Here is a 72,089-nt window from a genome sequence, read left to right as displayed (position 1 = left end):
TATTGCTCATACAGGAAACATTAGTTTTATTTGAAAAACAAAAAACAAAAAAAAAACCTGAAGCAACCACAATATTTCCTACCCATCTGGACAGCATTGTTTTCCGATATTTCTTCACACTCCACTTACACTCAGGTAGGAACTATCTAATCTTTTCCCACCCATTCCACAGAATCGATACTAAAGGGCTATTGCTTGAATCCAAAGTTGTGGGCTTGACTTACCCTCTGTAACTTTCATTTTCCCAGAACTGATACTCAGTCCTTCCTCAGGGCAAAGTATGTTTAGCTGCAAGTCCCAGTCTATAAAGGTCCGATGATAAGTTGATAAGTAACTTTAAAGGAAAAACATTTTTTTAAGTAAATCTCATTCTCTGCGCGCGCGCACACACACACACACACACACACACAGAGAGAGAGAAAGAGAGACAGAGAGAGAGAGAGAGAGAGAGAGATTGCTACTACACCCACACTTCTGACTCTTAACATTCTTTGTTGCTGAAGAATCCTCTGCACTGAATCTCAAATTTTCATGCCTCAACCTCTTCTCACCCTCCAGGAGAACCCCCAAACAAACTTAAAATTATAGTAAGTATGTTATTTTCTATATGTATTTGAACTATCTATATGTATATACATTTTTGTTTATGCCATTGTGGCCAAGTTATCTTTAAGTCTGTTCTTTTATTTATGCGATCCTATTAATTCTGCTAATTAATCATTAATAAACTGTTTCAGAAGCAAATTAACCACAAAGACAATGGAAGTACTGTTTTCAAATTTTTTTTAACCAACAAAAGTTTCAAAATAAGAATTTCTGTCTTTGTATTTTGTACTATAAACACATAATGCAAAGATGTGCAAATCAATTTTAAATCTTATATTTAATTTAAAAATAGAAAAAAAGACATTTAAATGTTGAAACTGGGAAATGTTATTGTTCTTTAAATACCTATTTGCCCATATGGAATTTAATGCAGCAACATATTCCAAATATAAATGTTGGGAGGGGGAATATAATGGTGTTTGAATTGAAGTGTGGGGAGCACGGATGAAAAATTAAGGGTTCACTCAGCAAGGAGCAGGCAGGACTCAAAAATAACTCACTCCATGATAATTTATTCAAAAATAGCACGTGATGACATCACGATAAGAAAGGTACCAGAAAAAAGGAAAAGATAATAATTAAAAACATCAGGTTAGGACTAGACAGACCTAATTTGTCCGTACCACAGTCCCATCTACCTTCATTGGCTACAGCAGCCAATTACTTTGTCGGAGCCTGCATAATCTTAGACCACTTGAACTACCCCCTCATGGGCCTCTTTTAGTAACTTAGCCCCACCCCTCTTCTAATTGGACTGACCCAACACTGGCAAAGGGGTAACAAAGTTAATTGGAAGAAGATATTTATACACTACAATATAACATATATATATATATACACACACACACAATATCCTAAACTATTTCAGGAGGTGGTCTGAAATATATCAGGTATAGACAATGAATGATTGAATATCTATTGGGAACGTATGTGTTTATTTATTTATTTTTTTGTTTTTTTCTTGTCATTCCTGCAACTGGAACTGCTGCATTTTCTTGGCCAGGTCTCCCTGAGAAAAGAGATTTTAATCTCAAAGGACTCCCTGGTTAAAATGGCTGAAAATCTCCAAATGAATAATAGAGGTAATTACAATCTAAATATTCTAAAGTCTATTATTTATTCTGAAATTATTCATATTTTATTTTCATGTTTTTTTTCCTTTTACCAGGAAATAAAAGGACACCTAGAGATGACAACACTTCTACTTCACCTGGTATGCCAAAAAAACAAAGAAGGCAAGAGGACCCCGAGAGGACAGGGGCTAGTAAGTTGATATGATAAATGATAAACCATTAAATCTTCCTTTGTGAATTCAGTTTCTATTGTTATTTTGAATTTAAATCAATACAGACCATAATAAATCCTTGTTTTAAAAACACTCCAGAAGACTTTGGAATTCAAAACAAAAGAACAGTCTGAGCAACAATCAGTATGGAAAAAATAATGAAGTAATTTTAATAGCAAGCAGGATTTAAAAAACACCTTACCCCTGTAACAAAAAAAAAAAAAAGATTCGGGACTTAATAAAGTAAGTGACTGTCAGGAAGCGTAAATCAGTTATTGCTCTGGTAACTCAAGGAGTACCAGAGCATAAGTACTTGAATCTGAATTTTCAATATTTCTATGTAATTTCTATATCCCTACAACCCTCTGTTCAAAATTAGATCTGCTGATTTTGGTCTTCTGGCCATTCCTAAGCATAGGCTTTCTTCTATGGGCGACAGGTCTTTTAGTATTGATGCTTTTTAATAGAATTTTATTGTATATATTTTATTATTGTTTTTAATAATAATTATTATAAAAATAATTAATTATTATTAGTATTAGTATTAGATGATGTAACTGATGTAAGTAGAAAAAATCTTTATGATAATAAAACAATGTTTATTACAATGCCAATAATTTATTTAAAACGTATGATTATTATTATTGTTATTATTATTATTTTTATTATTATTGTTATCACTATTATTACTGTGATGAGAAAATAATGTATAAAAACATTTTTTACCACACACACCAGCAGTTTTTAAATAACATATCCCCTGTTATGCCACGCCCCCACACCATAGCAGACATATTTTGTTCTGTCCGTAAACTAAATAAATGGTACAATTTGCATGTCACACAATGAAATTATTAATTATGCAAGTAGGATTTAGTGCCTCAGTACATCCACAGAATTACAGCCCTCATTGTTAAAATATTGGGGAAAAAAAACCCATATAAAAAAATACAAAAAATATTTTTTCCCAACGTTACACTGTGCACAACAAAAAATCAAACATGCTATTTCTAAGGCTGTTCCCTGTAGAATATGTACAAAAACATGTCATTTGGTCAGTTCCACATCTCTGAATAAAAGTGTATGACACAAACCAACTGAAGAATCAGCAGCTACTTGTGATGATCTAAAACACAAAGGAGAGTAAAAAATGCTGCTGAGGTGACAAGCACATAACTATGGCTAAAAAATGTGTAACCTGCCAGATGACTGTCTGTTCAGCAACAAAATAATTACTGTTTAAATGAAAACTTTCCATGAAGATGGCAACCACCAAGACCCATTTGAAATGGGGTAATGAACACATGCTCACATAACCATGTTTGATACAACACAGGCATTAGTGGCAGGAAGACAGGAAGACAAGAATCTCAGCTCCACTGTGATCTTCATGTGTTTTTCAGTGTGAACCCATTAAAAAGCCAGGAGAAGTGGAGGGATTTTGTGTTTTGGATGCTGACGTTTACAAGCAAAATGCAAGAATGTGTAGCAATGTCATGGGTTTTGCCTGTCATGTCACATGTGTTTCCCCCTGTCCTGTCCCATAGACCCTCCCTGCTTCTGTGAGTCCTGGACATGTCATATGACCGGGTTAACAGGTGTTCCTAATGTGTTATCCTTTATAAGCTCCCTTTGTGTCTTTTAGAGTTTGTCGGTCATTGTTATTGTTGTGGTGTTCTTGTGTTTCTATGTGTCTGTGTAAACGAATGTCCACTTTTGTGTATGCCTCCATCTTTCACGTCTCCTACACTCAGCCAATGTGGCATCAACCTAAATATACTGCACAATTATTCTAATAAACATTGTAATCTTGACTGATAGTGTCCTCCACTAACGTGTATATAGATGTTTTATAACATGTGATATCACAAGTCATTCCTTTCATTATTGTTTTTGTAGGGATACATATCAGAAATGCCAGGAGGATTATGACAAATATTAAATACAAACTCAGCGAATATGAAGGCACCCCACCCCTTCAATATGTCAGGTACAGTAACCTAGCACAATATTACATTTATAAATGCATTTATAAAATTATATATAGCATATATATAGTTGAAAAAGACTATTTAATATTATATTAAATTAATACTTAATTACTACAGGTTACATAAACTTTGTCAGTATGAATATAAAAAATATATTTTTAAAATTGAATAAAGATTTCTGTTGTTATAATGTCACATACACTCTAAAAAGAAAACAGTTGATCCAACTTAATTGAATTGCTTCAATTGGTAACAAGTAATTCAATTAAGTTTATCCAACTTAATTTTTTAAGTTTAATCTTAAAAAGCTTAAAAGATTAAGTTGGATAAACTTAATTGAATTACTTGTTACCAATTGAAGCAATTCAATTAAGTTGGATCAACTGTTTTCTTTTTAGAGTGTAGGACATGTTTATTTTAAAGACAAAGTTTGTTTTAAGATGTTCTCCTTGATATGGATTTGTTAAATCAACAGCACATTTATTAACCAGTAAATTAAGTATTTATTAACTTGTAAATGAAGGTGTTGGATAATAACCTCAAATTATAGTGAATTGCCACAAGGATATGTTTGGAAGGCATTAAACCAACACATTCACACATACAAACTTTTTCAGTTTCAGAATAGTTTCTTCATTCACATACAAAATATTTACTGTAATAAAGTTATTTGTATTTATTCTAATATTAAGGGGTTTTTGTTTGTATTTGAGCAAATAAACTCTTATTCCTCAGATAAAGAGTTTTTTTTTCATAAATCATAGTTGCCTAAAACATGGGTACAGTATTGTGTCTATTTCAAATTGGTCAGTGCAAAATAACGGAAATAACCCAACTTTTACAAATTGTTTATACATAATCATGTCTCATGCATGAAAAAATATATTAATGTAATGATATAAGTTTATGAGAAGTTATAAATAACCCTCTGGCTGTCTGGGTGCCAGATTCTGCACATTTAATATATTAGTAAATAGAAATAAAATTATATACTTGGTGGATTTACCATACTGGAAATATTAAAAATACTATGAGGACTGTGAAAGCTATGATAAATGTATAGTTTGTTGGGTTTACATATTTATTTATTTTTGAAAACAAAATTCAGCAAATAAACAGCACTTGTTCTATACAGTGTGCAGAACTGGCCTCTCTGCACAAGAGGTCCAAAATGATTTTCTCTTAAATAAATTAGCAAAGCAATCCTTTTGACCAAGGAAGTTTAAACGTTCACACTTGACTGTAAATAAAGGAAACTGAAAGAAGTCAAATAAAATGTTGCTTAATGTGAAGAGTTACCACTTCAGAAAACAATAATTAATTGTTTGCATTTTTTTGTGCACAGAGAAATAATCTCAAAACTGGACTCGGATGCAAGGAGGAAAACTACCGTGGGTGTATTTGGGAGGACAGGCGCTGGCAAGAGCTCAATGCTAAATGCCATCCTGGGGCAAAAGTTCTTGTTGCCATCAGGAACAGTTTGTGCCTGCACATCAGTCATCATACAGGTCGAAGCCAACGTCACAGACTCCAGCTACATAGCCAAGATTGAATTCATCTCAAAAATGGTATACAAGCAAAAAAAAAAAAAAAGTTTTGTTCATGTAAACAAATTCTCCACGCCTGCCCAGACCTCACAAATGTACTTATTAACTCAGTATATATTTAATAACTAAAGTTCTAGGTATGAAATTTTTTTTGATGATTTGTTGATGAATCAGCTGATGGTAAATTAAATGTGTATATTCTCATTTAACAATAAGAATTGGCTTAGCACACATTTCATAAATCAGAGCGACAGTGTATGAAAATATATCTTAAGTTGCTAGAGTAGCTAACAGGATGTAATTACAGTGAAAGACGCGTTATTTTATTCAGCACCTAGTCTTAATTTCCATATTTCCATTAAAAACCTCTCTGATAGTGTTGTTAATATTTTTCTTCAGGATTGGGATGATGAGCTCATAACTCTTAAGAATATTTTATCAGGGGATGCTGAAGAGAGAGAAGATGCCATGTTTGATACAGCAAATGAGAAAATTACAGCACTGTATGGAGAGCAAGGTGTTTCTATGTCTATAGAAGACCTCATGAAAGATGACAATTTCTCAGAAATTCCTGAGTTTCTCAGATCTGAAAACAAGAAGATAACATGTGATAAAGTAAGTCAAACTGAGTTTGTTCACTGAAAAGGTGGTGTTTTGGCAGCTTAGGTGTAGTTAAAAGAACTAAAAGACAAAATACCACTTATATGAAATTATAATTTATATGTTTATGTGTGCATTTTATGTGTAAATCAGGCCTCAGATCTCTCGGAACAGATTGGGTGTTTTATTCAGCATGATGATTCAAGTCCTGGAGGATGTTACTGGCCGATAGTGAAGAGTGTCACAATCAAGGTTCCCAATTGTAAAGATTTTCTGGAACACGTTGTGCTAGTGGATCTCCCAGGAACTGGAGACTACAATAAGATCAGAGATGAGATGTGGAAAATGGTAATAAATGCTGTTCATTCATAAAATTATACCAAATAATAATGCTTCATATAAAACCTTGACTGTTTCCATGGACTCCTTGGCCCCTTGTTACTTTGATGCTTAACTCACGTGTTAGAAATAAAATAGACAGCACAGCTGCAATACACATAGTGTTGTTACCACACAGCTCCAGGGTTATTCACCTCGCAGGTCACTCTCAATGAGTTCAGGGTGAACAGGCTAAAGTGGTTACCCTGCCAAAACTAACATCATGTCAGTGATGCATTCGCAGACTTTAGCAAAAGTAACCTTTGATTTAATTAAATATACCAACAGATGTATTATAACACCTTGTTACTCTTCTTAGAAAAGCAATGATTTGGAACAATGTTATAAAGTGTATGCACTGATGTAACGTTCCTGCCAGAACGCAGCAAAAAATAAATATTTAATGACTAAAAACTTTTTAATATTTATTCTGATATTTACTTATAATTCACAATCTTATTTAGCAAAGCTGGATGTTTAATTCTTAGATTTTTTTTCAAATAAATAGTCAAAATTTGTGTCAGGTGAGAAATTTGACATCATAAGGTTTATGCTGCTTATAGACCCATGGATGAGGAGAAAAAAATCCCCCTGAGCAGGAGCATGTGTTCTGTTGATATGTGCAGAAAAGAGGAGAAGCTCTTATTGTCATGTTAGTTCATGATAGCCAGTTAAAGACAATAAAAGTCCTAACCTGATTTCATACCAGTAGTTTGCATATTGACCATTTGTTTTGTTGATGGGGAGCAAAATTCTCAAAAACCGGCAATGGGGGCTTCTGCAGACAAAAGTTTGACTAGTAACTTTTTGGCCTGTTTGGTCCAATTCATTCTAATGGAGTTGGATGGGTTTGTTGACCTAGCAATGTTTTCCATGCCAGTTTGCTATGAACACAAATAAAGGACATTTAATAAAGGGTTGTCACAAATTTAAAATAATAATTTTATCAATTTTACACCATGCTGAAAAGAATAGTCACTGATTACATCCAGTGACCGTGATAAATGGCTGTTGATAAAACAGTCATGTTTCCATGTTTTACTGAGCTGTAACATTAACTTAAATTCTCTGATTTATAGAAACTGAGGGACTGTTCTACAGTGTGGATTGTAAGTGAAATAAACCGTGCTGCTTCTGACAAGGAAGCTTGGGAACTTGTTTCTAACAGTATAACAGACATGGCACAAGGAGGAGAGTGCAGGAGCATCTCTTTTATCTGTACCAAGACTGATGATATCAACCCACAGAACTACATGAGGTGAGGACTAGTGCAATTAATTAATTTAACAAATTAATCTAGATTTGTGTATTAAAATTAACTATTCTAGCATATTTAACTGAATTGGATTTTGGTGTATAAATCTGACAAATATTCAACATTTAGATCCTCAAAGATCAAGGATGAAGACCTTCAGATTTCACCAGAGGTAACAATAATATACTTAGATATATTTGAAATATTTCTCTTAGTGTTCTTTAAGTTTGTAAATGTATTTACATTTAATTCCAGGATTGTCAATATGTCACCAAAAGAAAAACTGCATGTATACTGCACAGAAATGAGAAAGCTAAAGAAAGGGTGAAGAAGATCTTCCTTCAACAAGACAAAATTAAGGTGTTTTCATTCACTTTATGCATAGCATTTTTTTTGAGGTAATGTTTCCACACTGACATAGTCTGACTGTAATTATTAAAGCACTTAAAGGTTTAGAAAACTTAACAAAATAAAGGCTATAAAATGAAGTTAGGTTATTTAAACACCAATTACAATATCAGAAAAGACTATCAGAAAATAAAGACAATACATAATGTGTTTTGAGCTTTTCTTCTTATTTATATTCCTCCACTAGAGACACTTTAACTGTGATGATGGCTTCCTTTCTTTGTTCACTGTGAGTTCTGAAGAATTCATCAGCGAGAACCCAATTATGAACCCAGAAGAAACCGGTAGAGCATAAACGTTTCTATTCTGTAAAAAACATTACACGCCAACAAACTATTAATTCCAGTTTTCTGATCTAAACACACACAGAGATACCCAAGCTCAAGGAACTCTTGAGGATGTACAACAATAGTCATACAAATGACATGGCAAGTGACTACATATCTGGAGCACTGGGAATCCTATCCTTAATTCAAGGTTTCAACAAGATCAATACTGAAATGGTACGGCAATTCACTAAATGATATTATGATTCATTTTACACCTTGAATTTACATGCATTGTTGATGATCAGATGTCCAGATTTTACCTGACCCAGCTACAGAAGATACATTCTGTTGTCATCAGCGAAGCTTGGGTTCCACCAACAACAAATTTAACTCTGGCCATTATAACCACACATCAACTAATGAGCTTATCCGGCTAAAGTTAACAGCTACAAACCCTGGCTCACTGCTCAGTAACTCTCAAAATACTGATAACATTTTCCTTAACTTATCACTAACACAGCAACATATCAAGAAAGCCAACAACATGTTTTTGCTTACTTTCTTACTAGTCCAACATAGAAGAGTCTGTCATGTCTCTCACAACTCCCTTCACTGAGTAGTCAGTCCTGTATTAACCCTTGTACGGCCACTCTCTTTCTCATACTGTCCGTATCAGGAAAACCGAGATAGATACTCCTTGTAGCAAGTTAAAGTGTTACAGTTCTACTGAGAGTTCTCCGTCCCGTGGTTTCCAAGTCGCATTGCCATGTTTTCGGTGAGCAGCCTAGCACATCTTTTGTTGTTGTTTTAAAGGAAAAATCTGTAATACTGATATCAAATGTTTAAAAATGGTATCTACAATACAGATTCAAAACAGTGGCGAGAGCTGTCTGCTCCCCTCCTCCCCAGATGCCATGCAGGTTTCCATTTTAAGGAAAATTAAACCTGCACAAATGTCAAGATCAAGATGAATTTAAGAACTTTGGACCTTCATAGCTAAAATATATGTGCCATAATCAACCTATTTGCACAGACTAATGCACATCATTTCATTAAATCATATACCCATGCTAGAGAAATTCATAAACGTGAACCAGTGTCTGCTGTTCTTCCTGCAAGCTATTTTCCCATTGCTACCTTAAATGTTCCTACTAGTCAATGCTGATGTTATCATACTTAATTATTTTTTCCTTCCACAATAATTGTAATTTTAGGCGTTTGCTTCTTATTCACATTTTTCGTATTCAGATGTTAGTTCCACCATAAGTCAGTTTATGGGGCTAATATTGGCATTAATTCTCCCTTTAATACTAGGCAATTATGCGATACTGAACATAGCACTAGTTTTTGAAACACAACTCATATTTCTCAATTTCTTGAAAACAGTTTACACACCTTAATCTGCCATAATTCCTCATTTTCTTCTTTTAAAAACACACAAACCACAGTGTTTGCACCTTTCAATCCACTCCAAAATTATACACACTGGTTATTTATGAGTACTTTATATATTAACTATTGCTCCTTTAAGTTTTTTCAAATAGCATACATTTGTAACGAAACCATTAAAAGCCAGTATCATATCCTTTTAATAACTTTTACATTTTAGAGGGCTGAGAAGTCCAGACTTTTTAATGACTTGGAGAAAAATCTTCACAATGCAGTTGGAAACCTGCAGGAATACTGTGACCAGATTTCCATCTCTCTAAATGAACTTCTTTCACAAGGAGCAAGAGAATCTGAAGAAAACTGTGTTAAAGTGGCAGACGAACTTATAAAACCGGTAAGTTGTTTTCTAAAAATCAAATCTAAAATTTAAAGATTTTATTCTATTTAATTATTTAAACTACTTAGAAGAATAAGGATGGTCGAGGATTTCACAGAACACTGACAGCACTCTGCAAGAATGATGGCTACTACAGGTCCAAGAAGGGAGAAATAGATCTGAATAAACATTTGGCCAAACAAATGCTGGGCCACATTGATAAAGCATTCAGTGAATTCTTCCCGTGAGTACAACACAATTAAATTTCTATAGTGGTGAGAAGTTGAAAGTGTTGAAATATGCATGCACAACGAGGGTATCTGGTGGGGTATCTGGTTGGCTGAGGCTGGGGACATTAACTGTAACTGAAGTTGTGCCATGTATTTGCACGGTGTATTATTGCAATTAATCCTACTTTAACTTTTTACTTTTTAAATTAATCCTAATTATTACTACTTTCTTTTGTTTGTTGGTTTGTTTCAGAGTGCAGGAACCTATCTCTGAAAATTCACTGCAGGCACACATTGATAAGTTCACTATGATCAAAGACGATGTGATCACCAAATATAAAAATTCTCCAGTGCTGACACATATGCTGGAGTTCCTTAAAATGGAGGTGAACAAGTTAATACTCTATAATATTAATGTTGATTTATAATGTCTTTCTATAGTGGTATGCAACACTTCATATTTCTTTGTTAGATTACAAGCCATTGAGGATGCATTCCAGTTTTACATTTTCTATTATTAACAGGAAATGAAGTTGAAGACAATGATTAAACAATATATCATTCAGCAAAAAAAGACATTTTATGCATCTCCACCTGAATCCATTAAAACTGCAATGCAGCAAGGCTATATGAGTAAGTTACTTATGATAATGCTTAAAATAAATGGCCCTTAATCTGAATGGACGATTTAACAGTATTGTTTTGTTTTAGGTGCTGCCGACATCAGTGGAGCTGGATCAATGAAGAAGAAGCAGGATATTTTGTTGGAACACATAGACTCGTCAAAAAGTGAAATGTTCAAGACAGCACAGAGAGATATGATTCAACGGATGGAAGGCACAATGGTTTGTATTTCTAAATTAAATAAACAGCTGTCAAAAAAAATAATTGACATGCCTTTCAATTTTAATGTCACAATTAGTTTTTGTCTCAACATAGTGAACAATTACAATCATATAATATATTTTATACACACAATAATAGTGTGCATATTAATTTATGCTATTTTCTATGCTAATTTTGAATACTGAGATTTTTCCTAATGTTGAAAGAAACATTCGATGGACTGGCACCCTGTCTCGAGGGTGTTCCTATGTTGCACCCAGCTGTATAAGTGGTTAAAGACAATGAATGAATGAAATTATATTAGATTCTCACTTATAAAGTTTATCTATTTTAAACAACAAAGCTGTTTAGATAAATTGTTTTACAAAGTCTCCACTTAGAGTAAAATAAAGCAATGAGTGGGCTTCATAAAGATGTGGGGCTGCTTTTTCTTGAAGTACTCCTGGTGGGTTTGTGTTTACTGAAAATATCAATTAATTTTTGTATGTAAATGTGCAGAAGACTAAAAAGATTCTACTCCAACGAATTACAATAAAACTCACCAGCTTCCCTTTAATCCTAACTGTTTCAGTCACATTAAATTAACATTTGTTTCATGACATAATTAACTAAATACATAATTATTGCAAAAAATATGCACAAATTTTATAGCAGCACGGTATATAAAATGCAGTTTCAAAGCAAATGTATATTTTCACAATTTTACATATTTCCTTTAAAAGCATTCCATTGTGGAGGCAATAAGAACAAATCTAATCAAGTCAATGGAAAATTCACTTCTTGATGAAAACACCTCAACCTACATGGGTAAGTCATTCTTACAACCAAGTGGAATTTTCAGTGGCATAAAATCATGATAAATTAGTTACTTTAAGCTGCCCCAATTGTGGACAGTGACAGTTAGAATAAGATCTTCTGAAGCAGCTGCACAATATGAAAACTGTGAAGGAGTAAATTTAGGGGCTGATACAATGTACTTATTGCAGAAACACTCTTGCGTGTCACGTGTTGTTGCCAACAAATTAAATATGGATAAATATTTTTCAAATAAAGTAATATTTCCCAGATTCAACATTTGAAATGTTGTCTTTGTTCTAATTTTAATTAAATATATGATTTAAATGATTTACGCATCATGGCATTCTGTTGTTTACATTTTGTGTCCCAAATTTCTGTAAATGGGGCTCTATTATTATTCTTTATTACAGAAATAATGTAATAAGCAGGTACCCATTAACTTTGGCTATATTGTATACATTTATATTTTACCAATGTAATCATTTTATTTCTTTTTTTTCCTTTTGTGTTGTAGATGTCACCAAAGAGATAAAAGACCTGAAGTGGATGGCAGATCAAGTTTTTGATTAGTTTTGCAAAGAAACTGCAAGAATATTCTCTGAGACTTCACTGTTTCAGATCAACATTTAGCATCATGTTACATCGCTTCACTTCTAAATTTAAGCATTTTGCTTATTAACATATTTTGCCAAAGTGAATAGCAAATGTTTTCGATTTTTATGTAACTTTTAACTTTATTTTTTTCTTTTGAAATTTTTGCAGCTCCATGCATTACAATTTACATTCTACACAGCAAATCTTCCAGTGTTGAATATTTTGTACTTGTAGATTTTTTGTTTATTGGTCCTTGGTCCTTGGCCCAGGTACAATGAGGCTGAGGATAAATAAAGGGTATCAATAGGTTAAATTGAGATGAACATTGTTGCAACTAAATGCTTTGTATTAGGTTTATATTGTACTTTAAAAACGTATTGTACTTTTATATTGTACTAGAATACTTATCTTCACAGTTCTCTTTTAGATTATCTAGAATTTATATAGTGAATGTTGTAGTGTGTATGATTGCATATTGATTACATCCAGAATGTTTCAGCTAACACTTTTTACTGAATAAAAAACAAGTATATACATGATGGTACAGATGGATTAGACAAGGGAGTGCTGTTCCTTTTTAATAGTCCCATTGGAGAAGCTGAGCCTCTGTGTTTAAGCCATTTGCTTTTGACATCAATTGCTGAGACTTTCTGCCACCCACACATCCGAGTACCAAACTGACTGGCATAAATTTGGGAAGTGACAGAAAGAACATGGAGAACACGGATTAGACACTGGTGGACAATTCTGTATTTCAATGTAGTGATCGACCGATATGGGTTTTTCGATAGCCAATGCCAATGCCGATTTTTAGACAGCAGTAGTGGCTGATGGCCGATATGTAAAGCTGATATTCCCATTCCTCAGGCAGTGAATAAACTAGAGGCATTATCATGATTTCTTTTTACAGAAAACATTTCAAATTTGTAAAAGAAACCATTTAGAGGTCCTGAAATATATATGAAGTGGTCAAAAGCTCATGAAAACCACAAAAAATGTAGACACTTGTCTTATTTATTAAAAAAAAATGTTAGTGACTATAAACTGAAGAGTTCATGAGTCCCATTACTTTTTTCTTTTTAAAATTGTGCCTCCAGGGGTCTACTTTCATCAGGTAAAATTTGGAGTTGATACCTCATACTAGTGATTGACCGATATATTGGCCAGCCGATTAATCGGGTCGATTTTTGGCATTTTTTTATATAATCGGCATCGGCCAATTTATTAGCACAAGAGGCCGATATTTACACAATGCACACAGGCAATGCTGTGGGCAGCTCTGTCATTCTGGCTGTTAGAACGCCCCTTGCATCCATTTTGTCATCTTACAGGCAGACATCATTGAGCACAACTACACGAGTACAAACCTCCAACCTGTAGCTGCCTGCCATCTCATCAGAGAAAACGGTATTAATTATTTTCTCTTCTTTAGCTCTCACTATTTGTTACTGGCTGCTCTTTGTAACATACACTCAATAATCTGCTATCATAAATGACTGAGTGGATAGTTGTAACCTAGAAACCCAGAGTTATTTAGCCCCTTATCAGCGCCTATAAAAAAAATCACTCACTGTTATATCCGTCAGTATATCTAAAGTACTACAGGTCCAAAGTCGACAGTTAATGTACAACATTAAAACTTAAAGTCACTGATTTTCATTGATTTAATCATTTTATATATAATCCCACTCGATAAATAAGTATTTTTGCTATGTTATTGAAAAATGGTATGAAAAAATATTAGTGACAGTACAGATTTTCAGTTTTTTCACAGCACCATATTTGAGTCAATGTGTACATATCATAAACCAATCTGACAGGCAGACTCTCAGGATCATGAGGATATATGCTAAAATGTAGGACTAAGTAATAAAAGCCAAAAATATAAGATATTCCAAACTCCAGGTAACTTCCTTCATTAATGACAAAACCGTGGCTCCTCGAACCTTCGGCTGTCCCCTTCAAAACGAGACTAAATCTGAGTCTTTCCATCAAACCGATTGTGAGTAATCCTCATGTTTGTGTCAAGAGTACTGGCCAAAAAAATAGTACACATTTTTAAAAAATAATTAAAATACTGCTGTGTAGCTTAGGCTCTCAGCTTTCCAGTTATGGCAATGTGCCAAGGAGGACGGACAAACACACAGCAGAGTGCATATGTTTTCAGTGCCTAACAGACCCAGACACAGCAAGAGAGACTCAAATGGTTGTATTTGGCAGCCACAAGCTCCACAAACAATATTCAAGTCAATAAACATGTTTCAAAGCTTAGATGTCTTTTACTAGTTACATTTCCACCACTGAGGACATTTAAATGCAGCAGGGGTGTGGGGGAGGTTGCCTTGCTCTACAACCAATCAGAGTGCAGCTCTCACCTTTTAACACGTCAGTCATTTAAAGGAACACTGTACTCGGTGAGAAACAAGTGTAAACATCAGAAATACTCAGTACATCAGAATAAAACACACCATACCTAAGGGTTTTTACTGTTTGGTGAGGGTAAATGGCCCCTTGGTGAGGGACAGGAGACGAGTTTCTCATAGAAAGTAAAAAAATACTAAGATGTTGACATTAGGTCTAGAAAAGGTATATACACTGTATTTTTGCAGTAAAAGTAATTATTTTCCTTATGGAGAGCTTGGGGTCTAAAGAGACACTTGGAGAGGCCATCTGTCCATTGTCTGCTCCAGCTTGAATAACTTGTCTTCGTTATTGAAAAGTACTTTAAAAATGCCATTTAATATTATTAATATAATATATTACTGTAGTTAGCATCTGCTAACAAATAAAAAAGACATTGTTTACAAATGGATGGACACGTAAAGACAATCACATTCTAGAATCAACAAAATGAAAGGTGCAAAGAACACATAACAGTACAAAACATGAACAGGAGTAATATCATGGTCAGCTTATTATTTGGGAAACAGAGAGGTTCGATGCAAGAGCAAACAGGTAAATCTTAAAACAGGTATGTTTTAAGATTTGATTTGCATAGTGATAGAGTTTGACTGTTGAATTCCTGGAGGAAGGGAGTTCCAAAGGCATGGGGCATGTCTTGAGAAGGCTCAGTGTTTAAGACTATGCAGGTTGGAAGGGGGAATGGTGAATAAACCAGTTGAAGAATCTGAGAGTGTGCTTAGGTGTGTAAGGTTGAAGAACGTCAGCTAGATAAGAAGGAGCTGGATTATTGGGAGCTTTGTAGTTGAGAAGGATATTAAACTAAATATGATATTTAACTGGGAGCCAATAGAGGTTCTGGAGAACTGGGATGATATGGCAGTGAGACTGGGTGTGGATGAGGAGGTGAGCAGTAGAATTCTGGCCATCTGAACTTTATGGAGTAGGGAGGAGCAAATACCAGGAAGAAGTGAGTTACAATAATCAAGATGGTTGGAGATGAATGCATGGATGAGATGTTCAGCAGTGGACTGAGAAAGAGATGGACGAATTTTAGTAATGTTTTGAAGGTGAAAGAAGGAGGTTTTTCTGATGGCACTAACATGGGAATCATATGTGAGTTAAGGGTGACACCATGATTTCAGTCCACAGGGGAGCGGGACAGAGCAACAAAATTAATTGAGATGTTATATTATATTGAAGAAGTTCTGTGTGGGAATAGCGAATTGGATAATGTGCTTCAACTGTTTGAATCACATACACAAGCCAGAGTCCAGTGCAAAATGTCAAGAAAAAAAAAGAACACCATCGTGATTAAACAATAAAATGATTTAAGCAAATACAGTTCTACTTGTGTCTGTATCTGCATTTGCAAAACAGTTTAAAAGAGTTTTCATGCTGGATGTTGTAAGTAATGAATAGGCTGTGATACAAGTAAAACATCTAATCCTGAACATCACAGCAGTAATCTGACTACTTTGAAATCAACCAACTAATGATTCATTGGGGTTATCTGAACAACCACTACACAGTTTTGCAGTCAGACAGTGGGGATGCTATACTTCATTTAAATGCAGATGGTACATGTAATACTCCCTGTGCTCCTGCTTGCTTATTTGGGTGTAAACTGACCTTCTGTTTCCTGTGGAAGTGCTGGTGTTTGTGGGCCGTATTGATGAAAGAGGACATGTTAAAGCCCAAGAGAAGTCTTAAATTTTGAAGTCCAGACAAACTTGAAGACACCTGCCCACTCTATTTCAAATCCTTTTATGAAAATGGGATGTACCCCCTAGTTGTCATCATTCAGGGTCATTGCTGTGAATGACTGAAAATGAGTGGTGTGGAAAGGAGGGCAGCTGTCCTGACCGCTCTGCTGAAGAAGAGTCCTATGACACACTGATATAATTTTAACTGGCAAAAATTACAAATGAAAAAAGAAAATAGAACATTGGTAGTTCATGCACATTTAACTGTGATTTCTGGCCTGAAGTAGAATCTATAACTATCCTCTGTATTATATATCCTCTGTACTATAATCTATTTAACAATCCTCTGACTAAGTTTGGCACCAAATTGTGAGCCCCAATGCATCTTTTTTATTCTTCTATATTTACTTGTTTTATTTTAATGTTTCAAAATGGTGCAGGTGTAATATTGTATTCAATTATATATTTACTCTTAATTTGACTTATCCCAAATATTTAAGTGCTGCAGACATAAAGCTGTAAATTTGGTTGCTGATGTTAGCTTTCATGTATGCTACTGCTTTTCACTCAGTTGCATAAGGCATTTTTCATCTAGACAAATAAAAAATATATATGATTGGAATAGATCTATTTTAGCTTGGGACAGCACGGTAGTAGTGTGCAGGTAGTTTTGCAGTCACAGAGGAGTTTGGTGTGTTCTCCCTGTGCCCGCATGGGAGCTCTGATTTCCTCCCTCAGTCTAAGAAAATAATAATAATAAATAAATACATTTAAAAATAAATAAATAAACAAACAAACACATGTTGGTAGGTGGATTGGCGACTCAAGTGTCCATAGGTGTGAGTGTGTGAGTGAATAAAAATGTTTTTGGGTTTTAGGGTGTGTTCCTGCCCTGCGCCCAGTGATTCCAGGTAGGCTCCAGGCCCACCACAACCCTGAACTTGATAAGCGGTTACAGAAAATGAATGAATAAATGAATAATGTAGTTTGTTGCTGGGCACTCTAGCCTGGGCACTGGACCCATAGGGTGACATGTCTTCTCTTTAGCCATGACCTTACTAACCTCTTTTCCTTTTTTGTTTATCCCACCTACTCCAGTATTTTGCATTTCAAGTAAAACATGCAGTTATGACTTTAATTATAATATGCAAGACGCAATTTTTTAGTAATATATTTAGAGTAAAGCATATATAAATCTAACTCAAATTTAAGTCAAATACACACTGCACTGATTTAGTAAGAGCAGATTTCATGTATTCATTCTGCTCTTGTTTGACCAATGAATCAACAATGACATTGTGCATGAGCAAAAGTTCTATGGTCAAGTTCATGCTTTTCTGGAGCAAGCTACATGTGAAGTAGCACATGTGTTACTTTTTCATTCTATGGTAAAACAGACTAAAAATTAGCATTTGATTCTTAGATCTAGACAAGTGGTCACTCAGGCCCCTGATTTTGGGTTTTTGATGTGGTGTGATGTGATGTGATGTGATGTGATGCAAATTTAAAAAAAGATGTTTTTCAAGGCCAAAATGTGGAAAGTTATTGACTGGTCAAACAAATTTCCTAACCCTCAAGACTACTGAACAGGCTTAGATCTGTTTACAATTTGCATGAAAAACAAGGACAGTGGGAGGAGCCGAAAGTAGATATAAAGTATACAGAACAGTTTTCTTTCGTTTTAAAGAAACTTGAGGCAAACCCAGTCTTTTCATTCAATTGGATAACACTGCTAAACCATAGCTCGTCACACTCCTTTTCCACTGAGGTAGGAATTTCCTTATCTTTATGCATACATTCCACATATATATGCACAATCTCTGTCACTTTCATTTTCTCTGAACTGGAACCTGGACCTCTTTCTTGGTGCAAAGTATCAAAACAGTAAGATTTGAAGACTAATTTTACAGATCACTTTTGTTGCAAGAAGTTTTAATGATATTTTAATCCAAGACATTACAGGGAAACTACAATGCTGAATGATGTAAAAAAAATAATTTTTACTTTAGTGCTTGTTTGCTGAGTCTCTCACTCGCAAGCACACACACACACACACACACACACACACACACACACACAGAGAGAGAGCTGCCACACCCCAACACTCACTTTTCCAAACTCTTATTTTTCTTGTTGCTTAAGAATCCTCTACACTTCATTTCAAGATTCAGACTCAACTCAATCCTCCTGGAGACAGCTGAACAAACTTTAAATTATTGTAAGTACTCTATTTACTATCTACAAACAAATAGTAAACAATTCTGTTGATGGCACTGTGGCCATGTTATGAAAATGGAAATGGAAGTTTGATCCACTTACAAGACATAAAAAGGAATAATTTCATTATGAGGGTAAGAAATAAAAAAATTATAGAATAATAATAGAAAACCCAGGAATTTATTCAATTCCATTTCATTTTTTAATATATCAAATAGGAAAAAAATGGAATAATGAAATTTTACAGAATTTTTGGATTTAGCCTCAAATGGTCAGAAATGGTATTGACATGGGCATTTACCTGGACTGTAGAACAGGGGTGTCAAACTAGATCCACGGAGGGCCGTGTGGGTGCAGGTTTTCTTTCCAACCACGCAGAAACCACACCTCATTCCACCTGTTTTTAATCATTGGATCTAATCAGTAGATCTTGACTTTCAGTAGTGTGGGGCTTTTGCGTGGTTGGAAAGAAAACCTGCACCCACACCGCCCTCCGTGGATCTAGTTTGACACCTGTGCTGTAGAAAATCTACTTAGCATGGAAGTGACTTTGTCACGGTTTGCACGAGATGAGACAAAAAGCAAGTGCGTAGGTGAGTCTTTGACGAATATACACAGCGTTTAATAATCAAACATGATAAACAACTAACAAATGTAGGAACACATAGCAACAAGACTGAATACACAATTAATGAACGGCGTAAGAGCAAATATAAGGTACATGCAATGTACCTGGGAGCAATCACACTCAGGCATCACAGGTGAGGGGTGAGGATAAAAGTATATAAAAGTATGAAATGTAGAGGAAACCAAAGCAAAACACTAGAAAACAAGGCAAGGCAATGCATTGCATATTTATTTATAGAGCACCATTCATGCACAATGGCAATTCAAAATGCTTTACATAAAAGTACAGAAAAATTACAATATTTAAATAGTTACTGATGGCAATAAAGTAATTTCTAAAAGGCCCACCTTGTCCTCTAGTCTGTCTAAAAGGATGCTGTTATTGACATTACCAAATTCACTACTAATATTGAGAAGCACTAGCACAGATATTTCACCAGCATCTGAGTTCAGGTGGAGGGCATTTTCTGTGCTGTGATGTGGACGGAAGCCTGACTGGAAGTCATTATAACAGTGCTCATTTACAAATTTGCTGAGCTGACTAAAAATTGTTATCAATTATTTTTTCCTAAGAATGTATGATTAGAGATTGGTCAGGATAGTGCTTTCTAAATTGCTCTTTTATAAATAAAGATTTGTATTTTACCACCACGTGTCACGCACTTGTCCTGTCATGTGCTCTTGCACATGGCTCTGTTTGTTACTGTATATGTCTCTGCCCTAGTCTCGCCTTTGTTCCTCCTTTGTTTTAGCAAGTGCGTCCACCTCCGTCAGTCCACCCCGCGTTTCTGACACATTGGCAGAAAGCACTTTTTACCAAATACAATTTTAGGTTTCAGAGGTGCCAAAACATCAATAATATTCAAAGCTTTGGAGTTAAAGTTCACAAGAGCACTTTCAGGAGAATGAAATATTTTGCACATTGTTTTGGACATAGCATCCATAACCAGATCCTTCATGTTCTCAGTAAAATATCTTTTCTTTACAAGGACAGACCTAATTTGAACAGCTGGAGTATTTTCAATATTAAAAAAAAAAGTGGTCAGAGATCCCTAAACCTTTCACAGCTATAGATGAAATGTTCTGCCCTTTGGCAATGACCAGGTCCAGTGTGTGCCCTTGATTGTGGGTAGGTCCCGTCATATGTTGTGACAGACCAAAGAGAAATGAGCTGAAGAAATTAAGTCTCCTGTGGACATTAAAGTCTCCTGTGATGACAAAGTGATCAAAAGTCAATTGCAATGACTGTTAGCAGCTCAGTAAATTCAGCAATAAAATCTGTATTTAGTTACCAAAAGCGGCATGCTGGCACTGAAATATATTTTTACAGGGTGGCTATTCCACCACCTTTTTTAAATCTGTAGTCTTGGGGGAGCCGATTCTCAAAGGACAGCAGCATTGTTGCTGTTACCTAGCCAGGTTTTGGTCAAAAGGAAAAAGTCTAAATTGTGTAAGGTGATAATATCACTGACTATACTTTTTTTTATTTGTAAGTGACCTAATATAAAGAAGAGCTAGTTTTAAGATAGAGGACTTGAGTTTCAGATGTGACTGATGCTTCAGGACATACCGCAGGTTGGAAATATTTACACTGTTCTGTACTCCCTGTTCATGCTATTTCTGATAAGTACTGGAATGGGGACATTACAGTGTCCGAGCTTGGTTTGAAAACATGAACAGCTGACATTTTGCTGTAGCAGCACAAGCCTGAAAAATATCTGTCTGATTACTTGAGGTGGCTTTTTTCTATTTTCCAGTTTTTCCAGTTTTGTTTAACAGTTCATCAATCTGGCTGAGCTTCATCAAGGCAGCTTTAACTTACTACTTGACCAGTGAGTGTAGTGGGGTGAAGGGGGTTGCTGGATCCTTGGGGCAGTAGATGAAGTTGGGTTGACAAGGAAAGTGACAGCCTTGTCCCTGCAGATACCAGCTTCTCCATTGATGCTGGCAAGATCAAAACAAGAGAAAAGAACCATCCCCACCCCCCTGACACACACACACACACACACACACACACAAACCAAAATTAGGAACAGGAATCGGAACAGCAGCAGGTTCCTCCCTCTCCCACTCATCTCCTATAAAATGTCCTGCTAACACAGAAGCAATTTATTTTAACATATTTTTCTGATCCATTACATTGTTAAACAGTAAACTGAAAACAATATTTTAAATACAAAAGATTATAATACATCATTCTATCTGACATCAATTTGCAATTCGTAATTAAAAACAATTCTGTATTTTAATTTCATTATTAAGTGCACATCTTGTACCTAATGTAGTTACTATAAAACAAGATCTGGAATTCTGTATGTATTACTCAGGGCATGTGGTCTTACTATATAAAAATGAACAGAAGTCACTTTTGAGTACTGTTTCTCAGTCCTGGTCCTGCAGACACACTGTTCTGCATATTCTAGTTGCCTTGACATAACACACTCAGTAATGGGCTGGGTATTAGCTGATTGGTAGGATTAGGATTGATGGGAGAAAGGAAAAAACAAAAATATTGAGGGCAGGTTTAAGAAAAAGTCCTTTAGACAACACTCAGAAACAGGTGTGTCTGTATGCCTACGACATCCAGCTACTGTGTTAAGTTTTGCTCATAAATATAGTTTACAGTTGTGTAAAACTATGAACACAATTTGACAACAATAGAGGTCTTGGCTGATCAAATAAACCTGGAGAATGTAGAATACTGTGTAAACCTGATTTTACAAAACCTTAAAGGATTACTTTGTATGAATTGACTTTCATGTCTCCTGAGCTGCCCCTACCTGTTGCTAAGTGTAATTTGCGTTCACAGTACTTGTCATGAAATGACACTCACTCCTTCTCTCTCTCTCTCTCTCTCTCTCTCTCTCTCTTTCTCCAGCTTCTTTCTCTTTCTCTTTGCTTCAGCTTCTGCCATAATGTCTGTATTGGGAAAACCAAGCTAGATTCTTGTTGTAGAAAGCTATACACTCACAAGCCATAAAGTGTTACACAGTTGTCACGAGAGATCTCCCCCCATGGTTTCCAAGGTCAAGTCTTTAGAGAATCATCCACAGAGAGCAGTAAGAGAGGCACTATTCTCCCTTTTACATGCCGGAGGAGCATCACTATCATTTTGAAGCTGTCATTTTAAGGTAAAAATACTACATAGTGGTCCTTTAAAAGGTAATAACTTGTTGCATGTTACAGCTAATTAGACACAAACTTCCTTTTATTAAACAAAGTTGTATTTTTAATTAGCCAGCTACCAGTTAACTCCAGATGCCATCCATAGTTAGCTACTGTTACCTTTGTTTTGGAAAAATCAGCGCATATTCATTTTGGCAATGTTTAGACGCTGCTGTGGTTTCTAGATTCCCGCTCAGAACTCTGAAAGGTGCATGCGCATTTCTCCCTCCTTGCCTTTTAGTCGTCATGGGGAGGTGAAAAATATAACACATTCATGTTCAGGGCTCGTTAAAAAATATATATCCCCTGAAGCCCAGGCCAGGTGACGTCCCACATGAGCAAGCACACTCATGGCTCACAAGAGAACAGGGAGCTTTCTTGATAAATTTAATACTCTTGCCCTTCTCTAGTGTATACAGTTGTGTATATTTTGGCTTTGCAAACTTTTATAATTCTATATTTAAATGTTCAAATATTTTCTTCCCCAGAGTGATACCCTACAATATGAGTAATAGAGGTATTTTTTACCGTTTCTAAAGATACTAATTAAATTTAATTTATTCTGAGTTTTTGCACTTTTCACATATCTTAATGTTGTTTTTTTCCTAACCAGGAGATAAAAGGACATTTGGAAATGCAAACCGTTCTTCTCCCCCAGGGACAAGTAAACAAAGAAGACATTGTAGCCCTGAGAAGACAAAGGCTTGTAAGCTTTACATTTTTATACAATATTCAATGCTGAATTTTTTCTTCATACATGCAGCAGCAGTACAATTACAACATTTACAACCAAATACTTGATCAAAAGACATGTTTAGGCACTGTCCAGTAGCATTAACCCCTCTCCCAAGTGTTGTCCAGATATTCATATAAAAATTGGGTATGACACAAACAAGCTGAAGAGTGCCACATGTGATAGTCTGAAACACAAGAGTAAATAAAAAATGAATGAAGCCTGCTCTCTAGTATTAAGCACATGACATGGCAAATTTTCCCAACAACAAAAGATAATGCTTTCAACTGGTTACAAACACAAGCTAAATGAAAAAAGTTCAAATGAAAACATGCAGTGAAGCTGGAAGCCACTAAGTCTAATTTGAAGTGAGGTCATTAATATATTATATAATATATATAAAATTATATTCTCTAAAAGTAATACCTTATTTTAAGGGTCCCCTCTGGGTTCTTAATGATGATTTTTTGCATGGTAGGAACCCAGAAAGTGTCAGGAGAACTGAGTGATTTGATGAATTTTTAAGCATAATGGTTAAATGTGTAGCAACATTGCATTATTGCACAATTATTCTGACAAGCCTGGTATTCTGACTAATACTCTCCTCATAGAGCACATTTATACATGAAATAAAATGTGATATAGTTGGCACGATTGCCAGCACATTTACCACAGCTTTGCAAACAGATTTGTCTAGCATGATATTGTAAACATAAAATAATTTGGAAATTCACGACAGCCTATAAATACACAATAAGAATTCTTAAACAGGAGTAAACCATGCACATTCAAGCACTATCTTTTTTTATTTGTACTGTTTTATCCCTAATCAAATGTATGACATATCCATAACCTTAATTAATGTTCTAAATAAATTCATTTCATTTTTATTGTTTTTGTAGTGACACATATTAGAAATGCCAGAAGGATTATGGCAAACATTAAATACAAACTCGAATTTGAAGGCAGCCTCCCAAACAATCTCATCAAATATGTCAGGTACAGTAACCTCAATAATAGCACCATATGAATACAGTTAAAGTACAGTTTAAACAGACAATGTAATATTAACTTTACATAACATTTTGCATAAATCATCACTGTATTAGACCTAGTTAATGCATGATGTCATACATGAACAATTTCTAATTAAGTCATGTAACATGTAGACTAAATCAATATCAACACAGACATACAAACATAATTTTCGAAGTGATTGTGATTTTTAAAGCTTTTTTTTAACAGCCAAAAGAACATAATACAAATCAGTGTTGCTGTTGACTGACTATTTTATAAAGTAAACAAAATAAGAATTTGATGCTTGCAACACACTCCAAAGAAGTTGGGCCACAGAAAAGTTTAAAAGTTCAGCATTGCATGAGATACCATCATGCTGCTGTGATAAATGTAGGCACATGAGCTCATTTCACACAATCCATGCCTGCATCAAGAAATTCAACCTGAAACTCTATTATTACAGCACAGTTTTATAGACACAGTCCTTGAGACTGACTGCAGTCCTGATCTGTATCCATTGGTACATCATTAAGAGGAGTCATGTGCAAGAATGGGCAATAACTATTCTGGCAACATCCCAAAAGTATACTCATATATAATTAAAGGAAAAATACAGTGGTCAATGTGTCCCAGTGCCAACTTTTTGAGGTTTCTTTGAGTGCTGGTATCATATTGAAAATGTATTAATATTTACAAATCACAAATAAAATCAATAAAAACAGGAAGTGTCACATAAAACCTGTATTGAGGGTAGCGACGGCAAATTTACAGGACCTTTTAAAATACAAAATACTACAGGGTTTTTTCCCTAACACATTATCCAGGGAATAAACCAAGAGCCCCCAAAAATGGGCTCTTCAAAGGTCCAAACTTATTTTCACATTTAAAAAAATCTACAGAAATATAATGCTTTTTAATTTTATGCATATTTATGCATAGGGGAATAATGTCAAAACTGGACTCAAACAATGGTGAAAGGAGGAGAACTACTGTAGGAGTGTTTGGGAGGACAGGCGCTGGCAAGAGCTCAATGCTAAATGCAGTCCTTGGGCAAAAAGACTTGTTACCATCAGGAACAGTTTGTGCCTGCACATCAGTCATCATACAGGTTGAAGCCAACGTCACAGACTCCAGCTACATAGCCGAGATTGAATTCATCTCAAAAGAGGTATACAGGCAAAAACTAAAGCTTTCTGTACATGTTCATGTAAGCAGCTCTCAAATCCTACTGCCCCTACTCCACATATATACTTATTAACTCATTCACCCTGTATTAAGAGCTAATGCTCTGGCAATAAATAAGCTGCACAGCAGTTGATGAACAAGGGCCTCTGTATGATAAATATGTCACCATTTTATCATTCAACTCTAAATATGTAATACAAATTTATTTCAGCTCTTTTTTAATTAAAAGGGCTGAAATTGTTTTAAAATTATTACATCCTTAATTAAAGTTTGAGAATATTTTTCACATGTAGATTAATTTTGTATTAAGTTGCTAGAGTGGCTAACAGCATGCAATTACTGAGGAAGCTTTACGTTAGTTGCCCTTAATCAAGCACAACCTCAATGAAAATGTTTTCAACCAATCTTTGCTTCTGTTTTTTTTTTTTAGTTCTTTTCCATTTCTTTTAAAAAACAAATTTATCCTCCCAAGATGCATTGATTGTGCTGCTAAAATATTTTTTTCTTAGGTATGGGAAGATGAACTGAGGACCCTTAAGAATGTTTTATCAGGGGATGCTGAGGAGCAGGACAATGCAATGTTAAATACAGCACAAGAAAAGATAGTAGCACTGTATGGAGAGGAAGGTGTTTCTAAACCCATCGAAGAACTCATGAAGGACAACATTTTCTCAGGAATTCCAGAGTTTTTTAATTCTGAAATAAAAAAGATTACACGTGAAAGAGTAAGTCAATATGCATGTGATTGTTGAAAATATAGTCAACGGGTTACACAGAATGGGTCATTACGGAACCATATGTGATTATGCCTCTGCATTATGTGTCAACAGGCTTCAGATCTCTCAGATGAGATTGGATGTTTTGTTCAGCATGATGACTCAAGTCCTGGAGGATGTTACTGGCCGATAGTGAAGAGTGTCACAATCAAAGTTCCTAAATGTAAAGATTTTCTGGAACACGTTGTGCTAGTGGATCTCCCAGGAACTGGAGATTACAACAAGAGCAGAGATCAGATGTGGAGAGAGGTAAATATGGCTGTTTGTGTTCAAATCAAGCCAAATACTCATAATTAGTAGAACATTCTGACTGTGTCTAAGGACACATTACCATTTAATGTTCTCAAACTTGTGTTAATTTGTCTTAACACACACACATACACACATTCACTCACATACTCACACCTATGGACATATGTTACCACATAAAAGTTGGAAATGCACAATGCATAATTTTTATACTACAATGAACAGAAAAGCCATCTTGTTTTACTGAGCTGTAGAAAAGACACCATGTTTTACTGAGCTGTAAAATTCACAAAAATTCTCTGTTTTATAGAAACTGAGGGACTGTTCTACAGTGTGGATTGTAAGTGAAATAAACCGCGCGGCTTCTGACAAGGATGCCTGGGAAATTTTTTTTAGCTGCATAACAGACATGGCACAAGGTGGAGAGTGCAGGAGCATCTCTTTTATCTGTACCAAGACTGATGATATCAACCCACAAAGCTACATGAGGTCTGTTCAATTACAAAATTAGAAATACAATTTTTACTTGAAAATTACACGCTGAATTAAAATATATTTGGAAATTATACAATCAATCTGTTCAATATAGATCATCAAAACTCAAGGATGATGATTTTCAGATTAAACCAGAGGTAACAATAATGTTTTCAGAAATATTTTCAAAAATTCTCTCTGTATTTTTAAGTTGGTGAAAAAATGATTTTGCTTTTTCTGCAGGACCCTCAATATGTCAGCAAGAGAAAAAATGCCTGTATACTGCACAGGAATGAGAAAGCAAAGGAAAAAGTGAAGAAAATCTTTTCTCAACAAGACACAATAACGGTAGTTTCATTAATTTGCTTTACACAGCATTTTCTTTAAGGTCGCATTTCCACGCTGGAATCTTGTAAATTTAGTTGCACTTATGACTAAGAAGAATCATTTCTACTACTTTTTATTGTGTTGATTTAAAGCTATAATCAGCCATCTTCAATTCTTATTTTTCAGTTTCAGGTTATAAGCCAAATTATGATTGTTGCACAAAAGCTTGTGGACTCTTTCCACAATTATTATTCCACAATGTGCCTTTGTGCAACAATATCTACATTAAGGTTTTCATTAATCTAAATTCACCATGCACAATATTAGCAGTGAACTAAATGTGTATAAATGTAGTAGTACTGCATCAGGGGTACAATTACTTCCATTAAACTTTTCAGTTCAGTAGCTTATTTATTTTGGGATCTGAAGCCTACTAACTCACAAACTGAAAAAACTACCCAGTCCAAGGTTAAACAAGTAAAACATACACAGTGAGTGAGTGAGTGCAGAAAAATAAGTGTTAGAACCAAAAAGAAAGCGAGCCAAGCAAAAATGTCTAAGAACCAGGATTTCTCTCTCTGTGTACTTAATCAAGTAGTGAGTGTTTTGGAGGATTGGCTTTAGAAGGAGGGCTGAAAGTGGTGGGATTTTTACCAACATTGAGTTGGTAGAGCATGAATATCATCACTGTATAAAAACAACTGAAAGAGAAAGATTTTCCACAATATTGGAGAATTTAGAAAGTTTACCTTACCAGAACACCAGCTGTAAAATCAGAAATTACTTGCAGAAACCCAACTTATTATACCATGTTTTTTTTATCTTTTTCCCCTTTTATATTCCTCCATTAGAGACACTTTAACTGTGATGATGACTTCCTTTCTGTGTTCACTGTGAGCTCAGAAGAATTCAACAATGAAAACCCAATAATGGAACAAGGATATACAGGTAAAACATAAAAATTCGAATCTACACAGAAAAAGGTATGGTAAAGGTACATCATTGGTCTCTAAAGGTACAAACAGTTTAAATGTAACTTTAAAAGTAAAATATTTTACCTTAAAAGTACATTACATTCTCTTCTCCAGAAGGAGGGATAAATATTTGTAATCTTTCATTATAGAACTGTGTAAAATGAAAGAACATAATATAAGTCCTGAATTAGGCGCATTAATTTTAAAATCTACAACTTTAGTAGAATAAGGTATAAATATGTTCCCTAATTAAATGTACAGAATATGTACCCTTGAGGGTACCACCACAGTGACAGAAAAAGGTATCACCAAAGCATATTTCTGACAGTGTACAAACCACAAATATTACACTGTAGTAATTCCAGTGTTCTGGACATATGCAGAGATACCAAAGCTCAAGGAACTCTTGAAGATGTACAACAACAGTTGTACAAATGACATGGCAAATCACTACGTCTTTGGAGCACTCGGAATCCTCTCCCTAATTCAAGGTTTCAACGAAGTCAATGCTGAAATGGTATGACACAAACCGCCCATATGCTAATGCTAAAAGTATACTGCAAGAAAGCAAAGGCTATGTACAGTATCTCAGTGTAGGTCACATACAGAATAATAATAATTTTCAAAAAAATGGCATATACTAGAAAAGTGTGTTATTAGTCATTATTAATTTCACTTCAAAAGTAACAGCAGCATAATTACATAGTTACAAAGTATGTGCAATATGTATTTTTAAACAAAAAACAATCCAATAAGCAATGATATGGACTTGCAATATGACTTACATATCATCACTGTCCAATGAAAATCATGTATCTCCATTTTTTATCAATTATTTTCCCACATGACAAATGTACCGATAGAAATGCTCCAAAATCACTTGGAATAAAATCTTTTTTACATTGACCTTCATGGAAAAATAAGAAAGTTTTTCTTTCTCCTGTAAAGTTACTATTTTGCTGATGCATGTTTTTCAGTGGACAGAAACAATATGCAATGTTACACTTTGCACTAATCAAGCAATATCCTAGATAACATGGATGTGGTTATTACATATTACTTGTTCACTGAAGATTACAGTTTACAAATAATGTAATTTACTTTGTCTTTAATTACTTTAAATAAATATGTAATCACTAGAGTGGTATTAAAGTATTCACTTGCTTTACCATAACAAAACCATTAACTAATATTATGCATATTGTCAATAATTATGTTCAATATCTGAAACTGATCATTGGAATGTGTACATTCAACCTTTAAATAAATATGACAAAGATATATTTTTAAATTTATTTGAGGATTTTCCAGACAGATATTTAAACATGGAATAGGTTTTTGGTTGTTTTGAGATAGTTATCTGATTGCATATTAGTTTTGTTTCATTATAGATTTAGTTTTAACATAATGTAGACATCAATGTTTTTTCCAGTAGCACCACATTTAACAAAAAACCACTAAAGCTTGTCTTAAAACTGTTGTAATAACCTTTGCGTTTTAGAGAGCTGATAAGTCCAAATTATACAAGCACTTGGAGAAAAACCTTCATGATGCACTTGGGCACTTGAATGAATACTGTGGACAAATTCGCAGTTCTCTGGAAGAACTTCTGTCAAAAGGAGCAAAAGAATCTGAAAAAAACTGCATTGAAACTGCAAACGATTTAATAACACCGGTAAGATGCTTTTTTTAAACTGACATGAGTTACCAATGTTTTTATGAAGAAGATTTTATTCTATTTAATACTTTATGTTAACTTAGAGGAATAAGGACGGCCGAGGATTTCACAGAACACTGACAGCACTATGCAAGAATGATGGATACTACAGGTCCAAAAATGGGGTAACAGATCTGAACAATCATTTGGTGCAACACATGAAACAGCACATTGATGAAGCATTCAGTGGGTTCTTCCCGTAAGTACAGCTCAATTCAAGAACAGGTCCATTTAAATCTGTCTAGTGCTTAATAATAAACACTGAGAAGTTGCAAGGCATTTTGACCAAGGGCAGCATTACCATTATTACACGAAAGACACATGCAACAACACAAATACCCCCTAACCAAAAACAAAATATAAAACCCCGTAAATAGCCCCAAAACAACCACAAACTAACCAAAGTTTAGCCACCAAGCGTGAGCTCCTCAGCTCCTCCCACACTTGGTAGCACCATAATATAATAGGAACAATAGAAACATTTATGAATGTATTGCATGTAATATATTTAATTATTTTTTAAAAAATACATAATCTGCCCAAATATTTAGTAATATATTTCCAGAAGTATTATTTTTACTGCAGAAATGGGGTAACTGCATATTTAACACAAAATGACCCAATTCAGTTAAACAGCTGATTTAATTATGCAAATATTTTACAATTTATATATATTATATGTATCCACAAAAATAATTACATTGTGCCAGGAAGTTGTGGGAATGAAGAATGTTGAAGACTATTAATAGCACAGAAAAAAAAATCTGTCAGGTAAATTAAATTTGCAGTGTTTATAGGATGGCTTGTCACCATGGTTAATGTGGCGACTAATGTTTTATGACATTCTGATTAATGTGATGGAAAGACTAGAAAGGATTTTGAATAAGGTTAAAAGGCAATGGCTAGGGTTATGATGCTGTCTAAGTTATAGGTCATGGTTTGCTGAGGTGGTGCATTTAGCTAAGGGAGCACTGGAGCATAGAGATGTGGTAAGGCAGGTGCAAAGTGGGAGGGCAAGAAAACATGGAAATCATTTATTAAGACCACATCATCAGAGAGAAGGTGAATGATTATTAGTTTTATTCAAAAGCAGAAAGAGGGATTACAGTGCACAACAGCAGCCTCTCAAGAAAAACATTGACAATGGCTTAGAGAGTAGATAATTAGATGATTACCTGGTGAGAGTTATGGGTCATAGATGCAGGTCAGATAAAATTTCTATTAGGAGATACTTATAAAGATTTTCCAGCTCCGCAAAACCTGGGACAGTGGGTAAATAAAGACACCATATGTAAAATATGTGTCTTTCACCAAAATATCACATCCGATGTTGTTTTATTTCAGAGTGCAGGAGCCTATCTCTGAGAAATCACTGCAGGCACACACAGATAAGTTCACTATCATCAAAGAGGATGTGATAACCAAATATGAACATTCTCCAGTACTGAGTCACATACTAAAATTCCTTGAAATGGAGGTGAGTAAAATATTACTGTATAATTTCTATATATATGTACACAGATCCACAAAAACATTACTACCACCTCCTTGTGTCTACACTCGCTGTCCATTGTCTGAGCTCACCTGACTATATAGAAGCACTTTGTAGTTAGTTCTACAGACTGTAGACGTTTAACCCTGTCCTTCAATGGTCAGGAACCCCACAGAGAAAGTATTATTTAGGTGGTGGATCATTCTCAGCTCTGCAGTGACACTGGGGGGTTTAAAAACTCCAGCAGCACTGTTGAAGTGTTTCCTCTCTTCCCCTACCAAACTTACCATTAACTACTTTACCTTTTTCTTTTCTCTCCCTGTATCTGTCATTTCAAATTAAAAGCCATCTGCAGAGGTTTGTAATTGCGATTTGCAATCAGAACAATCATGCTTGCTCTGTGGTGGGGCTGAACATTAAAGAAAAGAGTTAAAGGGGCCCCAAAAACTTATGCAGAGCAACAGATTAATCATGCATTCTGTAATTGTAAAACTACAAAATGCTCCTCTTTTGTCAGTGGAACTGAGAGAATTGAAACTAAGTATAAAAACAAAAATTGTCAAAATGTTCTGACTGATTGGTGTAGGTTAAACTGTCTGTATACTGTTGTATGCATCTTTGGCTGATTCTGCATTAAATTACATATTTTTTTTAAACATGAATGAAAATAGTGTTTACAATGTATTTCAACGCACGTTCTCTAATTTAAACAGGAAATGAAGTTGAAGTCAAAGATTAAACAAGATATTATTCGGCATAAAAAGACATTTTATTTATCTCTCTCTGATTCCATTAAAACTACAATGCAGCCAAGCTACACAAGTAAGTGATTACTTATCATATCTTTTTTTTAATTTAATCTAAACACAGAAAAGTGAATATTATTGTATTGTTTTAGGTGCTGCTGACATTCGAGGAACTGGGTCTATGAATAAAAAGCAGAATATCCTGTTGGACCACATAGAAACATCAAAAAGTGAAATGTTCCAAAGAGCAAAGAAAGACATGATTGAGCTGATGGAAAAAAAAATGGTGTGTATTTTATTAATTAGAAGACATAAATGTGTGTTATTCAGGGTTGTGATGAATTTTATTTATTTATTGATTGATTGATTGATTGTTTTTGGTAATAGCCTAAAGATAAAAACATCATATTCACATTATGTCAGCGACATAATAATGGCATTACAATTGGCATTTTATTTTATAACTTAAAAACTAAACAAAATTTCACAGGTGTCAAAACACTTGCTGCAATTGTCTATAAAATACAACTACCAAGAAATTACATGTTTTATTATAATCATGACACTAACAAGCCTTCTTTAAAAGCAAGCCATTGTGGAGGATATGAGAAAAAATCTACTGGAGTCCATGAAGCATACACTTCTTTACGAAACTACCTTAAGAAATATGGGTAAGACACATCTTACAATAAATAAATTCAGCTATTTTAAAGTGCAGTCAGTGTGGACAATTCAGCTGCAAAGGCAGAGTATATAATTTCTATAGAAAAGCAATGCCAACAGAAAATAATGCTGTGGAGTAGTCTCTAATATTCCAACATCTGGTCTGAAGATTTCCTACAAGAGCAGATGATCTTGTTGCAGCAAAATGTGTCAAGTACTCATTATATTAGAAGAAATATTGGATGACTGGGTGCCCACAAACTTTTCCGATGTAATATTATACCTTTTATAACACAGACGTCTCCGGAGAGATAGAAGAGCTGAAGAGGATAGCTGATCAACTCTGTGATTAGTTCGACAAATGAGCTACAAGAAAGTTTTGTAAAAGTACACTGTTACAAATCAGCATTTAACATCATACAAAATTGCTTCATTTTCAAATTCTCAACATTTTATTTACTTAGTTGTACTCTGCCAAAAGAGAAAGAAAGAAAAATCTTAATGGAATATAAATCCTTGAAGCTTTTTTTTCTTCTTGTTTTTGTTTATGGTAGTGTTTTTGATAAATTTGAGATATCATTAGGTTAAATAGAGATTAAACATTTTTGCAACTACATGCATATATTGGCCTTTTATAATGTTTTCTTATAACACTTATATACTCAATTCCCATTTTGATTATTAGATTTTATGTAGTGTATTTTATAGTGTGTGATAGTATTTTATTTTTAAATATCTAACTTTGGTAGATGCTGTTATTTTTTAGATAAACCGGGGGTTATTTTGGGTGAGATGTACTGTAGGTAAAATATTAAGCAAAAAAATTAAAAATTGTTTCATGCAACATATAAAGGAGCTATAAATGATCAAACTCTGTCTTTTAGGTGTAGAAGGATTTAGGATAGTAAAGTTTTTTGACCCTTGAGTTGTTGTAACTTTATGTATACTTGTCCTAAGTGTCAAAAAAGACCCACCTGCACTAAACTCCTAAAATAAAGCAACTTAATTGAATATTAAACCTCACATTGATTTCCATTACTACACACCTGCCATATATTTGTTTGTGCTTGTTTGTTTGTTTGTTTGTTAATTTACTAAAATATACATTATTTTTTTATATCAATTGATTTATTGACTAATCCATTAATAAATATACTGCAAATAATGAGTTGTTGTATGTTCAAACTAGGGTCAAAAAAGATTTTTAGGGTATTTTCTCTGATGGTGAACATAGTGGTAGGTCATATTGACTGAATTCTATTACTATTTCTTTACATTTTCAAGGAAAAATGGGTGAAAATATTTGTTTCATGATTTGTGACAATTGTGAACGGTGGGATGATATGGTGCATATGCGATTAACATATTTGTCCTATGCAGTCATGTACATTCTTGTATTTCCTAGCCTAGTTAATAGCACATTTAAAGCCTTGTCATTAGTAGACCCCAGTATTTCCACAAGAATGCTCTATCTATCCATCCATCCATCCATTATCTGTAACTGCTTATCCAATTCAGGGTCACCGTGGGTCCAGAGCCTACCTGGAATCATTGGGCGCAAGGCAGGAATACACCCTGGAGGGGGCGCCAGTCCTTCACAGGGCAACACACACACTCAAACATACGGTACAAGAATGCTCTATTATATTCTATTATATAAAGATAATAGACCATCAATCATCAACATTGTTTCATTTTTGCAACATGTATTGAAACATTCATTCTTTCATTCAAGTGCATATACAGTTCAGGGTCTGAGTGGGTGCAGAGGAATCACTGGGTGCATGGTGGGAAGACACCCTGGAGGGGGCACCAGTCTTTCACAGGGCAACACACACTCATACCTATGGACACTTTTGAGTGGCCAATCAACCTACCTACATGTGTTTTTGGACTGTGGGAAAAAGCTATGTACATATGTTCAGAATATGCAGAATATGACCCGTCTCCCCATCTTACACCAAGTCTGATCCATTGCTATCACAATCACTGAGGACAGCATCTTAGTCATTTTGAGAGACAGCTGCAATATTGCATACATTGTCTAGATGGTCACTTGGATCTAACACATGTTTTGTCTAAGACACTTTCTTATTTATAAATTTGCTGGAAATGCATTGATATATTTTTTTCAGTAACCTATTTAGAACTACAAATATAAAAACATTTACTATGGGATTCAATGGCAAAAGTTAACTGCATAAAACACAAGAAGAATGCATATGTGTGTCTTTGTGTGTGTGTGTGTGTGTGTGTGGGCTTATTTAGTGTCATACAGGAGACTATTCTACTCATTAGATTAGGGCTAAAGAAAGTGTATTGTGACCGTCACTAAAAAACAACTAAAGGCAAATTAGAAACAGAATTTTACCTCTGCAAACATGTATTTATTTTACTGTCATTATTACTATGTATATTTACATGTTTAATATTATGGCCAAGTTATATTATTACATTCTTCTGTATTAAACTTTTAGATCAGTGAATCTCTAATAAGTACCACAGTATAAGTCTAATTTATCTCTATTTTTCATTATTTCCTTATAGTGGCAAATCATATTATCTGGTTGACTTGGAATAAAGCTTTAGAGACAAATAATACATTAACATAAAAAAGCCATTGCTGAGACAAATAAGGTGTATATACAGGGGTTGGACAAAGAAACTGAAACACCTGGTTTTAGACCACAATAATTTATTAGTATGGTGTAGGGCCTCCTTTTGCGGCCAATGCAGCATCAATTCGTCTTGGGAATGACATATACAATCCTATCAGTGGTCAGAGGGATTTTAAACCACTCTTCTTGCAGGATAGTGGCCAGGTCACTATGTGATGCTGGTGGAGGAAAATGTTTCCTGACTCACTTCTCCTAAACACCCCAAAGTGGATCAATAATATTTAGATCTGGTGACTGTGGGTCATGGGAGATGTTCAACTTCACTTTCATGTTCATCAAACCAATCTTTCACCAGTCTTGCTGTGTGTATTGGTGCATTGTCATCCTGATACACGGCACTGCCTTCAGGATACAATGTTTGAACCACTGGATGCACATGGTCCTCAAGAATGGTTCGGTAGTCCTTGGCAGTGACGCGCCCATCTAGCACAACTATTTGGCCAAGGGAATGCCATGATATGGCAGCCCAAACCATCATTGATCCACCCCCATGCTTCACTCTGGGCATGCAACAGTCTGGGTGGGACGCTTCTTTGGGGCTTCTCCACACCGTAACTCTCCCGGACGTGGGGAAAACAGTAAAGGTGAACTCATCAGAGAACAATACATGTTTCACATTGTCCACAGCCCAATATTTGCGCTCCTTGCACCATTGAAACCAACTATTGGCATTGGCATGAGTGACCAAAGGTTTGGCTAGAGCAGCCCAGCCATGTATATTGACCCTGTCTAGCTCCCGACGGACAGTTCTGGTGGAAACAGGAGAGTTGAGGTGCACATTTCATTCTACCATGATTTGGGCATCCGTGGTTTTATGTTTTTTAGATACAATCCGGGTTAGCACCCGAACATCCCTTTCAGACAGCTTCCTCTTGCATCCACGGTTAATTCTGTTGGATGTGTTTCATCCTTCTTGGTGGTATGCTGACATTACCCTGGATACCGTGGCTCTTGATACATTACAAAGACTTGCTGTCTTGGTCACAGATGTGCCGGCAAGATGTGCACCAACAATTTGTCCTCTTTTGAACTCTGGTAGGTCACCCATAATGTTGTGTGCATTGCAATATTTTGTGTAAAACTGTGCTCTTACCCTCTGCTAATTAAACCTTCACACCCTGCTCTTACTGGGGCAATGTGCAATTAATGAAGATTGGCCACCAGGCTGGTCCAATTTAGCCATGAAACCTCCCACACTAAAATGACAGGTGTTTCAGTTTCATTGTCCAACCCCTGTATATATATACTTGCAAAGCATAGAATGATCAGTAGAGGGCACCGTTTGCTGTAAATAAGTACCTCAGGGCAATTTGGTTTATTTTCAGGAACATCTAACAAAACACATTGATTGTTGGGCTGTGGTTAAATAAATTTGTTAATTATGTATTAAATATTTTAGCATAGTTATTTTAATTAAATGGTATTAGCACAACTAAGGCTTTGGTATCTGCTGAGAACTTCATGGCTACTAAGAATGGATCTGTAACAAACTCTTTGTTAATAAACTGTTTATTTTTCTGTTTAATAGAAGAATTTAAATGACAGAAATTGATGCCTGAATTATTTATGAGGACATATTAATAATTTTATAATATATAATTATATATAAACCTATTTTGCCCTCAGTGTACCTCAGTGTGCCCAGTTAGCTCTATAATGTGGGAAATGAGACAGACAGGTGGCCTCTTCTGGAGGTCTGAGGACGATATCCTAGATCACTGCTAATGCGTCAGTGGATGTTCAGTAACAGCTAATGAAACAGGAGAACTCAGTACTCTCTTGAACAAGACTAACAGCATCCTGTTTATAACAAGCATACACAGGATGCATCACCTAACACCGGCCATAACAAGCCTGCTTTACTTTCTTACTCATCTGACATACACTCACCAACATGCTCTTTAACTCACCCTTCACTATTTCAGGTGATACACCACTTCCCAAAAACTGGACACCTGTCAAAGCCTTACAGTGTATCTCACAGAATACTTTTTTACACATGTTACAAAGCATGTTCTGTGATCATTTACTGATGCCTTTCTCACACACCTAGAAAATTTTCACAAATATAAATGTAAAAATGACATTGTTGCCTGTTATATGAATATTACTAAGGATTTCTCTTTATAAACACAGTGCACAGAGTCTGTATCATTGGAATTTTCCCAGAAGAGAAAATAAAAATGAGTGTTTAACTGATATGTGTTTACTATATTTCACTATTACAGAAGTTGCACTCAAACTTATTGAGTTTTAGAGTTTATATCTTTTATTGTCATGTCTTTCACCATTAAATCTACAGACATTCTTACAGTGAAAACCTGATTAATAGCTAAATCACCTGTTGTCTTTTAAAAGTGAAAATATATTATTTGGTGGACATTTTTTATATACTTGCACAATGTGCAGAAATATGTTCTCAGATGAGGATGTGTACTTATTCATTCATTCATTCATTGTCTGTAACCGCTTATCCAGTTAAGGTGTGTCCGGAGACGACCCGGAATATGTGTAATTATGATTTTTATCATTTAAAAACAATTTATAAAAATCAACACAAGATTTATTTGTCAAGGGCACCAAAGCCTAGGAATTCAACTGCACTACATGTAATTGGGTAAATGAAACTAGTTGTTCCCCACCTTTCCAATCTGCACATGATCTTGTTCCCTCTCACTTGACGTGTCCCTTTCTATTCTGGGCTGTCACTCATATCAGGCATCTTCATTAAAGGGTTTCGTTGGCTAACTTCACTGCTCCCATTTCCACTGGTCATTCAACAGAACGCCAGTTATGGCACGTGTCTGATCCAGCCAGCCATGCAGTGCTCTACCAGAGGATCTAGTTAAGAGAAAAGACATGAACTTTTGCCCTAGAGCATGAAAATTCTTTCCTAGCTTGCCTGCCACCATGTAAATTTTTTTAAAAAGTGGGTTGTTACATAATGATACTTTTTATCCGAGTGTTCCAGAACTAGTGCTTAGTAAAATCATACAATTTTGTTACATTTTAAAAACAAAACCCTTGGTATATTTTTCTTGTTTGTAAAATGTTTGTGTGTGTTTTCATTATTTATTTTTGAACTCAGATAAAAAAAATAAAATAAATAATAATAATAATAATAATAATAATAATAATTCAAGAACACAGTACAAAGCATTACAAAATAACGGTATTTTACTGCTGTAATAAATATCTAGCAGTAATTGTCTCATGAATAGGTCACTGAGAAAGCCCCCATATATCGGTCCACTGGCATAAAAAGGCTTGCACACCACTGACTGTAGACCACTGCTGGTCCACAGTTGGACCACTCAGATTACTGTCCTGTACAGGACATAACTAATGTTTAATCTCCTCAAACAGATTTGAAATTCACAGAGGCTTTTATTCTGGAAAACAAACTAACACAAATATTACCAACAACTCTGAGAGATATAATAATGAGTATGAGCCTGATATAAAATGATTATCTGAAAATGTTGACACTGTGCTGGATTAAAATTATTTACTAATCTTATTTATAAAGAATGACAAAAGAACATAATGAAGGAAAAAATGTAAATTGGACTGTGAATGGAAAAGTGCTAAAATGTGGCGTTTTGTGTAAAATTCTGTTTAATCACCAGCGGTCCGCCCAGAAAACGCTGTGCAAAACACTAGTGGACCTCCAACTTTGCACTCAGTGGACCAACAGTGGTCCGCCATCTCCTTGCTCTCAGGCTTACGACACAATTTTTTCTAGATATATTTGTTACGATAATAACATAAATCGTAAAAGAAACTACCGTGTTTCCCCGATAGTAAGACGCAGTGTGGGTTTTAGGGGGGTCGGCTAATGTAAGACGTACCCCAAAAGTAAGACATAGTAAACTGTACGTTGGAAAAATACAAGCCATAGTACCGGTACCTTTTGCTGCATTAACTGCGGGATGCGGACGGATCTGGAGCGGAATGAGCGGAGGGATGTGGCGGCCGCGGGAGCAGCAGTAATGTTGTCCGTGGTCCAACACGCAGCCTCAGTGCCCTCATGTGCAGCCGCTGGTGGCCACTCTGATTGGCATGGCCATGGTTGTCATGGAATAAATCTGTTTTATCTTCCAGTGTAACATATTCAAACTGTTCGTTCTTACCGTTTTTCATTGTTTTACATGTTATACATGGAAATACCGTCATGATACGATTGTAACAAGACATTCTTGGCACTTGCTTTTATAAAACTGTTTTATGGTGAATACCATACTGTTCAGGTTGTTAATAAATGTTAATTTTATGGTTAAAACAAAAATCGACATTTTTTACCAATATAAGACATACCCCGAAAGTAAGACATAGTGGGACTTTCGGGGGTAAAAAGAATGTAAGACACTGTCTTACTTTCGGGGAAACACGGTATTTCTCTCACCTCCGCCTCAGAAATCCTTCTCATCGACCTCGCGCTGATGTCCGTTGAATTTTGAAGTTTTGGCGCCAAAAATCCAAGCTTGTTGGCGTTCTTCCGTTCTGGCCTGTAATGCCTTTTATATACATAAACTTTATGAATGACTTCACGTACAAGCTAAGCTGTAATTAAGGTGTCAGCAATAAGCATAAAGGGCCATAATCAATTTTTTTTTCTAAATATCTCCTCATCAATTTGTGATAAGACGTTTTGGGGCATTTACAAATAAGTGAATTAGGATTAATACAAATATTTCAGCACCAGTTTTGGAGCAGTTTTCAGTTGCTTAATTTAAAGGACACATGTCATGCAAAACTGACTTAAAATGTACAGAAATGTGTTGAATTAGCCTATTTTCACTTTAGCAAATAATTATATGATAGGAGTTTCTAAATATGTATATGATGGTACACCTTTGTAAAACTGACCATTATTTCTGTACACTGACTACAATAACTATTTGCAGCCTATGCAGGGCCATGTTTGTGGCTAGCTCTAGTTTGGCCTGTTTAGGGTGTTGAGAAAGAGAAAGGGAGAGTGTTTGGGGGCAGGAACAGCTGTCCATTTGGGAATGCATCTCACAGCTGTGGAGGAGCATTGTCTCCTGTTTGAACTAGACACTTTTAGCCCCCTACAGCTGGACCTCTCAAGGGACCACACCATAACATCAATTTCACAGTAATCTATGACTCTGTGGGTCTGGAGGGATTCGTAATGAGAATATTTTTGGGATAGAGTAGGAAAAATATTTTTCCAGTGGCACTGAATACTTTGTCTTGTAATATGGGTTCTCCAAATCCAAATAGATAAAGTAACATTATGCTCCTTTATGTTTAAATCTATATCTGATATGATGCTGAGATGACATGTATTGTGCTGTATACATAGAACTCTATATATGTTTTAAAATGTCCAGACTTTCTGGGTAATTACAATATATATTTTAGTCAAGGCAATTTCTCTTAATTCTTTAATAATTAATTTAAAATTTGACTTTTAAACTACATTTACAGGAAACATAATAAGAAACCATGGATAACCAGCAGGTGGCACTCTTTTTTAAAACATTTCAGCATTTTATTTTTAATGGGTGTATATTTTAAGCAAGCAATCAGAACAAGCAGGCCTGTGCACACAACACAAAGCCATAGCCAGCAGTGCAGTAATGTAACACAATCTCCACTTGAGCATGATGCGTGTCCAGTGGGGAAAAAAGCCCACCTGAAAATAACTTGCCTGACCTCTCGTGAGGCCTGGCCACCTGTGCTTTGTTTTCCAAGCTGGGAAGGTCAATGCCTTGTGTACTGACCCCATAAGCTCAACAACAGCTGCCCCGTCCCTAAAATGTCATCAGAGATACTCCACCAATTGAGCACCCTTTTTGGAGGGTTTGGTTTTTAGGTGTGTTTTTAACATGGGGAATGGGCCATGTTTTCCTTCAGTCAGCCAAGTCCAACGGCTCATTAAGGTCCCTTTTAACTACAGACTCCTTTGCATTTTTAATTTTGTGCTGGTATTTGTTTTAATGAGGCAAATTACAAGGTGATTCAATAATTCCTTCCTCAACATTGAGTGATTGTATAATTTGTTCCTCTACGTCATCTGGAAAAATATTGCAATTAATTTAAATGATTAAAATACATTTGTTTGATGTTTGCTCATCAAAAGTGATTCTATAATATTTGCTAGGGAAAGTACGCAAAATAAATGAAATTTCACCAATCAGTTGAATACCAAGGGCAGTCATTTTGTTGAACAGGTGTAGTTTTTATTTTACTAATGTATATGGCTGGCACTGATATAAATAAAGATATACAAAACTGTAACCTTGAATTTTGAAACTGAACATAAATGGTTATAAATATAATCAACATGTATCACAAACATGACCTGGCATCCATGTGCCTGTATGAGAAGCATAAATACGAAGCATACTCAGATCTTAACCGAAGTCATAATGAAGTTGAATGTTTCGGTCAGCCGCTCTTTTTTTTTTTTTTTTTTTTAGTTATAGTCTTCTAAATCATCCTAATTAACATTCAGTTAACAACAATCTAGGACCATTACCTACAGTTTCTTCTCAGCTGCCTCAAACAAGTGTTGGTCTCACATTTGGCTTTGGAGGCTGCCGTAACCCAGGGCCGGAATAAAAACAGGGATAATCAAAAAGCAAATATTGATGTCTGGAGAGCGTGCATTCCTGCTTCAACAAATCAGCTTTTGCAAATAAGCGTTGTGGACCCGGTCTCTGAGATCCATTCGGCAAGGTAAACAAGTGGATCAAATCTCTGCCTTAAGCTGCATAGTTTAGATTAACGCTAGGTCTGGTTCAGGTTGGGTTCAGTACAGTGTTTTGGGCCCTAACGACTCTCTAATCAGGTGCGTCAGAGAGACGCTTGTTCTTTTGAATGACCTTTTTTTCATTCATGGTCTTAAGTAGAGCAAACTACAAACTTAATATCTCGGAGTGTGTGTGCAAACCTTAATTCTAAATTTTAGAAACTACATTTGAATATGGACATGGACAAACACTGTTTTGCTTGACTTCCTTCAAGAATAGTGACACCCTATGGTGCAAGGGTGAGCACAAAATTTCAATGAAGTCAACCTCTTTGTGGACAGCTCACCAAGCATGGCAGTCTGGCCTCCATCTGAGCTTCCAAGGCCATGTGTAATCCCTGTCTTGTAAAACAGTGCTTTACTCTGAATGCCATGTGACCCTCAGAGTGACTTAATCCTATTTTTGACAACAGACTCTCTCTCTCTCTCTCTCTCTCTCTCTCTCTCTCTCTGTCTCTCTCTCTGTCTCTCTTTCTCTCTCTCTCTCTCTCTCTCTCTGTGTCTCTCTCTCTGTCTCTCTTTCTCTCTCTCTCTCTCTCTCTCTGTGTCTCTCTCTCTGTCTCTCTTTCTCTCTCTCTCTCTCTCTCTCTCTCTCAGACACACACACACACACACACATGCATGCACTCTATCCCCTCTGGCAAATACACACTCATAGTGGGGCTTGTTATACAATACTGGAAGGCCATACTTCGCTCTCAGAGGACTAAAAGAGCATGTGAGGGAGGTGGCAGTGTGTGTGTGTGTGTGTGTGTGTGTGTGTAAGTGTGTGTGCGTGTGTGTGTGTGCACTCAGGGGGCGTCTGGTAATGTGTTGTCAAAGAAAGGATTAAAACACCATATAGGCCAAATGCCAAGAAAGAAACACGCTCTCTGGCCTGCTCTCTCAAGCTCTTGAGCAACATCAGTGTTTAAAGGAATAGTTTGGCAAAACACCAAATTTGCACATTATTTCCCTTACTCCAAATGTCCAAATGTAGCCCATCAGCTCCAACAGGTTTAAATCCCCAAGTTTACTCCTAGATTTTTGCACTATTGCAACATGGCTAATTAACTCTATACACCCTGGCTTTTTCACGAAAATCCAGATAATTAGGAAATTCGCCTATTTAAAAGTGTGAGATGTTTAGCTTGTTCAGCTTAATCTCCATTAAAAAAAAAGGTGAGAGGAAATTGGACGCTGGGCAGCACAGTGGCGCAACAGGTAGTGTCGCTGTCACACAGCTCCAGGGATCTGGGATTGGGGGTTCAAGAGGTGTTTGGTGTGTTCTCCCCCTGTCTGCGTGGGTTTCCTCCGGGTGCTCCAGTTTCCTTCCACAATCCAAATCACACATGGATAGGTGGATTGGCAACTCAGAAGTGTCTGTAGGTGTGAGTGTGTGAGTTAAATGTGTGAGAGTGTGTCGCCCTGTGAAGGACTGGCACCCTCTCCAGGGTGTGTTCCGGCATTGCACCCAGTGAATCCGGGTAGGCTCTGGACCCACCGTGACCCTGAACTGGATAAACGGTTACAGACAATGAATGAATGAATGAAATTGGATGCTTTGGAGCAGCTGTACATGAAGTTACATCACCCTGCCCAATGCAAGGAGTTGACTAAAAGTCATCTCTAGGTCCCTACTACATTCTGGCTATTGTATTAGATTCAGGTTTTACATTTCTCTGTACCAGTCTGGCCTGATTGAAGTTGTGAGTCAGACTTTAATCAAATGCCCGTGCAGACCTCTAGTTAACTGAAACAAATCCTGCATTCTTTGGCCTATTCAGCATGCCTTCAGATCACAGCCATGTGATTTAGCAATTGACGGATGGCTAACACATTGACGTAAGGGTAGAGGAATTCAAGGGAGAATGTAAAAAGCAGTGAAGTATGGAACTCAGGCAGTGACCTTGGACTCCCGCATCCTCCCTTCTGATAAATATGTCTTAGAATTGTTCTTTTTTTTTTTCAGGCAGGCAGCTGTCTGGCAACTGGTATGAGAAGAGTGGATGAAGAAGGGAGCTCCATTTTTAGTGACAACTGCACAGGCTGAGAGGAGTGGCTTAAGGGCTTTGCCAAGGAACGCAAAATCCCGTCCATCTCTTACACCTTCCAAGTGCTTTCAGGCACGTCCAGTCCCCTCACTCGCCTTTCCAGTCTTCTTAGAACTTTTCCAAAATTCTCTTCTTGCAGGTACTGCTTTTGTCCAGATGCTGGACTAGACATAGAGGAAGAGATCATCTCCATGAAATCTTAATTTTTCCGCTGGTTCAGATTTCTCAAATCTGAACCTCTTCCAAAGGGTTCCTCTTGTCCCAGGCTTGGATGAGGTCAGCAGGCAGTGGGCGACAAATGCTCACTCTCACACAAGCTACAAAGCAGCAAAGCAACATGAGCAGATGGGCAAATGTTTGTAGAGAACACAAACTGTATGTTAAATCTAAAATGGGGCATTATTGGAAAATCTTCCAACCTTTGCTTCAGCAACAGCCTCTACTGAACACTAGTGGGGAAGTAGCAGAAATCACACATTAGAAGAGGCTACAAACATTTGGATGTAGAGTTTTTTATGCACGTTTATGAGAATTAGGAGTGTGTGGACCTAGATGTGTAAAGGGTTTTAATGGAGAAAGTGTGAACATTACAGACATGCAACGAAAGACATTGGATATTGTTGTACTGATTAGGGCTGTGCCGCAATAAGATCGTCATCATTTTTAAGAAGATTTCAAAAAATCATTATCATCATAATAGTGATATTCTGACTTGTTTATATAATGTCATTATGCAGTTACCCATAACATTTCATACTTTCTTCACATGAGTCATTTAGGCACAGTAAAGTACAGTGGAAAATGGCTCTGAGGTGCAGTATTTGTTCCAAAAAATGGGAGTGACTTTAGTCATGTGGAGGTAAACCAAGGAATTATGTATAAATAGAATAGCTCAAACCCCTACAGATAAACTACACAGACTCAGCACAGCAACTATTCTGTGTTTGTTATTTACTGTGAAGCTTTAAAGATACTTTATGCATAATTATGATTGCTGTTCATATGCATACATAATATGTTCTGCACACTGATTGTGTTGTAGATTCATATGCTACTTTTTATATATGAAATCAGAATGTTGGCATGATACTGTTGTTGACGAAATAAGCAAATGTTTACAGATTGTTTTGTTGCTTTTTCTGAAAGTATAAAATGTTTACATTTGAAGTAAAATACAACTTTTTAAATAAATAAAACCAGTTAATATTTTTATATATATATTAAATACATGTAATTTAACATAATTCATATTAATATAACATTTCGTTGTCGCAATAATGTGTTCTTAAAAATAATAAAAATATTTTTCTGTCTTTTGTCATATTGCCAAGAATATCATTAAAACACCCTGAAATATTGTGATATTATATTAGGGTCATATCGCCCTACCCCTAGTGCTGATTCACATCACTGAATGTGAAAAGCAGACATTTCATTATTTCTCATACATAATCGTTCTGGGTAGGCCTCAGGTCAGTTTATTTTCAGACCTATGAAGGAAGAGAGTATCTTGATTTTTCATCTTTTAATTTCACAGTTCTCTTCAATCCCTCTATAATTTGATTAAGCCAAATGTAAAAGGCACACAAAAACAAAAGCGGAATATCCTGTTTCTCACAGAAAAGCAATTAGCACTGTTTATGCATTTAGATTCAAATTAATAAAGACTCTCTAAATGAGAATGACCCTCGTTTCCCAGTGGTATCACATGACTAAAGGAACATGACTCCTGTACAGGGTCATTTTCCACACCAGACCGCCTAAACGAAATGTCTGAATGAATACATGAATATGGTGAGATGCACAAACATACTCTCCATTCCCCCACAACAGGTCTCTCTCGGTTGTATTAGCCAGCTGGCAGGACAGACTGCTGAGAATACCCATGTGTCCCCTGGAATGCCATACTGTGGTTAGCAATGTCTGCTTTAGCTTAGTCAGCAAAGAGTGCATGTCTTTGTCTGTGTGTGTGAGAGAGGGTGTCTCTATCAAATCATTCCATCCAACTACCACCAGACTCTACTTCCCCTGGTGAGAGACAACATCAACCTACACTGGCTTTAGATTCCAGGCTTATCTCTCAGATGAAGATAGGGGCAATCAAAACTCCACTCACACTACAGACTGGGTTTCTGGTGGGATCTGTGTGTGACTCTCCCCCTGGGCTATACCTCCAAATATACAGCATTAGGGTAACAGCAATTTTAGTTGTATCCTCAGTTGTTTATATTGGGCAAAATGGGATGGTATGTCATCTGTAAAACCTTGTACTTAGAAATATAAAAGGATTAGATTTATTTCCTTACGCTAATTAACTCTACAGAATCGAGCTTCATGCTGGTTAACCGTTTTGGGAATTCATTTAAAAGTATTTACTCCTTCATTACACTTAAATCAGTCATTAAATAAGAACATTGGGGATAGAGAAACATATCATCATGAAGAATTAGTACGTTCTAAGTTTTTCCATATTTTCTATATTCCTTTATTGTTAGATGCACTGTGATTATGCAAGTCCATTCCAAGCACAGCTCAGAACAATAGATTTTTAAATTGTTTCATTCATTAAAAGTAACAAGATGTGATTTACAAATGGGGGTATTTTTAGCTACGCATTAAATTAAATTAACCTTAAGTGAAGGAATTTATTTCCACTTCTGTCCAGAGTTTTTCTCTCCAGCCCACAGCTTTTCAAAATGGCCCCCTAGTGCACTTTATAGAAAAGAGTAAAGTAGAAGTCTCCTGAGTGAAGCAAGATTCAGCTCATAGCTCATGTACAAATAGTAGCTTGTTCTACAGTGCTTTTCTCACTTATCTGACCCCAGTGGGATGCAGTCTGCAGACTACCTTCCACAGAATGTTAGGATTCACTTGAAACCACTAGCTGTCCTTTACAATGAACTAAAGGTGACCAATGAGATGCTTCAAAAAATGTTCCTTTACATTAAATTGCAAGATTACATTTACATTTACATTTAATTGCAACATTGTCCCTTTACTTTTCTGCAAAGAAGATTCTGGAGAGACTTTGTGTGTTTGTATTCAAGTCTTTGTATTGGTTTCAAAATTATGGTCAAAATATGGTAGTTGGTTGACTGTTTTTTTCAGTTTTTTTAGAGGGGACATAAAATAAAGGTGTCAGATGATACATACACAGACTAAAAAAGGAGTTATAATGATATGACATCCACTGTAGAATATCAGAGCTTAAACTGGCAATTTGACTTTCTGAAAAAAGTGTAACAGCTGACTATCTGTGTGTGTGTGTATGGTGAGGGTAATGACAGGGAAACAAGCAAGACATGGCCTCCTGTGCTCTTAATCCAGTGCAGGGTTTCCTGCTGACAGATGGGTTAACAGGAAAATGCAGGCCCAGGGCTCTGGCGCCGACCCATTTTATGGCCCGCTGGGCACACTCCTAAGCTCCCCCTAGGTTTTTGAGGGGTGTGACTATCAGAGCAAAGCACTTGACCAGTCAGAGTCTGGGGCTGGTGGTGAATGGAGGCTCATGGGACCCACACACGTGCTCACTTCTCATAAACACTTCAGCATATGGAGACTTGTAGCATAGCATTGTGCTCTCTGGTGTTAAAGGTTAACAGGCAGGACCTAAAACATATATTTTTGTCTTTTCAAAGTGATAGTTTGGCACTAAATCTATATAATTTACACAATACTCCCCTGTCCACAACTGTTGATGATTTCTTAGGGAGTTATAAGCTCCTATTAATTGTTTGCTACATTAGCATTGTAGCCTTAATGCAAAGCTTAGGAAGGGTGGAGAAAATTGGTATAGAAAATTGGGTTACACTACCCAGCAGACTTGGGCTAGATAGTTTAGATAGGTTCATAGTGTTATATTAATAAAAGTCCTTTGGCAAGACTCCTAACTAGGAGTAATTAGCTGTATATTAACTGTATATAAGTGTAACATGCCTAAAATTGTAAGCTATAATGAAATATAAAATGTTTTAAATATGAGTGGATTTCTCACCCAATACTTAGTCATAGTTCATATTTAATCATTAGAGCAGTGTTGTTCATACTTCAATGTTATCATAGTTCAAATTAAATAGAATATATTATGCCCATGTTTTATGGCATATGACCTGAATCCAACACCCACTGACAACAACAAGTGGCCCTTAGTTATTCAGCTCTTGTGTTGTTGTTCATTTGTGAAATAGACCAGCATGTGTGTGCACGCACGCATGTGCGTGTGCATACACACACACACACACAAACACTACACATCATCACATGTCTAATAATCACCTTGGGGAAAGCAAACAGACAACACTATTTCTGGATTGCAGGGATGAGGCTATTGTTTGTGAAAGCATGCACAGAGTAACAAAGACCTCAGCAAGTGAAGAGTGATGTTCTGAGCAGATCCCATCACAATCTGCTCCATTAATGTGCTAAAGCAATGAGGAGATGCTGTATTGGGCTTCTGTACAGAAAAAAATATACATAAGTCCAAAGTTCTGTTGGTGAATCTCAGTGTCCTGCATTATACCTTTACAGTAGATTTTTACAGTAGTCTTGTCTGGTGGGTTTTAAGGGTATTTTTTAACATAAATGCTAATTCATCAGAGACTTCATTAACATACAATTATGATGTTTCAACAAACTTCCAAATATTTCAGCAACACAAGTTCTGTTCTGCTGTAGTCCTGTACTTATGATGAAGGCCTTGTACGTAGACCTTAATGTTTTTACCTTAATAAAGTCATTTTTATGACTGTTGCAGGTCTTTCCTCATTATGCTTCTCAGTTTTTGACAGGACCACGTTTTCTCCTTGTACCACACGTACCACACACCAATTTAGCTGAAAATACACCAAGGATAACACACTAAGGTTGTGCACCGCCCTGCCACTCCCTTCAAGCAAAAATATTGATACTACAAATTTCATCAAAACAAAATATCGAAAGTGTTTTCATTAATTGAGGCTGATTAGATGGTGTATATTTTTTGTAATTAGAGCATTTTCTTTGAATTCTCCTCATCATTTATTCAAGCATACTTTGGCTATTGCTAATATGTTAACTCAGCATGAGATCAGTAATGGCCAGTCCAGCTAGCAGGTCTGCTGGGAATTGGCTTTGATATAATAACAATAATCTCACGCTATAGCTGGAGATGAGAAAGTTTATTCGCTTCTGTGTAATTTGCTGATGCAGAGTGGTGGATTACAGCCACATGGGCCTGATTTAGCTTAGCCAAACACAAATACTGCTGCTCTGGTCTAGCCCTCTTCCCCCTAGGCTCCACATTTCTAAGGTACTCAGCAGTGTTCCCTGTAGCGGGGTGTGATAGAACCTGGAAAAACGTAATCCGGCTGCTACTGGAGACTGTGAGAACATTCATCCTAACACCTTCATCATCTTTAGAATTTTTCACCTTCTTCCTCTACGTTGCTCTCAGTCATTTGAGTGACCTTTAATTTGATTTAGACAGGCACACAGCAACACCTTAAGTTTTTACATGTTAGAATCATTAAAATCATCTACTATACACTATATGCTCTTCCAGAATTTCTTCCCTATGGGGCTCCAACCATCCCAAAAACATAAGTCCACTGCTCCTCAGGATACTTTAACATCCCTCTAGCCAAAGCTTGTCATTGCGTTAGGTGACCTTAGGCTCATGTGCAACTGCTTCAGAGCATACCAATTCGTTTTAATGCTTTTCTGTGGAAATCATAAACAAATGTATGTGAGCAGTTTAATGGTCATAGCGGCTTCATTTTAAAGTAGCAGATCTCACTCACTGTAACAGGTGTTGAAAAACGGCTAATCAAATATTGAACTTCTCACACTCTGTTCCAAATACAGTAGGCTTTATGTTGCCTCTCACTGAGCATGATACAGTTAGGCATTATCTGATCCTGATTTCATACACTAAGCTATCATCTACCCAAACAGCTTTTTCCAAATGTGCAATGATAGGAGCTGATGAAGCCAAAGTCCTACAAAAAGGAATTCAGTTCATTAATGGGTGGATCATGAGATCTGAGTAAGTGGCAGCTCATCAGTCTGCTAATGAGCTACAGATGGGAAGGTAAGAAGATCTGTTGGTGTTAGCAGTTTTCCCACAGCCAGCAGCAGCAGGGACACCACTGCACTTTGGCACTGTCCCCAGCCAGGGATTCTTAGGTGCTGCTGGCTGTTTTCTCCAGCTATGGAAGGTTTTCCCAACCGTCTGGGCAGTCTAGACAGGTAGGGACACTGGATGAAGTTGCACAAAGCTATAGTATTCATCCTCCCCATCCAAACTATTTAAAGGACCATCTGTCTTTACGGCAAAGACATTTATAAAAGTAAATATTTATTATTTTCGTGAAAAGCATGTATCTACCAAATAGTTACTTGGAAAACATTGGAAGTCAAAGTAAAAATATTTATTTCCTATTAACTGGCGTGTATTTCTATTGGTCCATTTAACACGGCATTTTCACACAATTTGAAGGAGTTAAAAAATTAAGATACATGTATTACATTGGACAGCAAAGATTAACTATAAAGCTCAAAAGAGGGTCAAATTACTGTGCTATCCCTGAATCAACCAGTTTATGCTCCCTAGAGCTCGTCCTCTACATTAAGTTGGCCATGTTTGAACAAGTTTAGTACAGATGCTCTGATACATTCAGGCCACTAGGTGTCAGTATAATGGGTGTTTCTCTACACTGAACCCCTCTGAACAACTTTTTTAGCATTGAATAATGCACAAACCTTATTAAGAAGCCCAAACTTAGTCTTGGTTCCCTAATTTAAAGCAATAAAAGAATAGGAATGTCGAGTCACCAGTCATTTAATGTACATCATATGTTAAACATGAGTGGGAGCCTACTTCTCCTCTGGCTTGTTTTGCAGACAAATGAATCAGCAGCTGCAGCTGCTCAGAGAGGTCAGGGTCTGAGTGAAGCTCCCGAGTTCTGTCCTCAGTGCGAGAGAAACAGCACTAGCTCCAGCGCTCTCCACTGAGCTGCACACGAACAATACACACTTCTTCAAAGTGGAGCTGATCCAGTTGGAAGAGGAAGAAAGGATAAAAGGTCAAAGAGAGCATGTGTATCTCCAGCATGGTGGTTTAGTGCTGAGGTACTGACCAAATGTCCATTATTGAAGGTTCAGGTCAATGTAGCTTTTGTTTCCTGTGTACATATTGTTTATTCTAAAATTAAGGGAATTAATGGTTTGTCAATCCTTTGCTTAGGTACCAACATACTCTACTGTACTTCAATGGGAAGGCTTTACACCAGATGTCAGAACATCTGGAATACTTCGGTGAGGATTTGATGGTACCCACCAGAACATTATTGTTGTCTGATGAGCTACCAGTGTTGGATATCCAAGGTCACTGTATGACACTTCATCACTTCAAAAACTGTAATTCCACTGCTTTGCAGCCCAACACTGGTTGGAATAATACCAATGTTTAAGTTCATCTGAGTGTCCAATCCTGAAAACCTATGGAATTCCCCTTTGAATGCCCTTTAGCGAAATTAAAATAAAACTTTTTTTCAGGAAACACATGGCAAGGAAGCAGCTCAAATTCTCAGCAACAGCTCTGCCCAGCATGCAAAAGGTATCCAGAAAGTAAACACCATTTGCTACAGGCCAGTGTCCACTTCACCTTTCATTAAAATCTGATAAGAATAAGAGCCTCCACTCATAGTCCTACTCTCCCGCTCGGAAAAAGGAGGCTCTGAGCCATGTGGCATTCTGCATAAGATAAATATTCAGCAGTTGGCTTTGAGGAAATAATCCACTTCTTCCTTCTCTATGCAATTAGAACGTCTCTGCAAACTCACGGATGGTATGCATTAGTTCAGGCTTTATACTGTTCATTGAAAATTTCCCACAAATATCCTTTGCTCTGGAACAAGTAAACAACCACAAAGGTGCACTACATGTCCAAGAGTTCACAGGCAACTCAATGTGGAATTTCCTCTTTTTTATGGTGCACCCAGTGAGGGCACACTACTTCCATTGTATTATTTTGATTAAATGTATTCCCTATATAATATGCTGATCTGAAGCAGCTGCATATGAGCTTAAAGTCACTATGCCCAATGCCCAAGCATTGGCTACAGGGGAATAAACCCCCTACATTGGTCTGTGGAGCCATGGAATGGAAAACTACATCTGGTACTTTTGGAATCCATTGGAATGGCAGTTTTGAACCAGACATAAACAGTACCTGAGCTCAGTAATGTTTATTTGGCTGAATGCAATTTAATCCTCACAACAATGTTCCATCCTCTGTTGTAGCCTTTTCAAGTGACAGAAGCTGTTACTGCAGCAAAGGGGGGGACAAACTGCATACAGGTACAAATGTTGAACATTGAAAATTTTTCCCAACATTGAAAGTTTTTCCCATTAAAAACCAAACACAGGGCCAAATGTATTATTAATGTACTGGACACAGCTCATTGATGTCAAAGGGTAGGCTTAAAAACATATCTTATGAATCCTTAGGCCTTCATACAGAACATCACAAGTAAAAATGAGATAATCTGTTAATATTAATTACTAATGGCAACAGCATAAAACTCATTATTGTCCAGTGAAATGACTATGGAAAATGTAATGTTGGCTGCCAAATGACGCCAAGTGTGTGAGCCTTCATGGGCCTCCTGGCTGCCATTAAACTGACCAGCCGGCTCATTTTGAGACACCTTAATTACATTTATAAGCTTCCTCAAGCGAGCACGGCTAGCAGTCTAGCCAAGTTGGGGAGAAAAGCTATTTGAGACACTGCTAGCATGTTTGAGATGTGTGCATGCCTTACAGGTCAGGACTGATGACGCCAGCCAGCCTCTGGTGCTCTGGGAGGGCAGGGAAGAAAGGTGCCAGGGGAACTAGCCCATTAGCATGGCTAGCGTGAGGACGCCTAACTAGCAGCACATGGCTCAGCTGGGGGCCCTGTGCTTTACTAGAGCCAAGCGTCTCATCTCACTAATAACAGGAACACTGACACAACGGCCGTGGGACAACCGGATTTTACGAGACTTGTGTTTGCTGTAAACAAATTTTGATGTAAAAACCCAGTAGGCTATCACTAAAGCTAATAATGAGGCTCTTGCCTTTTCCCATGGGCTGTTTCTGTTTTAGCAGGGGTGTACTACACTTTTGTCAGACCTAACAAAAAAAGTGTGGGCACATTGATAGCTTCTAAATAGCTTTATAAAAGTATACAGACACCTCTAATGATAAGCAAATTCAGGTACACATTGTTGATGCTAGCATTCAAAACTCTTATATAACCTTCATAGTAAAGCATTGACCAATAGAATTTAATGCTTATAAACAGCAGCACATGAGGCTGAGTTCATCTTAAGTCAAGCCTTGAATAGTGAAGGCTCCTACAATCCTACAAAATGTAGGGAACAATAAGTTAAAGCAAAGATTCAATGTATATATATATACACACGCTACCGTACATTTCCCAGAATCTTTGCTTTAACTTATTGTTCCCTAAACAAAAAAACACACATTGTTTTCTTTTTTTGCTGAAATACTATGGAACACACCTCAGGACTTAGGCATATCACCATTCGAAAGGCCTAAAGATGATAGATGTTTTAATTATCAAAACAATTTATTCAGCTCCTTGGTCATGTGCCTCTTCACAGTTTTCAAACATTTTCCATAGCAGGAGCATGATTCATATTCAGTGTGGCAGACTTGAAAAACAACCTGATTAAAAAGGTGGGGAGCGCAGGCCAAACGGGACCTGACAGTTTGGAGAGCAGCGTCTCCGACGCTCAGCTACAGCACAAAGCCGCCTCTGTGCGGCAGATCCCCAAGCCAAGGCCTAGCAAAGGCCCTTTTGTCAGGTAGAACTGTCTGGAGGTTTGAGGATTGCCTGAATCAGACAGTGGGGCTGCTCTTAACTGTCAACCAAACAAGCTGAGGCTCAAGTGCAGCCCAGACCCTATTTCAAGAGAACGCCATAAAAATACAAACTGCTTTTCCTGGAACATGCACCCCCGAGACCAATCTGGACAGTTGGACAAATCCCAGAGCTAGTAGACACATAGTATGAACTCATTTTAAATTGGTTTATTTTCTGCATGAGGGAGCTGACTGGTTACTCACTGACTGGACAACTGCTCAGAAATCCAACCTGTGTCCTGTTGATATGACAGCTAACGAGGCCAATAAGTGTCCATCAAATTTTACAGGGCAAAGCCTAATGAGTGGAATGTGTGTGGCTTGTTTGATTCCATTTTAGAAATAAATTACCTTGCTTGTGTTAGAGTATCACTGGATTTCAACTGTGATGATGCATTCCTACCTAAAACACTACTCCATTCAACATCTGTGAGCCTCAGAGCAGCTGCACAACAGTAAGGTCATCATACCCAATGCCAAGCATCAGGTAAAAGGGTATTAAGCACATAAGCTTTGTACTGTGGAGCAGAAGAGCCCTGTTCTCTGGAGTGATCAATACCCCTGGGATTCATTCATTCATTCATTCATTATCTGTAACCACTTATCCAGTTCAGGGTCGCGGTAGGTACAGAGCCTACCTGGAATCATTGGGTTCAAGGCGGGAACACACCCTGTAGGGGGCGCCAGTCCTTCACAGTGCAACACACACACTCACACATTCACTCACACCTACGGACACTTTTGAGTCACCAATCCACCTACCAACGTGTGTTTTTGGACTGTGGGAGGAAACCGGAGCACCCGGAGGAAACCCACATGGACACGGGGAGAACACACTAAACTCCTCAGACAGTTACTGTCAAATTTTTAATTCACTCATTATAAAGATTACTTTACAAGAAGTCAAAAATCTACAGACATTTAAAATACTCATCCATCGACCCTGATTGAAAAAGGCAATGGCCAGGAATTGTTTCATTAAGTGGTGAGTAACAGTTTTGGTCCAACACCTGTTCCAAAAAAGATCTGTTCCACAAGCTCTGCTACTCAGGCTGACCTCGAATATTATGGGATGTTATATATTAGCAGGTTCACAAACACAAACCAAACACCAAGACCAGTCTTACCCATGACTTTGAGTCCAATGTCTAGGATTTATCAAAAACAAATAGTGTGTGTGTGTGTGTGTGTGTGTGTGTGTGTGTGTGTGTGTGAGTGTGAGTGTGAGTGAGTGAGTGAGTGACCCTTGGTGCCTTGGTGAAAGCGAGTGTGTGCGGGCAGGTGGGAACGCGTGGATAGTGCTCACAACTTTTTTGGGGGTAAAAAAAGACTTTCTGGTAGCAACAGCTTCTCAATGAGCTTTCAGCACAGTCCTCATTTCCACTTCAAACAATCCGGGAAAGGGATCTAACCCATGGGGTAAAGGGGGGGTAATAGGCACCGCTCCTTTCTCCTTCTCTAAGTTCCTGTGGCTTTCTTTAAAAAAGAGGAGGGGAAAGTCCCTGGTGCTTCCGTGATCCACCTTCTCCTCAGAGCTAGTGGACAATTACAACACTATTCTATCTTGTCCCGTTCTCAAGCTCACTTACAAGGCCATTAACATTCACTTCAGAATAGGCCTGAACGGCAGAAGAAGAGGCTGCTTTGAGCGATGCTTTGCCCAAAATAGAATCCAAAACCTTAAACATGAAGGTGAACAATGGGGCTTTATGTGCAGGGCTCTTAACAGGCCGAATAATGAACCCTGTTGCTGTATAAACTAAGCCATCTCCAGGCACAAACGCAGTGGTGTCGGACAACCACTCCAACCCAGAACCATCCGTGTCAACGGCGCCAGTCTCAGCTGAATCTACATAACAAGCACCTTCTTTGTGTGGCTCTGGGAAGCCACTAGATATGTCTCTTGAAGATTGAGATTCAGACTAATGACAGGTTTTATTGATTTTTAACCATGAGCCCATCTCTGCTTTTTAACATAATGTGAGCTTTATAGCAGAAGGGGAAAAAACATTATTGCCATCTAATGGAATAATGCAGCAAACATCTATTCTGGTCATTCTAGTCATTCTGGACCTTTTTTTACTTGTCCATTCTTCATGTCATATTCACATGATGTAAATGGCAACTGGTATTTTCAATTTATCATATCCAAATAGATTTTGGAATAATGCTGGGAGGATTTGATTAACATTTCAGTGACATAAATAATCCTCTTGGGTTGATTATTCTAAATGATTATTCATTTCTCCTTCAAAAACACCACTCCCACTCATCTCAGTGAAATTGGATGGTGCTCAATTACGCCAAAGAAACACAAGTTGGGCTTTCTACTGCTCCACAGCCCAATGCTACCTGGATTCATACCCCACTTGGCTTTGGGCATTGTGACCTTAGGTGCAGCTGCTTTACGCATTACATTTCATCTCATGCTTTTACAGGGAGATTCTACATAAAGTGTGTGTAACTGAATCTTTGTTGGTCATAGTGTGTGCACCTTAACAAAGGTGAGGTCACTCATTATAAGGGACACTTTAGACTAAGTGTCAGCTGCTCTACACTGCACGATTTAACATCAACATGTTTTGAATTTGTCAACAATTGAGCTACATGTTGTAAAGGCTTCAAATGTACCTCTTTCCACTGGAGTTTCCACATCTGATGTCACCACTCAGAAAACAGTCCAGCGAAGCCTATGAAAAAAAAATGAATTATGGCACCTTTAAGTGCAGGAGCCGTTTCTTGGGGCATATCTTTCAACAGTTACTAAATTAATTACACATCACTATAAACAGGATCATGCACAAACTTCCCATCTTTGTACCTCGTAAAACCTGGCTCAACTAAGAGCGCGGCTTAGCATAGGTTGTTTTCCATGCAGGCGTCAAATGTTTATGCACGTTGCTTCTGCGTAAACATAAAAGCCCTAAACAGTGGAGTATTAATTGAGCTTTACAGCGTCTGGTGCATGTGGTTTACGCACCACAGAATCCGTGCTACAGACGCCAAGAAAAACAAAGCTTTTTATGGCCAAATGTAACAGTGCTGTTGGATCCACGGCTTGGCAGCATCAACATGGAAGGTCAGCACATTTAGACACACAGCACACAGAAACAGCACACAATAAAAATAGACAGTACCAATATTTACATTTCAGATAAAGACCTCATCAGGAAGGTATTTTTCAGCATGGTTTACATGATTGAGCATTTTTAATGGACAAATATTAATCCTAATCTTGGACGAAAATGTAATGTCAGTGGAGATCCACAGCTGCAAGGCTTTTCTAGAGCAAGACTGGATTTAATATTCAACCGGGAAATTGGCCTAATACGGCTAGCTTTGAGTTGACTACATTTTAAAGGGCCCATATCATGGAAAAAACTGGCTCTCCTTGGGATCTTTTTTTCAAGCAAGAGAATTTCATTCCTCAGTCCAATCACTCTATATCTACGCCTCAAAAACAGCTTGTTTTGAATCAACTGTTTTTGTGAGGTCATAGAAACCAATTTTATAGGTATATCATCTATCCAGCCAACAGCTCTGCTTTTCATGCTGAACTTGTAAAGTGAGTTTTAGCTTGGCCTGTTTTTCGAGCAAGGCATAATAAAAGAGAGCCTATTGGAAAAGAGATTATTTGAATATATCCATCTTAAAAGGGAGGTAACAAAAAGAGCTTATTTAATTCTAAGACATCAAAGAATTAAATTGAAATTAAAATATGACTATATTTAACTACACCAAAGTTATTAGACGATCATGGGGTGGTGGGGGGGGAGGGGTAACAACACAAAATACAAGAAAAACATACAGGATGTGGGCCCTTTAAACTCCATGAACATTATTTCATGCACTTTTCCTGCCCTCTATCACATTCCCCACAAAAATGTGTACTTTCATCCAGTGCAAACAGACGGTCTTGAGGTTAATATCGCTGTAACTCAGCATCGATCCCAAAAGCACATCATAAACACCTCAGGAAGCCACAGAAGTCACAGCTGCCCTTGAGGACAAGCAGCCGCTTTCATAAAAATTAAATACATGTAAAAATGACCGAGTGCACCAGTGAACTGCACAGAACCAGACCTGAATGGAACACATCAGACCCTTTGAGCCAAGGCTGTGATCAGCTGACAGCGGTCTTGTGAAAAACAGTAAGAATTAAAATAAAATTCAAAACTGGGTCTTGGAATAACGGCTGACGTCATTTTGGAAAGTGTGACAAGGCCTTATAGGGCCGAACACAAAGACACGGCTACGTTATAAGTATGCAGCTTCACAAGCACTGTGTTTGGTAACTGAACCATGGACTACACTCATGTTATGATGTGTATTAAATAAAAAAAAGGATTGTGTGTAATGAAATGAAAAAGCATGGAATGACCTAACCCTCAGAAAATTGAATGGAGTGGCCCAAGTCTTTTTCATCACGAATCAATTTAAAGAACATCCCCCCCCCCAAAAAAAAAATCTAGAAATGCAGAGAAAAAACTTACAACATCCAGCACCTTTCAACACAGGAACCAAATTATGCACAACTCTACTTTTTGGTCTAAAATGGTTGAATCTTCTGCTCATCACAATTCTCAAGTAAATTCTTGAGTAAAGTAAATTTGTTAAAAAGTGCTATGTAAAAATTTGCTAAAAATAAAAAGCCTTTTCTGTGTAAAGATAACATTTTAAAAATACCCGTGTTACAAAATCCTATCAATATTTGCACGTACAGTAAAGCAGATTACTGTGGCACTCCATGAGAAAGACTGGGTTCGATTCCCCATATGGGCAACCACACTACTCTTTTCCCACAAGTCAATGGGCAAGACTGCTAATGCTGCATAATCATCTGTAACATGATTAAAAATGTACATCGGCCAAACACTGTGTATATATATATATAATACATACTCATCTCTACTAACCCCTTGTGTGATAGTGCTCCCCTTCGATTATTCAGATGTGCTGCCGGTTTATTCAAGATCTTCCTGAAGCCACTTTTCCCTCAGACGCAGGAGAAATACGAACTTTTGTTTAGATAGATTGCGGTTTTGTGTTAAGAGCGCTCTCATCCTCTCTCCCAGGCCAGCCGTGCCAAAGTCCATTTCCTCAAAAAGTGTTAACAAAACAAGAACTTCAAGAAAGCATTCACCACCCAGTTCCGTTTGAGGTAACTGAGACTTTCTACACATAACTTCAGCAAATACAGTGCATACATTTCTTATTCATATAACGTGTGCCAGGGAATACAGTTTGGCAAGGATGCTGCAAAAAAATAGATGTCATTTTATTGTTCTTCTCTCCAGAAAAATACAAATTTACCATACTATATATATATATATATATATATATATATATATATATATATATATATATAAAGGGGAATTCCACCACTTTTTCAAAATTTCCACAGAACTGAATCATTAAGGTGTGAACAAAGAGTGGTTTGATGACAAATGGTGTATTGGGAACCAAGGATCAAGAAGTCAACAACACAAACACAGATATTGTAAGGGCATATTAAGTTGACTAATAAAGTCAAATGGGATTTATGTGTTTGTTATAAAAATAACATTTTGACGGATTATAATGCCTCCCATAACCCTTTCATGTAATAACTTTCTGTGAAGGAGATTTCAGAGTTCTACCACAGACAAACATTTCACATCAGACCACTCCGATTGACTTTGTAACATCTTAATGAAAAAATTATACAGAAATAAACAGCAAAAATTGGCAGAATTTCCTTTTAAACCACCCTTCTTCTCAGTATCTGCACTTTAGTACAATACAGCACATTCAGTGACCAGCTATAGGACCTTAAATAGCCATAATAAATAAACTTTCCAGCTTGTTGGGGAAGAACACACGAGTTTCCATGTTTACATTTCAGTGTCCACAAACTATACTCATAGCTTCTACAGCATTACACAGTCTTTCCCTTTATTTAAATGTGTGCATGTTTTTGTTCAGGTCAAAGATGAAACATGGTGCCACTGACGGTTGTAGCGAATCTTTGACCCTTAGTCCACCCTGAGCATCCCTTTAAATCAAAGTGTTTGTTTCTGTCTAAGCACAGAAGCAGGTCCCGTTGCGTTAGACCCGTGTGGGGCTGTCTGTGTAAATGTCTGTTTTGCCCGTGTGAGCTCCTGCTACTGTGGCCTTGTAATGGCAGTGGGAACTGCCGCAGTTGACGCTGGGACAGGGCTTTCGATTTGTCCGCATGGACAACTTCCTGGCGCACAAGCCCTGCCAAGTCTGCAGAGTCTTTGAGCTCCATACCCACACCCCACTAGTAATGCCCACCACCAAGGACATGAATATCTTCAGCATGAACACAGCTACAGTGGGCACAGAGGAGTCCAGGGTACAGTCCTCAGTCCTGCGGCCAGGGAAGGAGATGCACTTGCTCTCCAGAGCTCGGAACTTCCAGTAGTCCATGTTGAGTCTCTCGTAAAAGTAGCAAATGATCACACAGGTGGCAGGAACTGTGTAAAGGATGGAGAAGACCCCAATCTTCACCATGAGCTTCTCTAGCTTCTCTGTGTTGGTGCCCCCTGTTTTCATTATCTTGCGGATGTGGAAGAGTGCTACAAATCCAGTGAGGATGAAAGAGGTGCCTATGATCAGATAGCAGGAGAGAGGGATGAGAACAAAGCCTGTGAGAGCATTGCTGTCCATGCTGCCTACGTAGCAAAGTCCGGTCAGCTCATCCCCTGCCACCTTGCGCATGGTGAGGATGACTATAGTCTTCATAGCGGGGATGCCCCAGGCCACCATGTGGAAATAGCTGCTGTGAGCCTCAATGGCTTCATGTCCCCATTTCCTACCAGCTGCGAGGAACCAGGTAAGAGTGAGGATAACCCACCAGATGGAACTGGCCATGCCAAAATAATAGAGGATGAGGAAGACTATGGTACATCCTGTGCTTTCTAGTCCCTCTTGTATAATGTACAGCTGCCCATTTTCCCTGTCACAGGCAATGTTTTCAGCTCCAGCCACAGAACGAATGATGAAGGCCACGGAGTAGACGTTGTAGCACATGGAGAGGAAGATGATGGGCCGCTCGGGGTACTGGAAGCGCTGGGGGTCCAGCAGGAAGGTGAGGACCGTGAAGGCAGTCGAAATAAAGCAGAGAGTGGACCAAACAACCATCCAAATGAAGGCAAAGTCCTTATCTTGGCGGGACCAGAAGACATCCACTGTGGGGGAGCATCGTGGGGCACAGGAGTCACTCTTCTCCACATACTGGAACTTCTCCTGGTTCTCACAGGACCCAGAACTGCCGGAGGGTCGTACGTTCCCTGGTCCTGGTCTGGGCCGTGCAGGAACGGGAAGCATGCCCTCGCCTTTCTTAGTTTCTGGCACAGTGTCATTCTCTGGAGCTTCGATGCATAGAGCGTTGGGGTCATTGTTGGTCGGTAACTTTGAACAATCCAAGGAATCTGGCCAGCCGAAATTGAACTGCTCCATGATAGGAGAGCATTTCTGCCTCGCCTGTTCACACATGGGCCGGCACGCCGGGATCGTGGTGGACACTTGATCCGTACACATGGGAACGTAAAGCGAGCAGAGGAAGAAGCGGAGGTGGATATCACAGCCGTACTTCACCAGAGGGGTAAACTCATTGAGCTTAATACTCGCCTCCTCCTGACTGTCGTATTTCAAGAAGTTGGGCATCCTCGTCATGTTGTAGCCAATCCCCTGGCACATGGGGATTGTGATGGGCTCGCATTTTGGCGGCCGCTCTCTCTCGTTGTCATAAGCTCCGATGTCCAGCGAGGACCCAACAGTCATGAGCTGGCACCACAGGAAGATCACAGCCTTCAAGTGAGATGCCATGGTAATGCCACAAATGACTCAAACCATCCTACAACAGTCATGCTCAAACTCGTTCAAACTGTCCAGGTTCATGGTCATACCTTTGCAACACACTCTCCCTCGAGTGACCAGTCCAGGTTCTGCAAATAGATCACCTCCCAAATGTGGACGAGAGCAGTCCCCTGTCGCGTGAACTCCAGACAAAACAAAAACAAACCGGTCAGCGCTGTAACTTCACCCCTCCGTCACGTCATTCGAGCTCGGGTGAAAGCGAAAGCGTAGCGCGAGCTCCCGTTGCTTTGAGCTGAAGCGCCTCAGAAAGTTCAGTAAGAAAGCGACGCTCGTGACGCTCCTTTTCGCGCCACATTATCCACGCTGTCCGCACGCGCTCGGGCTGTCTCTCGGTGCAGCGCGTGGTGAGACTTTAGTTTGTGTGTGTGTAGGTGCGCCCCTCGCTGTAGCCCCCAGAACGGGGCGGGGGTAAAGTGTCCACAAGCTCCTCCTCAGACTCTCCAAATATTACTGGCGCTCACACATTTCACTGACAGCGGGGCGACAGGACAGGGAGAGATAAATACGTGGAGATAACTTAAAATAAAGTACAATAATAAAGTTTCATTTAAGCTGTGATATAACCCGGCAATAAGCGTGTTCTATATTTCTGCAAAAGATATTACACGATAAGTAATGCTTATAATACATTATACTATATAATTATTATAACCTGTATTCTGGGTATTATGAAAATAACAGGTAATATAATATAATATAATATAATATAATATAATATAATATAATATCCCAGACAGTGAGCATATATCGGTCCACTGGCATAAAAATGCTGGCACACCACTGACTGTAGACCACTGCTGGTCCACAATCGGACCACTCAGATTACTGTCCTGTACCGGATATCACTCATTTATAATCTCCTCAAACAGATTTTAAATTCACAGAGGCTTTTATTCTGGAAAACAAACTAATACAAATATTACCAACAACTATGAGAGATATAATAATGAGTATGAGCCTGATATAAAATGATTATCTGAAAATGTTGACACTGTGCTGGATTAAAATTATTTACTAATCATATTTATAAACAATAACAAAAGAACCTAATGAAGGGAAAAATGTAAATTGGACTGTGAAAGGAAAAGTGCTAAAATGTGGCGTTTTGTCTAAAATTCTGTTTAATCACCACTTTGCCCTCAGTGGGTCAACCGTTCAATCCCCGCCTTTGGTCACTCTCTGTGAGGAGTGTGGTGTGTTCTCCCCGTGTCCATGTGTGTTTCCTGCTGGTGCTCCAGATTCCTCCCACAATCCACAAACGTATGTTGGCAGGTACACTGACTGTGTGACACTGTCCACTGTGAGTGAAATTGTCCACAGGTGTGAGTTTCTGAGTGACTGTGTGAATGTGTGATGTCCTGGAATAGACGTGCACGCTGTCCAGTGTGTGGTCCTGCTTTACATCCTGGGATTCCAAATGGGATCTAGATCTTCCAATGCTGCTGATCAAGATCAAGTAGTTACTGATGATGACACTACAAAGCAAATTCTCCTGTGTTAAATCAATACTATTAGTGCTAACTTAACACTGAGAGTGTTAAATTGTTACATTAACAGTGTTAACACTAATAGTGTTGATTTAACACTGGTGAATTTACTGTGTAGACAGCTGTCATGATTGAAGAGAACTGCTTATAATACAGTACTTTGTTGGTATACAGCATGTATTTATCTGATAAAAAGTAATAGGCTTACATAAATAAATCACAGTGAATAACCTATATAATGTAATACAATATATTCCAAAGTTGGTAATTTAAGAAAACAAATGCTTGTAAAACAGAATGGAATTTACAGCCTTCAATAAACTATCGTGGCAACACAAATCACCCAAAGTAAATCTTGCATTTGCATCTACATTTCTTTGGCATCATAAATACATACACATTGCAGAATAAATAAAGGCCCAATGGTAAGAACAGGTCCAGCTTTCCACTTTATTTATTTGAAATGCTAATGTGTGCATTGAGGATCTTTTCCTAGAATAAGGCTGGATAGCTAAACGACTGGCTGAACTGGTGGTTAATAACAGAGGATGGAGTTTCCAGACACAGAAGGAATCAAAAGAAAAAAACTTTGTGTTTTATCAATACACAGTTCAGTCCTGACCTGTGAAAGTCCTGCTTGTGAATTTTGGCTTTCCTTCTGGGTACAGCCTGCCCAGAAGTAAGGTGTCCAAGAGACATGCACCACCTTAAATAATTTTTGTCCAGAATATTAAATGCATTTAGTCACCTGCTCTCCAGAGCCAAGGGCAGAACTGGAATATATTTGTATGATAAAAATAATAAGAGAGGCTGGGTTATGTGACGTCAGTGGATGGAGTAAAAATGAGTAGCCACTAATAAATATACTTAAGAGATAATCCTAAATCCTAAATGAAAATTTAACCATCACTTTTAACTGTTGAAAACATGTCTGCTCACATCTTACAGTCATAATAGTGCCACAATAGTCCTGGATATGATGTTTTACAGTTTAGACAATCAAACCAGTCTTCTGCTGATGTATGCTGAAGGTAAGGGGTACCTTTAAAAAAAACACAAGGACAGATACTTGAGAGTGAGCTCTTGGCTCATTATATAAGGAATACAGTGATAAAATATCACTGTTATGAAGCTGAATATCACATTGGTATTTATTAATCTCTAAATCAGTGGATTTGTTTATTTTCCCATTTGTTTAGGATTTATTTAGTAATGTATGCTGGGAAATGTAGTGAGAAAACATGAATCACTTTGGAAGCCATGTGGTCCTGTGAAAACCTTGGAAAAATGAGCGTTTATGAGGTTTCTCTACCTCATATAACCATGTACCATTTTGGTCTTCCATAGAATCCCTCCAGAAGACTGCTGTGCCCATCTAGTGGTCATAATATTATCAGCATCTTTAATTCTCTTCTGGTCAAAAGATCTGTCCTGGCCCCGTAGAATAGTGCTCATGTCTTTGTGTACTAACCCAGGTTGTACGAGATAACTCTCTGCTAAATGGATGGGCTTCTTTAGAAACATCCACAGAATCAAGTGGGCTCGGATTTCAAGTTCCATTTGCTGTGTCTTCTTTTGTGCGAGTGTCATTTCCATATCAATTCCCTCTCCCTCATCCCAAACACAAATCTGAAAGGTTCAGTCCGGGGTCTACTAGAGCTTCTTTTACATCCCCCCATTAGTACCTGCTGGCACGGGCCCCAGCAAGGGGTCGAAGGTGAGGGGAGCAGCACCTGCACTACATCGCCCACCTTCACTGCCTTTCTCATGCTAAATGTTCACAGAGATGAGTGCCTCTAAAGTGCTTGTGCTGGGGATTCATTAGTAGGCCTCAATCTCAGGTTTTTGCCAGCTCACAAAATCGGTCACATTCCTGCGGAAAAATGTCGGAGGATCAATTCTCTTTGGGTTTGTTCTCCTCCCCCAATGGGTCAATTTCCTGCCCTGAATCAATGAAATGGGATTCCGTTTACCGTCTGTTTTTGTTTTGGCTGAGAACTGTTAGAGGAGGACTTTCCAAGTTCGCTACCACAAGCCTCCGCTGCTCTGCCGTGAAAGGGCCTATTCTTCCTGCTCACTGAATGGGATGAAAATAAAGGCAAAGAAACCACATCTACAAGGGCAATCAGTCAAAGTTACAAATGTGGGCATTAAAAGCAGGGATACAGCTTATCCATGAACCCGGGGTGTGTGTGCTCCAGTCTCTTTACAGAATCGCCTCAGTGGCCTCATTAAGGATGAATGACCTGGACAGCGCAGGGGGAAGAACATGAGGAGCAACCAGGAGGAAGAAGAATATGAGAAATGCTCAGTGAAACAGTCTCAAATGAATGTTCTTCCCAAAATCTAGTTTACACAAGTTACCCTACAGTCAGTCAGCTAACACATGTTGGGTGTCTATAGCTTAGAGCTAAATAAGTAACTGCATTCCTAAATCATTCATCACATCAATATTGTGTGATATTCTTGGGGTGATTGAACTGAATTGAGTTTGATCACCAATTATGCCAGCACCATCCAGGATCAGGGGTCCAAGACAGAATAAGTGCATCTCACCAGCTGTGCAGGGATGGCACCAGGTGGGCAGGATAGCCCATGTTTTCCCTATTATTTATCCCTTATAACAAAAGAGGCAGTTATAGAGTTCTCCTTTAAGCATGTTGAGCAAACTTAGCACAAATGTTTATATGTGGAAACAAGGTGACGTCTAGCAATAAGAGCTGGAAATCCAGAATTAATATTTGGTTGCCAACTGTACACAGCCCTGCTGCTAACGTACAATACTAGGTAAACCCTCGGAAACCCATGGGAAGCAAGATTTCTTCCAGTAAAACTCTCTTGGGGTCAGTGGACTTTCAGCAGACTGACACTGACAGAACTATTTGTGGATGTGCGTTGTGATATATGAATATTCCCAACTTAACCATTAGCCAGGAGCAGGAGAGGCCTGATACATTTGGTTCTTGCAGCCACTCTGGCACTGAAGCACAGTACCCCTTCAGCCTCGTCCAAAAACCATGAGCACAGCAAGCAATGCCAAAGAAAGCAAATACTTTATGAAAATAAATGGCCTAGTCTGTTCAGCTCAATTTGCTCCATTTAAAGTCTACTTCTTCAACTGGACACTCCATAAAAAGTCCATTTTTCAGGAGGGACTCGAGTGTAATATTCAGACCATTAAGACTTCAGTCACAGTCCATGGCTCCACAGTTTAAAGGGGAATTCTTCTCCTTGGTGGTTAATGCGCCAGTACAAAAAATATTATAAAACAGAGAAAAATTATTCAACATTTAGTTTGATCTCACCTCTGTGAACAGACGTGTGCTTGGCTTTGAGTGACTGTCTGTCAATTCCCCGTCCAGTCATCAGAGCAGCAGGGGTCAGAGGACTGGGAGTGAGAGTGAGAGTCTAGTCCTGTTTGAAGCACATTGTGAAGATGCCATGCAATCTTTAAAGACATTCATATTCCCACGTATCTCAGAGACAGACGGCAATACTGGAGAACGACAGGAACAATGGAGGAGACATAACTCCACAATCCAGCCCCATATATGCACATATATTGTACTGGAAATAACAGAACTATTATATTTCAATATATAAAATTATTTGTTGTTGTAAAATTCTACCAATCTTTTTCTCTATCATATATAGAAAAACACACACTCACTTAAAGGGATTCTAATCAAAAAACACTTTATTTTAATAAAATTCAGAAGATGTTTCCCCACTATTCGCTAGCTCTCAAATCTGGACAGAATCCCAAATGTTGAAAAGAACAAACTGAAATGAGGATTGCTCTATTCCTGCTCCATATGTGGGTAATATTGACTTATTTTTGCTGTTTCAGATCACTTAAGGTGGAAATGTCTCCAAACTCAGGAGACGGCAAAAAACAAAATGGCTCAAGTTACTAATGAGTTTCTGTGGTAATTCAAACTGTGAATTAAAACTTACAGACAAGTTAACCTTCAGCCACCTACAAACAACAGTCATTATATTCCCTCAAACATATAATTTCACTAGGGCTGGGCAAGTCATCGAAAATTACATTGACATTCAGAACTTCTAATCGACGTAATCTTGTCTATATTGATTATATTGATTATTTTTATTATGTTATGTCCTCACTGTGTGTTCATGTACTGTCCCTTTAAAACCACACTACCAAGCTGTTGTCATGTGATTCTGCCACTATATGACACATGGAAGCAACGTAAACGCAGAGGCCGACCAAGCAACTCAAGCAGCTAGTACCAAGGAAAAACACAGTGTCTGTGGTTTGGACGTGCTGTGTTTTGACTATAATTAAGACGACACTGAACAAAAATATGTCACATGTAAATGTTGAGAAAAAGTTTCAGAGACATTCAGGAACAAGCTCCCAGCAACATTAGAAAAAATATCCCAGCTTTAACACTGGAGCATATTTACAAGCTTCGTCACTGAAATATGAGGATCAAAAATACAAAAACAATATAATCGTTCATTAATCATAATTAGATTAAAATGTACAATTAATCATGATATTGATTTGCGTTCATATCGCCCGGGACTACGTTCCACCTTACAAGATGCAGAGCCTAGAGCTGTGTTTCCCCATAATTATAGACATTCCCTTTAAATCTACCGTCTCACAATTAGATTATAAGGAGTGTTATAGTCTGAATAGTTTTGAACAAAGTGCAATAAAATTTTACCAATCAGAACAGAGCTCATTTACATATACTAATCTTAAAAGGCACAGTAATAAAACATTCCAATCCATTCTTAAATAAAAAAAAGAGAGACACAAAAATTTTGTCACATAAGTGGACTACAGTGAAAAGAATAATGCAAGAGACGCACACCATATGGACTTTTAAAGAACCAAATTTGTGAAAGGGGCATTAGAAAAAATTTAGAGAACATGTAAATGTTATACACCAGTTAAGTTTCCTTTTTCTTTCCTAGAACTGTGTTTTCAAATCAGGAACCATTTAGAAAGAATTTATTTTAAAGTGTGTAGCACAGTATAAACTATATACTATATGTGCCCCAAAACCTGTGAACAGGTAAAGTAATTAGAGAATGGTGTTGATGTCAGCTGAAGGTTGGTGGCCATTTTTTATTGGCTGGTTAAAATAAATTGGCAGACCGTAACCCATGCTCCTCCTCATCCAGGCTTGGGTTACTGGCGAGTCATGAGGATCTGAGTCCTATTAATATGGTACGGATGGCTGGAGGAGTCAGGTGGCATTTAACTGGCTTGAGTTCAGATCCAGATTTGTGTCAGCTGTATTTATGATGGACAGTTGCTGTGCTGTGTTGTGCACCTTATGCTAAGCCATTAGATATATTCCATGATCTTCCTGATCTGTCGGGTCCAATATGACCCTTAAAGGAAAAGGAGTATAAACACACACAGAAACAAATATATTTAGTCAGGAGACCTCTTTAGGCAGTCTATATTTTACCTATCTGATTATATGCTTATTGAACTACTGTAATTTTGGGAAACATCTGTTGATGCTAAATGCTAAAATGGTCTTTCGAAGAACAGGAGAAATACAAACTCTGTACAAAGCATGTGTCAGGGGCATGAAGGCAAAATTGAAGTGACAGACAGTACCAGATCTGGCAGCAAAAATAGATGAAAAACAATGGGGCCTGCTGTGATATGAGGTTATTCTATAGCTATGGTCTATAATGGATGTTCAATGTTATGTAAACTAACAATTATGTGGTAACAATATAAAAAAAAATCCCAAACCACAGACCAGTGACTGACATTTCCAATGACCAGACGGTCAGATAAACACACAGCCTTAGAGATTTTTTTACACAGCTTTTTCCACAATTTTAAGTCATTGCCAATTCCATCCTGGAGATGCAAAACCAGTCTAAGGTCACCATGTTCAAGAGGTATTAAGCCCCCTTAGAATCTGGACTCTGGAGCAGTGGGACTGTGTTCTCTGGAGTGATGTAGCTCCATTCAAAACCATCTAGGAAGAGCTGGAATGGTGTTTGTGATCCTGAAGCCATCACCCATCATCACCTGACCTCACTCATGTGCAGAATGTCATCAAATCGTCACACAAATGTTCTATGATTTAGAGTTGTCCAAGAAGGATAGAAGCTATGACTGCAGCAAAATGGGGCAAACTCTCTATTAATAATACTGACTCCAGAAGAAACGCTGGACAAGCACAAACTTTGGGCTGTATTATAATGAGGCATGGTTTCACAGCTGACTTAAATCCTCCATCATTCATCCACTTCTCTCTGCCTTTCACTGTTTATTCTCTTATTCCACAAGTACAGCATATCCATATCTCCATCCCACCATCTCAGTCTTTAATCTGCTCTTCCATTTTTCTTTTCACCGGTAGTCTAGCACAAACACAAGCCTTACGCACACAGCTCTGATTCTTGTCTTCCATAGAGGAGAGGGAGGGTAGAAGAAAAAAGTGAGAGAAGAAAAACACAGAGTCGTTTTTGGCAGAGTCTGGTGCGGCCACACAATATCGGGCCTTGTTCTTCAAAAGTGCAGAGTAGCTTTACAAGGAATTATGATGTGAAATTAAACAAACACTGGTGGCCTAAAATGGGCCATGCTGAAAGCAAATGGGACGAGAGAACTTGGAGTGACCTTAACATACACTTCTGAGGAGGATCTGGATATCAGAGACAAGAAAGAGAAGTTATACAAAAGCTCCCCCCAGACATCAACACATCAGATAAATAAAGCGAAACTACACTACCACCCACACAGGAATGCTACTGCAGCTACAGATCATCTAGGAGACTACACACAAGTACAAAATTAAATAAAAAAGGCGCACACATGGAAGAGCTGTAAAATTATTACCTTTTTTTATGCTCACTGTTCATTCTCTCAGCCTGACTGACTATACAGGAGCACTTTGTAGTTCTACAAATATAGACTGTAGCCCATCTGTTGCTCTGTCTAATGGACCACCACAGAGCAGGTATATTTTGGGTGGTGGATCATTCCCAATGCTGCATTGACACTGATGTTTGCTGCACAATATATTGGTGCTAGAGGTGTGCGATACTGCCCTAAAATAATATGATATTTCAGGGTATTTTGGCAATAACAATATTCTTGGCGATATGACGAAATTATTTTTTTAAATTATCGTTACACTTATATAGCACCTTTCTAGATACCCAAGGACGCTTTACAATCTACACTGCTCAATTCACACACACTGAACATTTATTTTTGTTAATTTCAAGATCACACTATTGCAACAAACTAAATGTTATAGTAATTTTATAATACTACAAATTCATTCATTCATTATCTGTAACCACTTATCCAGTTCAGGGTCGTGGTGGGTCCAGAGCCTACCTGGAATCATTGGGCACAAGGGAATACAGTCCTTCACAGGGCAACACACACACATTCACGGACACTTTTGAGTTGCCAATCCACCTACCAACGTGTGATTTTGGACTGTGGGAGAAAACCGGAGCACCCGGAGTAAACCCACGCAGACACACCGACTCCTCACAGACAGTCACCCGGAGCGGGAATCGAACCCACAACCTCCAGACCCCTGGAGCTGTGTGACTGAGACACTACCTGCTGCGCCACTGTGCCACCCTGTACTACAAATATAACAGTTTAAAGCATTCAGAATAATTGACAAAAACAAAAACTGTAAACATTTGCTTATTTTGTAAACAACAGTAAATTTTGTATAAAATAAGTAATGTAGCATATAAATCTACCACACAACCAAGGCGCAGAAATTTAGTGTGTGCATACAAACAGCAAACTTAAAACAATTATACATAAAGTAACCTTAAAGCTTTACACTAAACAACCAAACAAATACAGAATAGTTGCTGTGCTGGGTCTGTGTAGTTCATCAGCTTGGGTTAGAGCTCATTGGCTGTTGAATTCTTCTTGCTGTATTTTTGTAATTTTCCTCATCCTCAACCAGGTGCTTCTCCTTGAGGTGGTGAAACAGATTAGCTGTGCTACCCCTTCTGTTGTTATAGGCTTCTTTCATTTCTTGCATAGTACCATGGTTTATTGTACATCAGATATTTTGTAACCAAACCACCTCCACATGACTGAGGTCACTCCCCTGTTTTTGGAGCAAATTCCTCCACATCAGAGCCACTTTCCACAGTACTTGTCACTATGCCTAACATATGCCATATTATGGGTAACTGCATGATGTCATTATATAAACAATTCAGAATATCGCTATTATCATGATAATCTTTTTTTAATCATGACATTATGATATTATGATGAATGTT

At 37.5% G+C, this 72,089-nt stretch overlaps 3 protein-coding genes across 8 annotated transcripts; 2 read left to right on the top strand and 1 right to left on the bottom strand.

Annotated features, from left to right (window-relative positions):
- Positions 1–51: 51 nt before the first annotated feature.
- On the top strand, positions 52–13,571 carry LOC136686421 (nuclear GTPase SLIP-GC-like). Of its 2 annotated transcripts, none has more exons than XM_066660194.1 (20): positions 52–135; positions 559–587; positions 1,610–1,688; positions 1,775–1,870; positions 3,791–3,881; positions 5,228–5,450; positions 5,829–6,044; positions 6,183–6,377; positions 7,487–7,665; positions 7,792–7,834; positions 7,918–8,022; positions 8,258–8,354; positions 8,440–8,573; positions 9,949–10,122; positions 10,197–10,348; positions 10,588–10,720; positions 10,859–10,967; positions 11,046–11,179; positions 11,903–11,987; positions 12,493–13,571. In XM_066660194.1, exons 3-20 carry the CDS (start codon positions 1,658–1,660, stop codon positions 12,546–12,548), a joined length of 2,253 nt encoding a protein of 750 aa, XP_066516291.1. In that variant the 5' UTR covers positions 52–135; positions 559–587; positions 1,610–1,657; the 3' UTR covers positions 12,549–13,571. The 2 variants fall into 2 exon arrangements, with proteins under 2 accessions (XP_066516291.1, XP_066516290.1); XM_066660193.1 differs by having other exon boundaries at positions 10,194–10,348.
- A 4,795-nt stretch (positions 13,572–18,366) lies between these two features.
- Positions 18,367–34,145, top strand: LOC136686420 (nuclear GTPase SLIP-GC-like). 5 transcript variants are annotated; one of them, XM_066660189.1, is made up of 19 exons: positions 18,367–18,446; positions 18,821–18,896; positions 23,176–23,204; positions 23,301–23,393; positions 24,323–24,419; positions 25,377–25,605; positions 26,132–26,347; positions 26,453–26,647; positions 26,958–27,136; positions 27,237–27,279; positions 27,365–27,469; positions 28,300–28,396; positions 28,806–28,939; positions 29,924–30,097; positions 30,184–30,338; positions 31,484–31,616; positions 32,345–32,453; positions 32,530–32,663; positions 32,964–34,145. In XM_066660189.1, the coding sequence occupies exons 3-19, from the start codon at positions 23,192–23,194 to the stop codon at positions 33,132–33,134; spliced, it is 2,277 nt and encodes a 758-aa protein (XP_066516286.1). In that variant the 5' UTR covers positions 18,367–18,446; positions 18,821–18,896; positions 23,176–23,191; the 3' UTR covers positions 33,135–34,145. The 5 variants fall into 5 exon arrangements, with proteins under 5 accessions (XP_066516286.1, XP_066516289.1, XP_066516288.1 ...); XM_066660188.1 differs by lacking the exons at positions 18,367–18,446; positions 18,821–18,896 and adding an exon at positions 22,432–22,653 and having other exon boundaries at positions 32,964–33,048; positions 33,338–34,145; XM_066660192.1 differs by lacking the exon at positions 24,323–24,419.
- Positions 34,146–59,812: 25,667 nt separating this feature from the next.
- fzd9a (frizzled class receptor 9a) lies at positions 59,813–62,649 on the bottom strand. The gene has a single exon (XM_066659431.1). It carries the CDS (start codon positions 62,269–62,271, stop codon positions 60,526–60,528), a length of 1,746 nt encoding a protein of 581 aa, XP_066515528.1. The 5' UTR covers positions 62,272–62,649; the 3' UTR covers positions 59,813–60,525.
- Positions 62,650–72,089: the final 9,440 nt, after the last annotated feature.

This window comes from Hoplias malabaricus, chromosome 2 (assembly GCF_029633855.1).
Source record: "Hoplias malabaricus isolate fHopMal1 chromosome 2, fHopMal1.hap1, whole genome shotgun sequence".
NCBI classification, from domain to species: Eukaryota; Metazoa; Chordata; class Actinopteri; order Characiformes; family Erythrinidae; genus Hoplias; species Hoplias malabaricus.
Note: the sequence above shows the minus strand (reverse complement) of the source record. Positions and strands in the feature narration are given on the sequence as shown.

Excerpts from the sequence above, each read along its gene's own strand:
- LOC136686421 (XM_066660193.1), top strand. The coding sequence starts at position 1,658 with ATGGCTGAAAATCTCCAAATGAATAATAGAG. Across the intron at positions 10,968-11,045 it reads AATGCAGCAAGGCTATATGA|GTGCTGCCGACATCAGTGGA; the intron begins GTAAGTTACTTA and ends GTTTTGTTTTAG. Across the intron at positions 11,988-12,492 it reads AAACACCTCAACCTACATGG|ATGTCACCAAAGAGATAAAA; the intron begins GTAAGTCATTCT and ends TTTGTGTTGTAG.
- LOC136686420 (XM_066660187.1), top strand. The coding sequence starts at position 22,610 with ATGCCGGAGGAGCATCACTATCATTTTGAAGCTGTCATTTTAAG. Across the intron at positions 22,654-23,175 it reads TTTGAAGCTGTCATTTTAAG|AGTGATACCCTACAATATGA; the intron begins GTAAAAATACTA and ends TTTCTTCCCCAG. Across the intron at positions 32,454-32,529 it reads AATGCAGCCAAGCTACACAA|GTGCTGCTGACATTCGAGGA; the intron begins GTAAGTGATTAC and ends GTATTGTTTTAG.
- fzd9a (XM_066659431.1), bottom strand. The coding sequence starts at position 62,271 with ATGGCATCTCACTTGAAGGCTGTGATCTTCCTGTGGTGCCAGCTCATG.